Genomic DNA, 52,494 nt, shown 5'->3' on the forward strand with positions numbered 1-52,494 from the left:
TAATACTTACCCTGTATTTCTTTTTCATGTTCACTAAGCATCTGCAGTTTCTGTCCTTTCTCACTGTATACCAGGATCCCATCTCTCTGTTTTGTCTGTTTCTCTTCATACAATGCGTAGTTCAAAGGAACAACATGGGGGAGGTCCAAATATCTCCATTTACTCTCTGTAAATACTTGGTGCTCAAGGCCAAGCAACATATAAACACCATGGCTTTGGCTGAGTTCTAGTGGCTCTGAAACAGAGGATGCAGTCAAGGTCACTAGATGCTTCACAAGCTGTAAAAGGGATACTTCTCAGTTCCTATCATTGCAGACATATTACATTATTTTGAATAAGAGGAAAGCTGTATTTATGATCATAAAGTTAAATTAGTCTAATAAGACCTCCAGAGGTCTCGCCCGAAGCGGAACTGATTTTAAAGTTACATCAAGTTGCCTGAGGTCTTGTCCGGTCTAATTTTGAGTATCTCCAAAGACGGTGATAATACCACAGCCTCTTTGGCAACCACTTCCAGTGCTTGACCATTCTTGCTGTGAAGAATGCGTCTGTTCTTTCCCAGAGATTCAGTCCAGGAAAAAGTGGGGATTACACCAAGCATTAAAGCTGAGGAAGAGGAGCAGCATGTGTGGTGAAGGCAAGGCAGCACCAGGGGCATGGAAGGCACGGCTTCCAGAGCTGTGAGGTCATTTAGGGCACACGCTGAGTGGGAGCACTAGTGCTGTGCAGAGCTGGGAGATGATGTCTGGGTCCATGAGTACTATGGCAATGCAGAGCTGGTAGGTTTTGCTTCTTTTCTTCTGAAGATAAAGAGCTTCCTTCCATTTAAGGCCACTTCATCTTGAGGTCAAGATGATATTCAAACAATTCTGTAGTTCACACTGCAATGAGGGCTGTGTAAGAAGATTGTGTAGCCAGTTGCAACCTTTTTAAAATCCATTGTAGATTTGCCTTGACTGGCAGAAAAAGGCTGTTTACATTATCTTCTCTAGCCTGAGAGAGATTAATGGGTGATCACTGGATGATCCTGCAAAGACACCAAAGGTGTGGTGTGGCTTTCCAAATTGCTCTGGGGAGATGCATTTCTTGCTTATGGTCAGCCTTCAGGCTCCTCAACACAGCACCAGTTGTTGCAGACCTTTATTCCTGACAATGTGTTGCAGCAGCAGTGCCACAGGCCTGAAGCTCTCTACTTGTTGGCTGTTCATTTTTTACCACCAATAATAGCTCAGTTCTACTAACAAACATGCTATATGTACTGCATTGTGGCCTTAGGGCACAACCAGAAGTTGGCACAGTCTTGTGCTACATTTTTCCAGTGTGCACCACAAATATAAATGCTACTCATTTAGAGTATGAGTTTTAGTTCTGCTCCTTTAACTGAGCTGTGCAGGCCAGTATTGAACATAGACTTTTAAATTCAATGATGCACGGAGAATTAGAATCTCATTTTTGTCATATTTATTTGATCCAGTTCCTTACTGAGAAGGCTCGTTGATTTCAGCAGAGTTGTACAAGTGGTTAATCTGCTTTTTGTCTACAGTAAGCCCTATTCTGTAGACATGAAAACTCATTAAATGGAAGTGTTCACCATCTTACCAAGATGCTTCCAGAGGGGGTGGAAAATTATTTGTAAGGAAGTGAAGAAACAAAGTAATATAGCTAAGAAACATTCTTTTTTTCCTCTTAAATGTTTACAGAAAAAAAAGAACAGTCTTTTTTTAGGCATGCCAAGCTGAAAATGTCAATTTTAAGAAACTGCTTTTTTTCCTTTAGAAAAACTGTAGAAAAATATGCTTAAAGCCTCATGGTTTGGCACAATCATCAGCTACTGCCTGTGGCATGTCTTCCAAACTTGTTTCCTTTTCCCCATAATAATCAAGCCCATTTTGTTTGAAGTATTTTACATCCTTGCTAAGGCATTTGTCTCAAGTACACATTTACATACACACAGAGAAATACGCTGGAAGACATTTTTTCTCTGAGGCCAAGTCAGGGAATTGGTTGAGGCTAAAGTCTGAAATCTCTTGCTATCAGTGATGGAGACTCAAAGATTACCAGATAAGCTCCAAGCCTCTGTGTGAACATCATAGATCAGCTAAGAATGTGTCAAGGTCTATAATGTTACCTAGAAACTTTAAAACCTCTGTGGATTAGGAAAACCATTCCCATGTCTTACTTTGCCCCTTGGGCTAATATTTAATCTCAAAATGGGATAATTTGTGGGACATTACAAGTCTGGAGTCTCTAAGCTGTTTCCTTCTGACAGCGCAGTTTGGTCCTTATGGTGTACTAGATGATTAATTTCATTTCATTCTTACTTTCATCTTCATTTTTTGTAAAACAAGAAAATGAGACAGGTCAGGTTTGTTGTACTTATCTGCTGATGCCCCCCAAATTCTAGAAGGTAGAGCTGATTTTGGCAGAAAGCATATTCTTTTCAGCAATTGCATTCCAGTGATGAAACATGAATGTCTGTTAAGCCTGCAAAGAAATAAATAAGGGAGAAAGAAGATGTAATTCTGCTAACAGTTTTGATATATTTTCCCGGGAGTCAGAACATGGGAGAAATAGAAATGGAAATAGAAATAGAAATAGGCAATCCTGATACATTAGTGATTGCGAACGTACTCAGTGTTAAACTTCAGGTAAGATTAGAGAAATGAAGGAAAAACAAGTATGCTGAGAAACACAGAAAATATACCAACTAAAATTATACCTAAGGTGGAAAAAGTCTTTGTGCATAAGCTTGTTTTTAAAGCTGAAGCACCACCCATCTCAGGCAAAGTTCTAGTTATTTTTCTCAATTCCAGATTCTCTGATCACTTACCCTGGGAGAAAACGTTTGCTGGAACTTGCTGTATTTCTACCAGACTTTTAATTATCCTACTGGGATGCTATTTACAGCCAGTATTTTAGGGTGAGTCTTGGAGGTGCAGTTCCCACTAACATTAATGATGTGTGTGTGCTATGATGATAACTATAATCCCTTTGCAGATTAAGCAGATTTTCCTAATGTTGTAAATCTGAAGGCATTCAAACTGGGTGCAGATTGCTTTATTTTTCTCTCCTTCCTCCTCCCCCTCCCTCATATGACTGACTGTAGTTTATTTGATTGCTTTGGATGAACAAAAAGCTCACTCCAGACCAACACTGTCTGCCAGAAAGCATAATGACGAATGGTTGCCCTGGTTAGTGTGGATGTCCAGGATCTTTGAAAGTCACACCAAAGCCTCTACAGTATATTCTTGTTGGAGCTAACATAGTTAAAGTGTATAAAAACTTACAAATTTTAATTTTTCAATTTAATTTAAATCCACTGTATTCTGAACTGATATACATTCAGTGCAGTGCAGGATGATGGCTCAGTGAGTTTCACAATTTGTGGATGAAACCAGAATATGATCCCATGAGAAAAGCAATTGCTCTCCCTTCCGATAGACAAGCTTCTACATGCACCAAGTGCAGTATATTCTAATTTTGCTCTCCATGGATTTATCTCTAGCTGAACACAAAACTGATGTAAAGAGTTTCAACAACAAACTTGTAGACATGCTGTGCGGGTATACAATCAAATTAATGTGCAGATAATTGCACAAGGAATTGATAAACATGTTTCAGACTGAGAGGCTTAACTGCAGATATCCTCTGCCCTGGAGACCTCTGCTTTGTATCTAAGCCAATGCAGAAATTCAGAGAGAGGTAGAAATACAGATGAAGGGCTCACATCTTCAAGCTAGATAGCAAAACAAGGCATTTAAGAGAAAGATATAAACCGAACAAGACACAATGTAGCCCTAAAATCAATTCTCTCTTTAATATTAGGCAGTTGCACATGTCATACATATCTCCAAACCTCTTTAATAACATTTGAAAATACCTTTTGAAAAAGGAGAAGGAGACACACGTATTACACATGAGGAAGAACAAGATGAAAAAAAAAGATTCATTCAGGCTATTTTATAAAGTGCAGAACACTTTAAGAATTTCTGAGTACATGAACTAAGCAAAACACAGAAAGGCAGATCTCTGTGTAATGATGCTCAATTCCATGTAAGTCACATGGAGTGACACCAGCTGAGAATGGGGATTAAACTCTTCTTTAAAGTTTAAATTATTTATCTTTAAAACAATATACAGGTTTTGTAAGTGTAACTGCAAAGCACTCAAAAATATTTCCATTGCATCCAGAGGCTCTTTTGATTCTGTGAACATTGTTCCTGCCTGCACTTCTAATTAGTGTTTCTGTAAATAAGGAAATACTTGTTACCAGCAGCCCGAAAAACGAAGTGCATAAGAGTCCTCACAGCGAAGTAAGTGCTAAGAAAACATCGATGCTGTCCTAAGTCCCTCATGTGCACTCCTCTGTGAGTCTGGGAGAGGCCATTTACCTCCTCAAGGAAGATCTTTGAAGCTGGACATGAGATTATAAGGCAATAAGTAAATCAGAGTCTCTGCAGAACAATTCCCCCAATTCAGCTGGCTGTCTCCATCTACATATCACCTGCCATGTACTGCAAATACAGTGAGTACAAAAGGCAGTTGAGCAGCGCCTGGCCATGTCACAGGCACAGGGAGAAAAGTGGAGAAGGTGATAGGGGAGAGAAGCAAGTTATGTTTGGAAGGTGATGCAATTCTGAGAACACCTGAAAAGAACCACCTGAGACAGGCCTTGAAATTCTTGGTGGCAATGGAGGGATTTTCGTAGACTACATCCTCCACTGATGTAAGTCTTCATGGTTAACTGGTTTCTTAGCTCTATGTGATGAGGCTTATTTTTCATCACATGCATGTATTGTGGTTCTGTGATAGCTTAGTCAAAGGATATTCCTGTAAAGACAGATTTGAATGCAAAAAGAAAGTGGTAACATGTGGACTAACTCCATACTTCTGAGCTACCCACCCCTGCAAAAGTACCTACACATCTCCTGAGGACCTTCAGGTCCTGACTCTGGTACTTGCAAGTAGAAGAATATACTCAAATCCTGTGGTATCCAAGGTTGGCCATGCTGGGCTTAAACCGGACCATCCAGCCAAGCCAAGCACTAGGGCTTATCCCCTCTCGCTCTCTTTTCTTTGTCATCCAGTCCTGTCCCGCTTTGGGCTGAAGATATCCAGGGGATTACAGCAGGTAGTTATGCTGCTGGCAGGATCCAGGGTGGGAAGCTGAAGCCACACCTATTAAAACATGGCTATTTGGATTGCCATAGGACCTGATGACTCCTCCCCTGTTTCTAGTCTCTAAACCAGTGCTTCATTTCTCCCTGGAAGTGATTCTCAGGGAGAATAATGTGATAATGTGATTATCAGCTTGTGACATGTGTAGCTCTTCTATGGGCTGCTTCTAAGATGATTAAGAAAAGCAAATTTTTGTATGTTAGGTATTGTGAGTTTTCTGCAGAGGTCTGTGCACCTGATGGAATATTTTACGGACTCATTACCTGAAAGAGGTTGTAAATGCCTGCTACTTTAAAGTAGAGCTACTATCATTCTAAGTCTTCTGCCTCCACATGGGAATTATCTGGTGAAGTGTTACAAGTCTGCATTGAACAGATAACAGATGACTGGAGATAACATATTTTTTCTTCTTTTTCTGAAATACTTCGGTTTTTTTTTTACCGAAAAGAGTATCAGGACTTATTTTGTATATGCAGCTAGGACCAATCCTAAATTTGACATGTCTTGCTATTCTTGTCACCACAATATTGGATAAAATTCCACAAGTGTGTTTAACAACATCAGTAATATCTGTTGTCTTTTTTTTTATTTTCAACAGGGAAAGTTTACCCACTGGAATGACTTGTTGCAGTGGGCTTTTTAGCCTTTTTTGGCAAATAAATATGCCTCCTTTTATTTATGCAAGACCAAAGAACATGGCAGTACTCAGCATATAGTTCTTGGTTCTTTGGGAGAGTTCTTCACTTCTGGTGGATTCCTCCCATAAGTTCCCATTATGGACGCAACTTTCACATAGATAAGATCTCCCCTGATGAAAGAGACCTCATTGTGTTAGAGGAATTTAATGCTTGACTAGAGGAGAGGCATAATGTGGGATTGGGCTTCAAGCAACCATGAAGAAAAATACCAAGACTTTGAGCTTCATTTGAAATTCTACAGGAAACCAATACAACAGGTCTACACATCTTGTCCCTCTGCTATGACAGTTACATATAGAAAAGCTTTTTCTGTTTCCTTCAGGCTGAATCTGAGCATATAAAATTTCACTGCACCTTAACTTGCACAGTGCAAGAACATATGCGTACACACATGGGTAGAATGCAGGGTAGCGTATGGTCTGCCTACAACACAGGGACTCTGAGGTCTCTAAAGCATCAAATAGATGAGTTACAAAGAGGTGTCCTATGGAAAACCAGATTTGCTTTAATAAGTCTATCATCTGACTGAAAAGCTTTGTTCACTGTTCTGCTCTTAAACAGCAAGATATGCATGGAATTTGGATGAACAAAATAATTCAGAATATTCTAGATGCTGCAAATGTTAGCTGCGTGCAGTTCTCAATACTTCTCTACAGCCAGAGAGCCAAAATTTGCCCTGTATGCTGACACAATTACACTCATTTATGTGAAGTGACATAGCTGTAACTAATTGGGCTAAGCACACAAACTTTCACTGCATGTAGCCAAAGACAAGCTCAGGCTCCAAATGTTTTTCCCTGAATACATTTTCATGGTACCTGGCCTCATTTTAGACCAAACAATGCATTTTTGTCTACGAACACTAAAAACAGTTCATGTACTAACTGGAAAAAAAAAAAAAAAAAAAAGAAAAGAAAAAACCCAAACACAAGCTGTGACACAAAACAAGAAAGGCAAGGAAATGGAAAAGCATTTTTACATAATCAGCAGCTCCTCTGGCATAATTTCTAGCTATGAAGAGGGTTATTAGCAAGCCTAGAATTGTACAAACAGTTTCTTCTGCCTGCCAATGTACAACAGGATCATCATCTACTCTCAAATTATTCAAGTCAGCAAAATCCACATTTTCAACAGACCAGTAGAAAGATTGGCAGAGGTTTTAAGAAGTGGGATTATGATCAGAAAAATTACTTTCCTTCTCAACAGTTCAGTGCCCTAATTTCATAAACTCATTGTTATTCCTGCTTTCTTAATTGACAAAAAAGTGTGTTTATTCCTGCTAGCACAGCACGCTCATCAGCTGCAGGAGGGGGAGCTGCATTCTTCCCTGCAAAATGCACCATTATCAAAATCATCCACTCAATACAAGATGCTGAATCTTTGCTACTGCATGTGATAAGTAGAGAAAGAAATAAACAGATTGAGTTTTGGACTATGTCAATACTGGTTTGAAACAGCAGGGGAAATACAGTCTGAAGTGGATGAGAAATAAGCAATCTTAACCACTTCCTGCATGAATTTAAACAACAAATCTGAGGATAAGATATTAATCTCTTTTTCAGCTTTATATCCTGATGAAAAAAAGAGGTGGTTGGGCCTAAATCAGGACTAACATTTGCTTTAGAACTGGCAGAAGAGTGTGCATGCTCTAAGGCTGTGCAAGGAGATGATGGTGTCTGCGACGCAAAGCTGAGAGTGAAGGAGCTGCATGTCAGGGAGCCCTTGGGCACACCAGGAGAGCCAGGTTCAGTAAATCCTCCAAAACAGCATAACTTGGAACATGTGAACTGTCATACAGTGGGGTTATTATGTACCTCAGGTTATGCAAGTGCTTAATCGTTTTGCTGGATAGGGGCCCTAATCTCTCTGTGTTGTTTTCTCTTATCTTTAAAATAGTAATAATAATTCCTCCGTCAGGGAGGGAAGCAATTGATTTAGTCATGATTACAGAAAAGAGGCGGTCTGTAACTACTAAACAAAAGAGCCCAAAAGCAGGAAAAAGAGAGAATAATATTCTAGGATCTTTATTTTATAAGCGTAGTTCTCTTTTGGAAAGTGCTTATGTTAAACTGCTTCCTTCTCCTACTTTGTCTGATCATGTGCATTTAAAAAGTAAAACTATCTGGTAAACTCTGCAGGAAGAGAGCTAACAAACAGGATTGTGTTCCTCACACATCATGAATAGCTGCCTTCACATCTGAGTAAAGCCTTTGAAAGCAAGAGTGTCCTATTTGGCCTGAAGAATAGGACAGGTTGTCTGAAAAGCAAGCTGACTTTCTAGAACCAGGAGTTAGAAAACCCATCACTTTACGCACCACTGGTTATGCTGCAAATGCTGTCTTCAAACACAGCCAGGTACTCAGCAAGCTGAGTGATCCCTGTGGAATATTGTTCTCAACGTCATTAAGACAAATAAAATTGGAATGACATCATGATGATATTTCTAGATTATAATAGCATTTAGAATTAAGATAAAATAAGAGCTAACATGAGAAAACGTACTTAGAACTGTGATATCATTATTCTGTAAGCCTTCTTATTCAGACAGAGAGCGTAGTTGTATCCTAGTAGCGTAAGGAGGATGTTCTACCATGTGAACTAGCTGAGCCAGTCTTGTTAACTGCTGCTGCTGGTGGGAGAAATCCTGCAGCCCTCTGCCTGCCCTGTCCTGGGCCACCTCCCCTTCCTCATTCTGCCTCAGGTACATAATTTCAGTTCAGCTTCTTGAACGTGAAAAAAAAGTAACATGATGGGGGGATGGGGAGAAGGATGTTTTTCATCCCTGATCTGCTTATGTCAGGTACACAGGTTTACCTGATTTTTTCTGCATGCAAGTGCAACACCAGCTCTGTGTTCCTCTCAGTATTTGGGCATTTCTTCAGTAACTTACAGGGAGGGTGAAGGCCTTTAAAAATCGGATAAAAATAACGTGATCGATAGCTCTGCTATATTTCCAGTGACCTGTAGAATTCAAGCAATTTCATGCATCATTACCGACCCCAACTGAAATCAATGGTTGTAATTGAGATGCAGTAAGCCAATGTGTCTCCCATGGCAGGGTTGCACCCGAGAGGACTGCCAGGGCAAAGTGATTGCAAGGGGAAGGCTGATGGTACAGCAAATGGTTGCTTTCAATTAAAACCAGGTATACTCATGCTCTCTTACAAGGGATTCAACGTAGAACAGCTCAAGCTAATCATTGAAACAGCATTGTGCTTTTTGTGTAACAGAATGGGCTATGAAACTATAGAAACTTTATGTATCATCTACTGTGTTCTCACACAGGCCAGTCAGTAGTGAAGACAAATCACTCCTCATTTTTCTTGCATAGAAAATGTTGCTATTGCTTTAAACTGTCAGCTATGCCAGCAAACACTGTGACTTGTTTGTTCACCTTAGGGATTAATTCTTATCAGGAGGAAGTCTACTTTTTCAGAAAAATGGGAACGGCCTCCTATGGCAAAACCAAGCTGCAGCTGAATGTGGTGCTCCCAGGAAGCAAGATCCTCGCATAGCAGGATGGAGACAGTCTGTAGACTTTGTACTCAGATCAGTCACCACATTGTCTCAATATAAAATGCAAGCCGGTTGCTTTCAGGAGGGCATTTCTGCAAGACAAATAGAGCTATGTGCAAACATGGGTCAAAAAAATCCAGAAATGCTCTGCAAGATCTTTGAAGTATTCTAATTTTGTTGCCATCAGATTAACCTCCTAGCAGCAAAGAAAAATTGGTGTTATTTGTGCAAGTTAGGACCTTCCAGAGAGTTTGCTCATGAGGAGGTGTGGGCATTGTCAGTGCTGCAGGCTAACAGATGCTATATTTGAAAAAGACTTTGAAGTTGAACTGAATAGTCCTTATATCACGTCCTCAAAGTCACTGTGGCTGTAAGTTAAACTTGGAAAATAAAAGAGAGGTATTTTACTATAAACATATACTTTGTTCCCAGAAGCTTTTCCCAGTTGCAGGTGTTTTCAGTGTTTTGCCTAAGATTATGGGTAGGCACGCACCATAGGAATGGATAAAGTAAGAGTTTTACTCTGCTTTATGTGCTTTCTAGAGAGCATAAATAACCATGGAAAACAATAGAGTTGGTAAGCAAAGCAAATAATAGAGACTAGTTCTCCTTCTAATTTACTGTTGGAGTTCGTTTGACTCAATTTTGTCTTTGTGGCATCATAAACCAAAGAGAGCTCCATGTAAGGCAAAGGAGACACTTTGGTTGGAAATAGGAAAACAATGAAATGAGACTCATTGGAACCATGTACATGTTGGAGAAATTAATTGAAAAGCATGTTTCACAGTCTTGGTTTCTTTCTCCCTCTTACTGTATAATCTTGCAGTTATGTTTTAGTTTGGGAATTTGACTTTTGAGTACCCCAAGCTAAAACAGAGCAGCAAAGGCAGAAAAGTACAAAAATGGCTGGCAACTGGAGCTAGACGGTGGATTTCAAAATCTCAGAGCTAGCAGCAACACCTGCTTTTGAGAGGATTACAATACAGTCCTGAGCTTTCTCCTCACCCCTGGGATTAAAAAGTATGTATTTCAGTGCTGAAGTCATGTGTGGAACAGATGATAACAGCTTTTGTTCCATGCATGGATCCTTTGTGGTTTAGAAGGAAGACAGAGCAAGGGCTCTGCCCATTCCCTAAGCTTACCTAAACGTCCCCTTTATACCAGTCCTGCTCAAAACTGTTTTTCCTTATAAAAGATCTAAGAATGACAAAATGACAACAAATAGCACGGCATGAGCAGCACCTGCTTTCTGTGGACTGTCTCATGTGATACTAGAAAGAAATCTCTGCCCATTCTGCTGGCATTGCCTGTAAGGGTTTCAACACTTGTTTCATTGCCTAAGAACACATTACTGTGTTTCTTTGTCCTTCTTATTCACAAGTTACCTAGTGCTGCTCCTAACAGCAAGGAACTAAACAAAAAGAAAAAACCCAAAGTATTTGCTGGAACAAACTGGGTGAGCTTGTACTCTCCTTCAGTTAAGATTCCTTTTTTTTTTCTGGTTGGTCTGAAGAATCTGCTTTTCTGCATCTAGTAGAAATTTTATCATTTTTCATTTGTATTCTGTTTTCTTTTACTAGACTATTGCAGCCATAGTTTCTTGGTTTTCTGTAAACACATCTACTAAAAGAAAGCCACTCTTTAATATGTTCCAAACTCATCCAAGTTTTACTGACTTATCCCTTTAGCATAAGTCTTCCACACACGATTTATCTACTTACAAAGTTTCTGCATCAATTTAGTAATATTTTGCCTTTCATGTGAACCACAGGAATCCAATAAAGGACAGGAAAAAAACAGAGGCATTCCTGCTCTCGCACTGCTTTTTACCAAGGGAGGCTGCAAGTTTTATTCTCCTCTCACCCACTGCAAGAACTTCCCTGATGTTTGCTATTCATGGGTCCGAGTTTTAGGCTGGCAACGTGCCCATGAGTTCATTAGTGGCACACTGGATAACAGCGCAGACCCAGTCTTCTGGGATTTAAACATTTTAACACAACATTGTGATGGCTACAAGAAATTAAACTCTGGCTGGCCTGAGCTGTCTCAGGGGGTCCAAGTACCCACATGTAGCAGATAATATAATAGACTGTTACCTCCCATCTGTAGGCGGCTTTGGGAGACCAGATGTCTCCTGCCTTAGTACCTAACTATCTGCAAACTGAAGTGTGCAAAGCTAACATATTTTTGCAGTCACCTCACTACTTACTTTTGGGATTTCAGTTTTGGCTAAAACTATCAGGTCCGATTAATCCTGAAAACCTCTTAAGACTGGAGGTAACTCAAAATCCGAATCCAAATCTTCATGTTTTAGGGAGTTACTTGGGGATCCATCCGGCTTTCCTTGCGCACCTGCAAGTACAGATTCTTTTGTTTGTTCTAGAAACAGATTTCTTTTTTTTTTTTTTAAAGGAAGCAAATGAAAAACATAACACAAGCAAATGTTCCTGGCTGTGTGGGATGTGCCCTGAAATGAGAAGCGCCTGTACCAATAAATCCTGTCCGGTGGCCCCAGGCCATCCCCATCCACTGGACTGCGTGGAAGTAGATGGAGGTGCTCTGGGACAGCTGTGCAGGTCAGTGCTATGTGAGTTACTGCTGTACAGGGCACGGCTCTGCAGTTCACAGTTGTGTGGGTCACTGTTGTGCAGGGCACTGCTGGATGGAACATTGCCATGCAGATCAGTCCTGTGAGGGCCACCACTGTGTAGGACACGGCAGTGTGATACTGCTGTGCAGGATCCTGTTCTGTGGCTCACTACTGTGTGAAACAATGCTGTGCAGGATATTGCTGTGTGGGACGGACATCAATGTGTGGAACATTGCTGTGGGAGTCACTAGAGTGTGAGACACTACTGTGAATATGGTTATGAGGGTCATCACTGTGTGGGAGGTTGCTGTGGGAGTCACTGGAGTGTGAGACACTATGGCTAGGAGGGTCATCACTATGTGGGACGCTGCTGTGAGGACATCACTGTGGGAGACACTGCTGTGGGATCATCACGGGTCACTATTGTGTGGGTCCCTTCAGAATGAGACACTATTGTGTGGGCTATGGCTGTGTGAGACATGGTTGTATCATAGAATCATAGAATCACCAGGTTGGAAAAGATCACTAGGATCATCGAGTGCAACATTCCATGTCCCTGAGCACCTCGTCTACCCATCTTTTAAATACCTCCAGGGACAGTGATTCAAGCACCTCCCTGGGCAGCCTCTGCCAGTGCCCAATGACTCCTTCTGCGAAATTTTTTTTTCTGATACCTAGTCTGAACCTCCCGTGGCAGAGCTTGAGACCATTCCCCCTTGTCCTGTCCCCTGTCACTTGGGAGAAGCGGCCAGCTCCCTCCTCTCTACAATCTTCTTTCAGGTGGTTGTAGAGTGCAACAAGGGTTTCCCTCACCCTCCTCTTCTCCAGGCTAAACAACCCCAGTTCCCTCAGCCACTCCTCACAAGACTTGTTCTCCAGCCCCCTCACCAACTTCGTTGGTCTTCTCTGGACATGTTCCAGAGCCTCAACATCCTTCTTGTGGTGAGGGGCCCAGAAATTAATTCGAGGTGCGGTCTCACCAGCGCCGAGTACAGGGGCAGAATCACTCCCCTGGACCTGCTGGTCACACCGTTTCTGATACAAGCCAAGAAGCCATTGGCCTTCTTGGCCACCTGGGCACACTGCTGGCTCATGTTCAGTCGGCTGTCAACCAACACCCCCAGGTCCTTCTCCTCCAGGCAGCTTTCTAGCCACTCTTCCCCAGTGTGTAGCTGCATAGGGTTGTTGTGCCCCAAACACAGGACCCGGCATTTGGCCCTGTTGACCCTTATGCCATTAACGTCTATGGTGGGGCAGGACATCCCTGTGGGACATTGCCATGTGGGTTGTTGTGCGTGGGGGTCAGCGCTGTGCGGGACATCCCCGTACAGGACGTGACACGTCTGCGGGAGACGTGTCTGCGTGGGTCACCGCTGAGAGACATCACTGTGGGGACATCCCCGGGGGTCGCCGCCACGCAGACCGCACGCGGCAGCGCAGGGCCCGAGGCGGCCGGGCGGTGCTGCCCTCGGAGCCGGGAGGGCCGGGCAGCGCCGCGCCCACCCCGCCCCGCGCGGCCCGAGCTGGGCGCGCAGCCGGGTCCCGCTGGGGCGGCGCGGGGATGGGCGGCGCGGTGGGAGCGCTGTGGCTGGGGCTGCTGTGGGCCGGCAGCGGGGCGGCGGGCAGCTGCAGGGGAAGGTGCTGCGAGGGCCGGGATGCGGCGTGTGTCGGCGAAGGATGGATGGAGGGAGGAGGCTATGGGACCTGCTATTGCGACGGAGGATGCCGGCGAGCCGGGGACTGCTGCCGCGACCACGGCCAGGCGTGCCCGGGTAGGTGCCCCGAGCGAGCCGGAGCGGGGCCCCTCGGCACCTCCGTCCCGTTCTCCAGGTGCTCCTCGCCTGCTGGTGCTTGGAGGGCTGGAGGTTCCCCTGGGGTTTGGAGGTGGGGTGTGGGGTCTCAGCTGTGAGGGGGCTCTGCAGGGACAAATTCCTCCCCGGCATCACCAGCCTCCCCCGTATCCTACACCTGTGTCGGGGCAGTCCCTGATTTCAGTACACGATGAGGGGTGATGTGCTTGAGAGCAGCCCCGTGGAGAAGGATTTGGGGGTGCTGGTCGATGAGAAGCTCCATATGAGCCGGCAGTGTGCGCTCACAGCCCAGAAAGCCAACCATATCCTGGGCTGCATCAGGAGAAGCGTGGCCAGAAGGGTGAGGGAGGGGATTCTGCCCCTCTATTCCTCTCTTGTGAGACCTCATCGGGAGTAGTATGTCCAGTTCTGGAATCCTCAACATAAGAAGGATATGGAACTGTTGGAATGGGTCCAAAGGAGGGCTACAAAGAGGGCTGGAGCACCTCCCATATGAGGACAGTCTGAGAGAGTTTGGCTTGTTCAGCCTAGAGAAGAGAAGGCTCTGAGGAGATCTTACGGCGACCTTCCAGTACCTGAAGGGGCTACAGGAAAGCTGGAGAGGGGCTGTTTACAAAGGCTTGTAGTGATAGGACTAGAGGGGATGGGTATAAACTGGAGAGGGGCAGATTTAGACATAAGGAGGAAATTCTTCACTATGAGGATGGTGGATCACTGGCAGAGGTTGCCCAGGGAAGTTGTGGCTGCCCCGTCCCTGGAGGTGTTCAAGGCCAGGCTGGATGGGGTGTTGGGCAGCCTGATTTAGTGGAATGTCCCTGCTTATGGCAGGGGGGTGGAACTAGATGATCTTTAAGGTCCTTTCCAACCCTAACTATTCTATGATTCTGTGATTCTGTAATTTTGTGATTCTATGATTCTTATCACCATCCTCCCCAATATCAGCACGATTGGGGCAGAGGCATGAGCAGGGACCAGGCTGGGGTCCCTGCTGTATGGGAGCAGCAGGAGGCACCAATGTGGGACGATATTTTCCCACCCCAGGCATTTGCTAGGTTTCTGGATCAGCTGCATTACAGTGCTTGGAGTTTGCCCGTCTGAAGTTATTTTCCCTCTAAAATGTGATATTACCTACTTTTCACTCATGCTTATCCAAAATACACATTGATTGCAGTCGGGATGTAGGATTACAGAGACAACAGGTAGTTGCGTTTAGCACCGTCTGTGTCTCGGAGCTTATTTCTCATGTCTTGCTAAACAAATATTAGATAATTGGGGAAAGTTGCACAGTTCTACCAAACTGGACTCAAGAGCCTTGTAGGTATTTGCACACCCTCTTTCCGTGGTATTTCTGCCTTTCACAGTCTTCACAATTTGTCCTCCCTCCATCTGCAGAGGGACACTGCTCTTGCTTTACAGGTGCAGCACTAGTACTCAGTGAGCCTAACATCTCTTCCCAGCTGGCTGCCACACCAGCCTACAGCCAAAAAGTCATGAGTCTCCCCTTCACAGTCCTGCTAATTAGGGTGTATTTAGCAATCTCAGTGCTGTGCTGACATAGCCACATAGCTTCAGGACCCAAGTTGGCTTGCGCCTGCCTCGTTTGGGGAGGGAGAGTATGACTGTCAGTGTAGACCCATCCTAGGTGATGTTAAAGCTGCACAAAAATGCTCAGTAGAGCAGAATTCTGACTCCACCTCTCCAGTCCAGAGAACATGGGCTGTTCTCTCACTGCTAAATAATATTTCCAGAATAATAGAGGGGAAAAAAATGCATGACAAGGTCTGGCAGAAGGTAGTAACTTTCTTTAAAATTAGTATATTTTTAACATATTCATATTTCCTTCAGGAAAATCAGTAGGGGGAGAACTGACAAGATGCTTGCTTGTTATATCGTCATAGCATATTACACCTTTTCAGTAAATCAAATGGCATTTAATAGTCAAGTATAACAGGAGAGGGTTAATGACGGTGTGTAGTGCTAGCATTAAAATGGAGATGTAGTCTGATCAAAATTTCTATGTTCAAAAAAAAGCTCAAACTTGTGCTTAAAAAGTGTTAGGTTAGACACTTCTCTCACTATAACTTCGGGTACCTGATGTTATTGTTACTGAGATAGCATCTTTTGTCTCAAGCTCAGTGATTGCCTTGAAAGTCATGATGTTTGTGCTGCGTCTGTCCTGTATCCTACGTGGACAGCGGGTACTTTAGATCCGGGCAGAAAGATGGAGACTGAGTGACGTGTCTCTGTGTCTCCTGCACCAGAGTCAGAATTTGATAATCTTTGGAATTTGACAGTTTTTGGTGGCCCAGTTCTGGGACTTAAACTCTGTTTCTGTTTCCTGTATTTCTTGTTTCTGGATGGTTTGACTCCCTGCACTGTCTTTCTGCATGGCTGTGCAGGCACCAATGCTAGTACAAGCAAAGGGAGCAGAATGCTTTGCATGGGTGTAGCATGGGAGGATAGAACTTTGGCAGCCTGGCAAGATAGTCCTGTAACTCATATATCTGCAGAGTACAAAACTGATCACAGGAAGTCATTCTTTTGAAGGCAAATAATCATATATACTTTCCATTGCAAGTTATGTTTTGTATAAACAGAAATTCCAAATAGTTCCAGTGGGATTTTGTATCAACTTAGAGAATTATGGCCAGAAAATCTAAAGTCATTTTTCTTCCTGTCGGGTGCTGAGGTCTCACCATTGAGCGTTTCTAAATTCTGCCCATGTGTTTAATGACATCAGGGGTGCTTATTGGCATGATTCATTCCAAAATACTGTTTTGAATGTAGAGTTCGAAAATTTAAAATAGAGATGTGAAGAAAGTTGACCAAGGATTCTTGTGCTACAACTTGTTTGTCAGCCAGTTGTGATTTCAGCACGTAACTGAAATGATATCTCATCCTACTTCAAATATTTAAAGGATGAATTATTTGAGAAAAGTGCCTACATCCTCAAGTATATGTAATCAAGAAATGTGTTAGGAATAATACAAAATCAATACTCCAAAATAATAGAAACCACTGAAAGGAGGGGCATCCTAAATCTGCCAGTGCCTTGGTTAATATCTGTCATGCCTAAAAATTGTAGCAGGTCTGGAACTTTATAAATAGGTGGCTCAGCAGAAGTCTGTGAGCTGCTGAACCTGAATTCAAGGGTTTTTAAATAATTTCCTTACAGGTCTTTTAAAATACAATTCTTATAGTTCTAAAGATGAAGAAAGAATATTTTTTTGTACATAGAGAGCATTTAAAATAGAAACTACTGTACAATGGAAAAGCCTGAAAAAGGAATGACCTCAGCATTTGAATGGCAGTGGTTATTCTGAGAAAATCCACAGATCCTTATACATTACAACATATGTTGTGTGGTGATTCAGTGAAGGTACTGTAATCCTCTTTTCTCCAGAGATGGGAAAAAATTAAATAGAATGTGACTCAGAAAAAAATCTGTGATTCACAGTGCTGTAAATAGAGGCGGGGGCATGACCACTCAGGCTGTGTTTCATAGGATAGCAGTGTAATTTTTCTGTGTTGTTTTTTTTTTTTTTGTTAACTTCCAAGTGTCTCATTAACTTCCACGTTGTGGTAGGTACCTGAGCACAATTCTTGTCCTTCAAGTTCTTTTGACCTGGATCCTTCTCTCATTGAAATGAATCATCATTTACCATCATTATGTTTACTCAGCTGGACAGTTGTGACATAGACTGAGACCATAAAGGTGTAGTGATGGGTCCCTGATAATCCTTTTTGTATTTCAAGAGATGGCATAATTCCTTTTATGTTAGCTCTGTGATCTGTTGTCTGTCATACTAGGACATTTGACATCTTTCCAATGAGGCACAAAACTGATGTACTGTCCCTTAATAGTTGCTGGGTAGTGACAGCAAGAGCGACTTTATCCACTGGCTAAATTCCATTCTAGCAACCCAATATTCTTATTATTCTACTTGACTAAGGCAATTCATACTTCTTGTTCTAAATCTTGATGACCATAAAATTGCCATGTATTGATGCAGATGTCCAATATTTCACTGTCAGCCTGGTTTAATTCTAGAAAGATGTGAAGTCATTGCTTTATTTGTTATGCAGCTATTCAGTCCCTTTGGGAGTTTTCTGCATTGAAAATGTGATATTAGACTTAATGTTGTCTGCATATCAAGGTGCTAATCTGGGATAAAAATTCTTACTTCTGCAGGTCATTTATACAACCAGCTTGGAAGAGAGTCAACAGTTAAGGAAACTAGGCTAGATAACAATGTCCTTTTGGTACTGTAGGTAGAATTCAGACGTGCAATCAAGCATCGAAGTCTGTGTTTGTACTGTTAAAGGAGGAGGGGGGAGGCAGGGACTGTTTGCTTGCTCTGTGGCCAGGTGGTAAAGACTTTGATGTCCATACTACCTTTAGCACTTGTCCTGGCTGTCCCATGGCTGGGGGTCTAAGACATTTTTGCTACCGCTGCTTTTCTTTTTTCTAGTTCAAAATTCTTCAAGCAAATGTTTGAGAGTTGTGCTGTGACATGTTAGAGTGTGCCTTCACTGCCACAGAGACTGTCATGTCCCTCAAGGTACTGGGAAGTGTCTGAGGGCAGTGCCTGGTGGTGCAGTGGCAAATATCTCAATATGGCAAAGGGACCCATTTGCTTTTCCTGTGCTATTTTCCAGTGCTGTTCTAGAGATCGTAGCCAGGAACTGTCTGCAAAGTGTTTACCAGTAAGTAGAAGAACATGATGGAGAATGTTGAATGGTTAAGCAGGATGGACAACTGGTGGCCCAATGCCCAGAGTTCTCTGTGGGTCTGTTTCATCTGAGTTCCTTAGGGCATGGGGTGCAGCATCCTCGACCACTCGTACACCTGGCACTGTTGGGCCACTCAAAATTGGGTGTTTGGTCAGAAAGGGGGTACAGAGAGAGAAAAGAGAGAATTGTAATAGTGCAGTAAGGACATCTGCCAGGTAGCCTCTGTCAGGTGGTTTACCTGTTTTATGATATCTCTAGTACTGCAAGAAATTAGAAATGTAGTGACAGAGCTAACCCTGCAATTTCTGTGTCTTATGAAAAGAGTCACAAACACCAAAGAGGTTATCATGTTTTACCTTTTCTTCCCAATGTCTTGTACTGGCAGAATCCCAGAGAGATTCAACACTGCAACACTGATACAAGTACGTAACCGGTGGTTAAGCTGTAAAGCTTCATGCGGATTTAAATTGTAGTCAGGAAATACAGAAAAAAAAGATCGAAAACATGTGATGTGTTCCATTACAAGCTAATGGGAAACAGCACACATGGGGAAGGAAGAAGTTTCATTGAACTAGATAATAAGAAGCATGACCAAAACCAAATCAGAATTTAAAATATCTCAACCTTTGATTATAACATATATTTTGTACCATTTTCTTAAGTATCATATTGAGAAACTGTCTTTATAAAGGAATGGAAAAGCAAGGTAAAATGTGATGCACACTACATGGAAAATAATTTTAAGCCTATTTGCAATGTGCAATGAAAACAAGTCTTTGACGAATTGGGGAATTTCCATATCAATAAGAAACTCTAATATTAACATAGGCATATTTACATTTTTAAAATCCATTATGTCCTAGTATTTTGATTGCAACTTTATTGAACAAGCAAGCCTATCAGACTATAAAAAACAGCTGATGAAAGCAGCACGGACTTGTACAGTCCCGCAGTGTTTTGACTGCTTGTCTCATTTCACAGTTAAGGAAAGCTGCAGCAGCAAACTGTGCACACTGCTGCTGGCGTCCAGGCATTCCCGCTGGATACACACACACTCTGACAAAAGGGGAAGTGGACCAGAGTAATGTGGCTGCCCAGCCTGGAGCACCTACCAGGTGGTATCCAGGAGAAGAAACCACTGGGAATGAACCACTTTTCAGATTATATGTCCTTGTAGGCCACAGGTGGAGGACTACTTGTGTAGGGAAATCAGTGCTTATCCTCAGAGGATTCTTCCTTTCTTCCTTTTGATGGAGGCTCATGTGTGAGACATTTTTCTTAGCTGTTCTTTCACTGCTCTGCCTGCCAAGGCTGTGTAGACTTGAAGTTCCTTGTCAGAGGGGTTGCATTTGTTCTGTCAGTAGGCAACCAGAGATCATCTTCATCCAGCCCCTAAGGGGTCAGCACTCAATATATTTTTGAAGAGCTGTAGTGTTTATTTTGGCTACTAAAAGTGAAGTTGTTAGGCCACACAGTTTTCAAAACCTGGTTCTTGATATTCCTGGAGATGAGGCTAAGAAAAGTTCAGTTTGGAAAGATGTGAAACAGCTGTATTTTTTTTTACTGTTGTATACTATGTTAATAGATAAATAAAACGAAACCTTGCGTGTTATGTAGCTTCTTATTCAGGAATAATGTGTCCATTGCCTGTTTCTGCATTCTGGGAATTGGACTGCAAAACCTTTTCTCTCAGAGTAGATTATTTGTGTGTTAACACAAAGCTACTGCTTTGCCAGGATATAAATGAGAAACACAAGAAAAAGGAGAATTTTACATCAGAAAAATTGTGTCTCATGCTTAATATAGAGAACTACAAGAAGCATGCCATGATTATTAGATGCACTGCAAATAAAATAAGTAAATGGCTAGTGAATAACAGGTAGGACAGATCTGAGCATTTCTGAGTCTCAAGACAATACTGAAACTAAGAGATGCTTAGTCTATCATTTGTCTCTCTTCTGGGAAGGTTACAAAAAGTGACAAACGTGAAATAATAACTCATTCTCTACATAATATGATGATTCAGTTTTTTTCTAAAGTACCTGCATGTTATTTAATCAAAGAGGTGTCAAAGGCCATAAACTGGGTGAGAAAGTTTCCACAGGTGCCAGAAAAATACCAGAGATTACAAAACAAAGCATATTTGGTTTTTTTCTTCATCTGAGTGAAGCTCACATAATATATAAGAATTTAACAGATGAAGAGAGAAGGTTTTTGTAGTCTTGGTAGTCTTCTCTGGCTGTTAGGCTGGGTTAGGAGAGCCCCAAGGTACAAGTCTATGTACTATTGATGGGGGAAATGCAGTTTCTTAGGATTCAAAGTTTGCTTACAAAATAATGGCACTTACTCCGTAATATTTTGGAAGTTTGTGATCCATGAGTACTAAAATGCAAATATCCAGTGGACTATTTCATAGTTGAGAATGAGCAAAATAGGGTCTTAAAATCACAGTTTAACACATTTTATTTAGTACATTTAAATATCTGCATTGTTGTAAAGCTCTAACTATATCAAGTAGATATACAGACACAGCAACACAAATCTACATGCATCCCTGCATTTTTTTCTGAGACTAAACAAAACCAAAATTGTCTTCGAAAATTGTCTTTGCAGCAAGGACCGTGGCACAGGATGCCCTGTGTTAAACAACAGGACAACAAAGCTGTGGCAATGGAACTTATTTCAGCATTGAGCACAAAGGGTTAGAAATCAATCTGAGAGGAATCGAGCACTGGAAGGTTTCCTGAATTCTGCTTCGTGTTCTAGCCTTTAAACAAAATCTGGTGGTGTAGGAACTACGAAGGTAGGTCAGACCACTCACTGGTCTAGGTAATCCGTGAGCTGGACTTCTTCGAGGCTAATGCTGTATCCTACAGCTGTAGTGAAGAGTTTCCATGAGGAGCTTTCTTGCTGGACAAGGGATGGAATGAGGAGACAAGCACTACAGGCAGGTTTGAATGTTAAATTTGAAGATGCAAACTCCTAGAAGAGGATTAAAACCTTATAAACGAAAATACGTAAGAAAGAAAAGAAGTCTTATTACTCAAGCTTCTGAGAGTAATTAGGATAAAACAGAAATCTTGCCTACTAGTAATGTTTTAATACTATATTGCAGCTGTTCCATGTGTTGTGGGGGAGTGGAGTCACTGGAGTGGCTGTGCAGAACAATGTCAACCTGATCTGCGGATACGTAGGCGCTATGTACAACAGGAACCTAAAAACGGTGGGGAACCTTGTCCTGCTCTAGAGGAGAAGGCTGGCTGCCTGGAATACCTTACTTACCAGGGAAAGGATTGCGGCCATGAACACGGTACTCTCTCTTTACTTTATTTGTAGCTCATCAAACTTCCATAAATTCTACTGACGCCAATGAACAGGAAAAAAACCTCCATGTATCTGCAGCTAGCTGGTTAAAAATGCAATTTAAAACCTTACTTTCTACTGTCCTACTGTTCTTTATTCTAATCATGTATTTTTTCCTACCTAGGCTTCTTCTAGTTTCTATTAAGTAAACAACTAAGCTGCATGTATTCTTTCAGTTTCTTGATTTAAGCCCTTCAGTAAGTATCAAATTATCTCTGTGCAGTTATAACACAAATTCAGTAGGAAACTGGCAACAGAGCTCCTTGTAGGGTTCCAGCACATGCTGTTTCCTCACAGACTAGACTGCGTGCGTTTCTGGATTTAAGAGTATTTCGTCTGAGTAAGAAGGGAGTTTAGCTGCAGGGAATGGTGTTGAGGTCTGATGTTGCTCACATTTTACCACTTTTTCAATAAAGTCAGTCAGCATCACCATCACCGTCCACAAGCTCCTGATTAATTCACCCACTGTTAAGAGTAATCACAATATGACTCAATTGTGTATTGCTGCCTTATCGTAACTGTTTTCTTCCTCAGTCCCTGCTTTCATAACTACCTCTGAGTATGGTAAAGAAAGAAAACGACGAGCAGCATCTTTTCTCTGGCCTTCAGACAAAGAAGAAGCTGGGTAATCTACTTAACATATGCATTTGGGTCATCTTGTTCAATAGAAAATAGTTGGCTACAGAGAAAACTGTAATAAAATCTGCAATAATTACACAATAAGCTATAGCTCATATTGTTTTTCTCTCCTTCATTTGCATGTTCTACATGTTGTTCTTTACTTGCTAATTGTCCTGAACTAGACACTGGGGTCATGGCAAATGTGAGGCTACTGCTTTTGAAAGCAAACATTAAATAATGCCAACAAGAAGCTGAATGTATCTGTAAGTGTAAATCTGAGGAATTAGATGTAGGTCTCCAAACAAACAAAGTGGGCTGAATGTGATCAATCTCAAGATACAAGAAATAAAAAATTTTGTTTGGTAGAAATGGTTAAGAAGTTTAAATTAGACAATTACTGGGTCTGTAATGTTCATAATGCCTTACACTACTTTACCCAGAACAATAAATCCTGTCAGTATTCCTAAAGCATCTTCGCCGTTTTCTCTTTTAGGACCATAGAAGAAATAACATGGGTTACCGAGATCTGATTTTCAATGTAATTTAATAATACAGAATGCAACCAGAAAGTGAGACTATACATAAAGTATTAGAGTGGGGCATGAAATGAGAAATAGTTTGTGTAACGCCTTTAATAATCCATTAATTAGGGTCAGAAACAGACTCATTAACAGTGATGATTTCTAACTTGCATTTGACAAATACTATCTGTAAGATATGTAAGTACATTTAAAATGTACATCTAGCTTGTGCTTTACCTTTCATAACTAATATAGTACTTTTTCTTTTGAGCAGGTATTGTGTGGAATTTAAAACAGAAACACTTTCACACCACTGTGCTTTGGAGACTCGGCCATATGCTCGATGGATGCAGTACCTACGAGAAGGACATACTGTGTGTGTAACTTGCCAACCTCCAGCTATGAATACTGACACACACCGCTGTTCTGGAGATGGCCATAATGCAGATGGGTAAAGAAAGCCATTTTTTGTTAAGACTTCTCAAAATCTCATTAAAAGCTGCATTTCTTATAACTAAAAACCAGAACAGCTTGTATCACTTGTAAAGCTCAGATTTACCCTTTCCATTCTCACAGAATTTTTTTCCTTTTTTTTTTTTTAAAAAAAACCCCAACTAGATAAAATTGGGAAATAACTTCAATAAACGAGTTCAGTGCTTTGAATACTTTGACTTTGTGAAGGGATGATGCAACCTCTGTAGTGCAAGAGGTCTTTTTACAGCTACAGGCAACTTTTACTTAAAAAAGGCATTTCCTGCCGTATCCCAAATCTGAGGTTCAGGTTTAACACCATTGTTAAAACCTATACATCTGGTTTCTAGAACAGCAATTTTGAAAGTAGACATTTAATATGCAAAACAGATTTTTAATTAATCTATACATTTATTAATACGCATTCAACTTAATATCTGTACAACCAGCTACTCAGTCCACCATCCTGCATACTATACTAGGGAATATAGTGACTGCTCCAGAACGCGTTTTAAGAACTAGATGAGCTAATTAAAGTCTTCCATTATTACAGAAGTCTAATCTTCTGAGATGTTTATAGCACAGACTAGTAACATGAAATACACAGTTTTCAGTGATCTAATTCCTTGTTTATTGTCACATTTCAGAAGTAGAATCTTACACTGGGAAGCAGTTGGCAACTCTCAGTGCCAAGGAACTTGGAAGAAGATTCGGCAACTGGAACACTGTTCATGTCCCCTGGTGCATAGCTTTATTTTTACGTAAAAGTTTAAAAAAACTCTTTAAAACAGCAACAACAAAAAGATTAAGAAAATTAACACAAATGGCAAGAAACTTATCTTTCTGCTGCATTTTTCTGGAGCCTTAAACTTTAAAGGAGTCAGAACTTTGGAAGAAGGATTTCAGAAAGCTTTCTCTGCCTTAATACAAAATGCTAAGACTGAATTTTGTAGAACACTAGAAGCATGTTTCCATGTTTCTCTCTTATAATTAAAGAGCTTATGTTTCTAACTGTAGTAGCTGATTTTCTTAAAGTTCTTGTTCTTTGCTGACCAGTCTTGTTTACAGGCATTGCTCCTACTCAACAGCAAGCCAGCCAAACATTCTGAAGTCTGAGAATAGTCACGGCATTAGTTAAATAGCTGGGGTGAATTAAAATGAAAATTTGAGAGCTAAAACTGGATTTCAGTTTAGATCCTTTTCCCCCCCTCTCAGTATCATCTAGACAGTTGTTTATACTACAAGTGGATAAGTATTCTTCCTCTACCTGGTAGTTTTTCATCTTCAGCCACCTCCATAAAAATATATGACTAGCCAGTGTTTTTAAGGAAGCAGTCTTGCTCAGAACTTCATGTCACTAATACACAGTGGGAACCTTTATTGCAGACAAACCTAAGCAAGACTTTGACTACTACCTTGGCTAACATTACACAAAGTTACTAATTACTAGTTAAAACTGCTTAGGTACAATGTTGAATGTAGAAACCTGCAAAATTAGAGCACTGGCAAGACTGCTATATGCAGGTAGCTCAAATCCTTGTTTTGTTACCTATAACTTACCTTGAATTATTGTTACAGCTTTAAAGAAGCTGCATACTGCACTCTCATTTGTCAGAAACCTGCTATAACTTTCTTAAACTGTTGGTTTGCAGATGTGCTAGCATTCCTTGATGAAGGACAAAGGCTTATTTTCTCAAGATCCTGAAATTCATGATGTATGCTAAAAAGGAATTATGCCCTAGGGTTGAGAAAATTTACTGTTAATACATTCAGCATCTCTGCAGAACCTAAAGACTACTGCTTGCTGCTGTTTCTAGCAGCTGCAAGAAGAAACCACAGTGTTTGGTGGCAAGAATGAGGAAGGTGATCTGGCTGAGGTCTGATCCACAGCAGGAGTGTGAAACAGACCTTTGTAACTGTACTTCACTATTTTATCTTAATGCAAAAAGGCCTCTAAAACAGGAGGCAGCAAGGTTATCTTAATATATCCTGAACAAGAATATATTTCTTTCTTTGTAGCCAGGAAAAAGGTACCTCTGAGAGGTTTAGGCAGATGCTTTTCCTTGTAAGGTTCTTGTAAAATAAAAACCTTATCCAAGGATAAAGGTATAGAAGATATCTGAATTGAAGAGATTTCACTTTTAAAAGAACACTGTGATATGTTAGTTCAAGTCACTTGATTCACACCATTATGATAGTGGAAAGTATCAGCTTTTTGAGGTTGGGGAACTCTTTTCTGCACAATGTGAATCAAGAGAAACAGTGTATTACCATCATCCATCTGTTAGGGTCTCTCACTAAAAGGACGTTTACAGTGACCAACTAACATTCTGATACCTGCATCTGAGCCAATCTTTGTTTGTTGTCACTGCAGCCAGAGACAGTGGAGAGCATAGATGAAACATGTCTCACGAGCTGTGTTATCAGCGTCAGTATACATTCATCACCGAGTCCCACTTCAGCCATTCATTTTCAAGATCTCCCTTTCCTGCTAGTCTAAGTCACTTCTTTCAATAGAAGGCAGGTGGCATAAGAGAACCAAGAGATATTAAAAGCTAGTACACTTTCCATGTTTTCCACCTCTTCTGCAAGACAGTAAGTGCTATTATGCCAATATACACAAGTTCAAAATAATCTTCTACCTAGAACTTCAGCTTAATTCTTAAAAGAAAATAAAAATACCCAGCATGTTTACTGCTTATAAGAATACACAGAGTACCACATTTTTAACTAAAAAACCAGGAATCAGTTTGTAAAATTAGCAATACCAATACATACATATTTTTTTGTTATAACTTACTGACAGAGATGACAAAATTTCTAAGTGACATACACCAGATTAGAACTGGTTATTATGGCTAGTAAAATTATAAAGAGCTCAATTTGACTGGAGATACCACCTTCCAGAATTACAGAACACTTGACTCTGTATTAGCCTCTACCAAGCTAAACACGTTACTGGACATTTAATACTGCCATGTACACACTTGATCTTTCTTAAATCAATGCGAGCTTTTCCACATGTCAGAAATCAGGTCACCTGTTTCATATAGATAGAACAGGCTTTTTGTTTAAGTCATCACTACCCAAACAAGTGACCTTACATGAACTTTTTATAACTATTCTGTTTCATGGTTTAGGACAGCAACACTGCTGGATGCTCTGAGACTAGAAGAAGTTATTCTGCAAAGCTAGACTAGGCCCTTATGTAGGGAAAGATGAAGAGTTGACTCCTGTAGTCCAAACTAATCTTGTTCAATCCTGCACAATGTTCTCCACCGGTCTTTTAACATGACACTAGTTCGGTTGTTGAAGTCACCATGGACCAAAATTTTAGCCCAGTTACCCACTCCAAACTCCCTTACTCCTGATTTCAGTTCCAAGTCTTCTTTGTAAGTCCATTTCTGGGGGAAGAACAGAGGAAAGCTATCAATGCAAAGTCTAAGCTTATAGCAAATATAAAAGCAACTTATTATACCACACTCTTGTTATTACAGGGTACAGATGTGTGAGGGTCAGTAGGGTCCTTTTAATTTCTTTTGAACACTATAACTTGACACTAAATACAATGTTACAACACAGTAGCATACATCAGGTGGAATGAGAACCACATGTTTTGAAGTTCACAGGTTACAGGAGGGAAAGGAAAAAAAAAGACATCAGGCAAAATTTTGCTTCATTCAAAACATGCTTTCCAAAATTGTACTTGATTAGCTAATTAGCCACGATAAACCTTGATTGATCCTAAGCATGATTACAGAAGAGAAAGCTTTTTCAGACACATTAGGAACTGAGAATCAAGACACCATTTACCAACAAAGAAATTTCAGTGTACTTGGAAAAAACAAAACCTAATGTTTAAAATGCTGGTAGAGGCAAAATGACATATTGCATTTGAAAGTGAGATCAATATCCTCAGGTAACAGCTATGCATTAATTTTTGGCCATTTGTTGAGCCCACTTATGTCTCACTGTCATGACCTACAAGTTTTTTAATCTTTTTAACTACTGCAATTTCAATATAGTATATTACATATATTCATTATTTCACTCTGGAAAATCATTTAGCAACTTTAATATGATATTATTTTAAATTATTTTAAAACAACATATTCTGCTGGAATCTGATCCTCCACAAATGTCTACAAGTCTTTGCTTAATACACAACTAATCATACTGATGTATGATAGACACACCTCCTTAGGCAAACTGATTTGCATATCATCTATGCCAATACAGGACCAGATCATCAGTTGAAACAGTTACATAGGAAAATTGTTCCTAAAAAGCAAGTATCAATTTCTACTCTAAATTGCAGTTCGATAGCATAGTCTTTCAAAATTTATTCCCCAAAATCTGAAATGTAAAGACTTCAAATACAGAAAAAATGTAAACGTAAAAATGTTAATGAGATTGACATGTTCAGGGAAGTATATTGCATAGCTGTTCTATTTAATTTATCTGTGTTCACTTCTGGTTCTTGCAGAAATGTCCTGCTACTCCTGATAGTCTCATGGTACCTGTTAAAATTTAGGCGAGGTTGGTCAGGCAAGTCCAGGTTGATTTCAGCTACTAACATGGTATGAATAAGCTGGGTTCAGGACAGGGCTGATGACACACGTAGCCAACCTGGCAGGGATTGGCATTAACTCAGCTGCAAGGGAGGTTTGGTCCTGGCTGCCAGTTATACCTTCCCCATCTCCAACTCTAGCCCGAGTTGGATGACCTGATGTTAACAGTCCGAAGTAGCACAGTGGGCTCAGGATAGATGTTGTGACCAAGAGGAGCATATATGTGTCTTGTCACTTTTCTTTTGAGTCTCTGGTTAACCTCCAGCAGCCAGGCAGAAGGGTCCTGAGCTAGGGTGGCTGGATGAGTTGGCTGCTTCCATCATCCTTTCACAGTTTTTTGTAGCCAGTAGGGTTTGGTCAAGTTGTGAGTTCTCCCGAGAGCATACGTATATGATAATCCTTACGTGTTGGGGGAACTAATCCTTAGCTAATGTACCTACAATGATAAATTTGAAACCTCACTTCTAGAGCCTTGAGGCCTCCCAAAGGAGACCTACATTAACAAATCCTCAGGTTGTTTGGAACAACTGGATTGAAAAAGAAATGTTTACATAACTTCAGTAGAGGTGTAAAGTGGCTGAAGCTCAAGGCCTAGTATAATTTGGGGGATGAAAAGTTTACCAGAGTACATACAAGACCTCCTCCTGTAAGTAACAGATCACTTCCAACTGTGAAATGGATAAATGGTGTTAGCTATCAAGCAGGAGGAAAATTAAGAGAATCAGGCTATGGCTGACCTTTAAAACTTGTGAAGAACTGGGTAGTTTGTGAAGGAATCTTACAGAAGTTTAAGCTTGATAAATCCAAGTAGTAGAACTGAGTAGTTCAGAGGAAATAAGTGAATTAACAGGGGAAACAAACATCACTTAACTCTACAAATATTGCACACAGTGGAAATGTAAATCTCCTGGCTGCTTGTCATTAGATAAATGCATACAATCCTGCTTGTGCACAAGAGGTGGCTGGGCAGGACAACCCAGGGTCAGCCAGTATGACTGCCAGTGGGCACAAGAGGCCCATGTGTCCAAGGATGCTCAGACAAAATTGTCACCTGACCCATTCCCAGTGCCTGAATTGTTCATGATTTTAAGAGCAGAATCTTTTAAGGATCCCTATAGAAGAGTTCCAGCTCATTAGGAGAGTAGAAAGTAGAAAAAGTAGGTAACATTCAGCCTCATCAAAATTGGTTATTCTGCAACAAGTGAAAATTTGGCATCTATACAGTGTGCAAACTGAGGTACATGAAGATTAAACTTCACATCTGAAAGCTGGAGTTATTTCAGCTTACTGCAACTATCAGCGCCTCTTCAAAAAGCTATGATCACTGAACTTCACTAACCAGTGAAAGAATTATGAGTGGTAGTGGTTCAACTGTCATTGTAAACAGTTTGAAACCTAAAACTTCTCTAGGAATCTATCCTTCATCCCAAATACTTCCTTTTTCCAATACATCCTGTTCTACAGATCTTTTGCAACACTAGCAGTAAATTTTTTTACTATTATTAAAAGGCTACAGATTTCATTGGAACCATCTAGTACACCTCATTTCATGGCATGCCAGAAAACTTTTCTAAACAAAATCTTTATTCAAGTAACACAGTTATGCTTGACCTGAAGCACCGGAGAATTCAAGTGCTTCCAGCAGAGACAATCACAACCTTTGTTACTTGTTGTAATGACTAATTACATTTGCTGTTAAAAGCGTTTGATTTTTTTGTTTGTTTGTTTTGCTTTTAAATTAGTTACATTGAGCTTTTTTAAAAATAAAATTTCTTTGGTTTAACATATAAACAAGGACCCTGCCTCACAGGTAAATCAGAGACTAATTCATTCTCTTCACCGAAAATCTATGTAGAGCAGGAACTTGCCTCCCCCCTCTCCACACACACACAAACAAACAGCCTGTTCCCTCTAGGATAGCATTCTGTAGACTCTAGCATTGCCCTGTTATAGGCTAGCAAGAATGGTTGAGAGGCTGGACATAATGCAGCACTATGCTCGAGTGAACCTAATCACAGTGCCTAGTCCAGTCTAGCTCAGAATACTGGCAGAGTGAGCTTGTGTTTGCCAGACAGACTGCATAGACATACCCTCACATATCTAAGGATTTTGTTATTCCTTAGAGTCCGTTCTGCTCTAGTAACCTGTCTTCCTTTGATTATGCATTCTGGGTCTCTATCTGCTCTGCTTTTTGTCCCCCCTCCAAGTTTAAATATATGGATTTTCTTTATTCCCCACATACAGGTCTAACTAAATTCTGAAAATGCAGATTTTCAGACACATTCTTTAATTGAAGAAAACTGTCATCCAAATTTTAGACAACTCACAGGACTTGCCATACACATACAAGATATAAAGTTGAGTACAAACAGTTCCCTACATTCTGTGACTCTTGCACCACCTAATTTAGGAATAAGAAAAGAAAGCACACTTCCTTTCAATAGCACTGAAGGCTGTTGTATGCAGCTAACTGAAAACACAGCAATGAAAGGCTAAAAACAGGCACTGAACCATTGCAATGCAATGCCATTTACCAAACAGGAGCAAACAATGCCAACATTGAAAGAGGGACAACATGGAAAAGGAAGTCAACAGCTCTAACATTCGCTGCATTCTTTCATGCATGCAGACAATTTACAATCCAGATAATTAAGCAAAAGAGCAGATTTATTGTCTAAAAGGCCAATAGCACTGCTTTCTATATAGTATTTATGAGATGTCTTACTGACAGGGATTATGGTATAAGTTTCAGGCAGATAGCAAATACCTACATTTTAGATGTTTAAAGAAACATAGTTCTGAATTTTAATTTCTGTCAAGTTTTTATAACATTTTCAATGAGTTCTTTGTTACCATCAGATGTAGTTTTCTATAACTTAAGTCTACATTTCAATTAAGGTTGAACTACAGTAACAGTATTAAGCACGTGACATCTATTTTTCTCTAGTGATATCTGTGCACAAGACCTAGACAAAGACACAGTGCTTGTAGCTGACCTCATAACAGACTACCTCAACATAAAAATAGATGAATATAAAACTGTCACTAGTGCAGTGTAAGTTACGGTCCAACAAGTTTAAATCTTGGTGTCGAGAAAAAATGAATAAAGACTGATGGAAGTGAGCATGAAGCTTTCAATAGGACCTCAACCAGTTTGGGGACAGCATATAACTGAAGACTTAACCAGCACTTTAGTAAAAATGCTTAGAGAACTATGAATAAGTAAGTACAACGCTCCTCTAGGCCAGTCTGAAAAAAAGCATAAGCAGGTTTGTCCCTCCCTGTTATATGGAAAAATGAACAGCAGAAAAATGAAACAGCTCACACCAAAATGGACGTACGTTTATAAATTGCATGGTTATCTAAACAGACTCCATATTGCTTCCTAAAAGAGATTCTCAAGAGGAATTCAACAATGGCAATACATTTACGTACTACTAATCTCATTCAGAAGTGTTTATCATTTTTAAAAGATAATTGAAGAAAACTGGCTATGTAAAAAATCAATATGTAACAGTCCACCCTGACATCAAAATCAGCTTCAAATCCCTATTAAGGCAGACGCTTCTGTACTTCCCACCAATAAGGAATTCTATCATAAGTGTACATAGAATCATTTTGAAGTAATTCAGTGAAGTAGGCTTACCCATGAAGCGAATGCAGAGGACTATTTGAAATGTAGCATTATAAAGACATTATTTGGTTTATAAAAACTAGAACAGTTTCCCAAGTAAATATGTATTTTCACCTCATATAAGCAAAGTATTGAATTATAAAATTGCAAAATCTTTAAACTTCTGCGTGAGAAAACAAAAGGTCTTTGATGTTTGCCCAAAACTCTCATGAGCAAATGACATCCTGAACTCTATAATCCAAACAGTGGAAAGAATTTTTTATTTCTTCACCTTTTAAAAAAAAGAAACGCACCTCAGACTAAACTTAGTAACAGTGCATTTCAACAAATTAAAGGCTCATAAGCATTAACAACAATATTTAAGACTGCAGAAAAACGTCCTTTCCTTTTTTTAAGGACAGGAATTAGAACCTCAAACAGTTTCAGGAGCTGTAGCTCAGCTTGAGTAATGTGGAAAAACTTAAACCCAGGCATTTTGGAGACCAAGTCAAACAAAGTTAGGAAAAAAAATAATCTATGCAGTGCAGATTAATTTTACCTCCACTTATAATAGAGAATGGATACAAACCTGTCTTCTTCGGCCACAAGCCAAAGTATCTCCATGTTGTTGCCTATTTTGCAAGCTGTTCAGACCTAGAAGACAGTTAATAGACATCCAGACCAATGAGGAGTCAACATTAAGGCAGCAGTTTTGCATGCTACCATTTAGATGAGACAATGTACACTATTTTATATGCCTTGACAATCTCAGAAAATTTCAGTGTCTGTTTATATATCAATATATTTGTATGCAAATAAATCTTATCTCAGAAAATATAGTGACATTTTTGAACAGAATATGTGACAGGGCTCACGGAAGAATGAAATGTATTTAATGTATTTAAAACAATCATGTAAAAATTGTTACATGATAGTGAAACATTGTTATTTCATGTTGGTGAAAATATTTTATAATACATACTGCTCTCATTTTACATAAAGAGAATGGAAACTAACCAGCCATCAGAACTATAATACTTTTTATTCAGGTTCTGTCATTTCCACAGAATCTGATGCATTCAGGTTCTGTGACATGCATCCAGGGCATCTTAAGAGTCTCTGCTTCCAAATACAATATGGCCACATGTGGAGGCTATAATACTATCTCTTCGTGGTAATAGGGTGCTAATGTTTTTTTCAGAACCTACTTGTAAGTATTATCTAATCCATGTTATAAGTTTTAAAAACATAATACCAGGAAGATGCATGAACATACTAACTCTGAATTTTAAACTATGATTTGTGTTTCCTATCATGCAATTTTTTTAGTTCCTCCTCCCAAAATTATCTAGGTCCAAAGCCAGAAAGAGACAAGATTTGGGACTTCTTTGGCAGCTCTATTCTGCTGAGAATACTGTAAATCTCAGTAAAGCAAACAATCAAGGGAGAAGAGACCAACCAGTGAGGGGAGACCAGCTCCCATCTTGCTACAACCTCCTTCTAGACAGCTGTAGAGTGCAATAAGAACACCCCTCAGTCTCCTTTTCGCCAAGCTAAACAACCCCACCTGCCTCATCTGCTCCTCATGAGGCTTGGGCTTTAAACCCTTTACCAGATTTGTTGCCATTCTTTAGACATACTCCAGAAGCCCAATGTCTTTCTTGTAGTGAGAAGCCCAAAACTGAACACAGTATTTGAGGTGCAGCCTCACCAGCACCAAGTACAGGGGAAGGATCACTTCTGTAGTCCTGCTGGCCACAGCATTCCTGATACAGGCCAGAATGTCATTGGCCTTCTTGGCCACCTGGTCACACTGCTGGCTCATATTAAGCAACACTCCCAGGTCCTTCTCCTCCAGGCAGCTCCTCAGCTACTCCTCTCCAAGCCTATAGTATTGCGTGGGTTGTTGCAACCCAAGTGCAGGATCTGGCACTTGCCCTTGTTGAACCTCATGCAACTGGCCTTGATCCATTGATCCAGCCTGTCCAGGTCCCTCTGTAGGGCCTGTCTACCCTCAGGCAGATAAGCACTTGCACCCAACTTAGTATCATCCGCAAACTTACTGAGGGTGCACTTGATTCCCTTGTCCAAGTCACTCAAAGATATTAAACAGAACAGGCCCCAAGTACTGAGCCTTGGAGAATACTGCTTGCAACTGGCCACCAGCTGGATTTAACTCCATTCATCACAATCCTTTGTGCCTGGCCATCCAGCTAGTGTTTTACCCGGTGAAGCATATGCCCAATAAAGCCATGGATGGCCAGCTTCTCTAGGAGAATGCTGTGGGAGACAAAGGCCTAACTGAAGTCCAAGCAATGCCCACAGCCTTTCCCTCATCCACTAGGCAGGTCACCTGATCAAAGGAGATCAGGTTAGTCCAGCAGGACCTGCCCTCCTGAACCCATGCTGACTGGGACTGATGGCCTGGTTGTTCTATATGTTGTCACCATATCAAACCACCAACACATTTATTTCAGAGGGAAAGGAGAAAGTGTTTGACATGACTGTTTTGGAAGTGTAAAAATATGCTAATACTCACTCTGAAGAACCCTGCTCACTCTCTGTTTCTGTCCTGAATGATGCCTGCGAAGAAAATAGTACTGAAGTAAATATACACAGAACTTCATGAAAAGTCTATGACCAAGAGCAACAACAAAAACATTTTTACCTTACTGTGGGGTTTATGTCTCCAGTTGACTGATTTGTAATACACTGTTGCTCTTTCACTGATCTTTAAAAAAAAAAATGTGATTCAACAATATTTAAAATGAAAGAAAAGCCCAAGTTTTCTTTCAGAAACAATGGCATACAAACACTAAGAGTTACAATCCATTAAACCTCTTCTCTTTACTTCCCTATACCTGGAGGAGAAATACACAAGACATTACACATTTAAGATGAAATCATGAAGCATTTCACACATACCTTCCTCATAACCTAGGAATTGCTTCCAAATGTTTTCTGATCAAGTCTTTCATCATACCTCTCAGATGCAACTGTTTCAGGAGCTGTTCTCAAAAAAAGTCTTATGACTTGTCTTCCTGTATACTCTGCCTCCATCAGTCAATTTCCTTAACTAAATGATACCAAATATTCCAAGGTATAGAACTGCAGAAATACAAGCTCTATCCCAACTAAAAGTTACTATTTATTCTTCATGAAAAACAACTGGTGGTAAACCTATAACTGTAGTATTTTTCAAAATAAAGTCAATGGAGTGGGTGAAGAAACTGGGCTTCAAGTTCCTCCAGCATTCCTCTGAAAATTATCTAACTGTCTTGCCACAGTCATGGACAATTTTCCATAACAGCAGTAAGGGAATCTTGTGTTTAGCTATAAGAAAAAAGTAATAGACTAATACCCCTTCCTTACTCTCTTTCTTCTCCAGAGGACATACAGCCTAAAATTAGGAGGGCAGGACTAGCAGGAGTTCAATCAAGCATGGAGAAAAAGAGCGAATATTTCTATGCTGTTATTGTTATACAACCCTGACAGCTGTTTAAACTGAAAAACGTGCATCTTCAACAAGTATTTATACTTAATGCCAAGCTATTTGATATAAATGCCAAGTGTAACAACCACAGAAAAGCCAAAACTTAAAAATAGAGAATGTGCTTTTTGTTAATTTTCTATTGGATGGCAGTTTGGAATTCAACATCCTTCCTTCTACCTACTCTTAGTTCTAGAAGTTTCAAGTTACTGTCCAAGCACGTCCTTCAGCAGCATAATGCTGAATACAAACCTTTGTTTTGTTTCCAAACTATTTTCATCATTTTCACTGACATTCATGGTTTTGTTTTGCAATGCTGTTGCTCCCAGTCCTTTAGACTCCACCTGTTTGGTGGCTGCCTGTGAGAAATGGAATTGATACTTTAAAATTAAAGTCAGTCAGTACCTAGATATTAATTTACACCAAGATTAATGTGTACTCTCCATTAGGACTAACAGTGCTTGTTTTGCAGACCCATCAGAGGTGCTACTATTAAAATTAGGAATTTCAAAGCAACTGTGTTAAGTGGAAATCCATCAAGATCTTTACCAGCTAATATGTCAGAAGTTTTAGTCAAAGCTGCAATTTACATGGAAACACAGAAATATAATGAATACTTGCACAGTAAGTAAACATATAAACATGTTAAATATACACCAGAGATTAACTAAGACTGCAAATAGTACCAAAGTACTCCAAAACAGAAAGACCTCACAAGTTCATCTAGTCCTGTAGCACATGCCAGGATGAAGAACGCCTACAACACTTTCAAAAGACCTATATCCAATCAGACTTTAGGCTTGTAATGTAACATTTCCCATATTGGCAAAAGAGTTTTGTAACATCCTGGCTAAACTTTTAGCCACAAACTATGATTATTTCTCCTTTAATCTCAAGAGGAGAAAGGAATAGTTCACTACTCTATAGAAATGTCTAGAGAATTGTAAGATTTGTACTTTTCTCTAGATTATTCCCAACTACTTGCTATAATAACACCTTCAAAAAAAAACCCCAAAAACAAAACACTCCACAAAACATTTGTCCATATGAGATCATTTTTACCACTATGCTATCACCTTTCTTCTTTAGCATCCTAAGGTATACCTACAGCCCAAACCATTAAAAAATTCTGGTTGAGTATCATCATCTCTAAGCAGAGCCAACCATCTTCCGTCCAAAACTTGCTATAAATCTCAAAAGGTGATCCGTTTTGCAACACTCAACTATCAAAATGATTCAAAGCTGACAAACTTACTACAGACCCAATATTAATTCTTTTTCTGATTAGCCAGGTGCTCCCACTTCTCATCTATTTATTCTTTCAGAGTTCTTTTCCCTCCTAACCTTCTCTCATCCATCCAATTTTCAGTCTTCTTGAAATCTTAACCCATCCTTCACAGTAGCTTGCAGAATCTTTCAACACTTAAGTGTCAGATAATATAAAAACATTCTCTATTTCAGTCATTCATCTATGAAAATACTGGAAGGTATTCTGGTCATAGAATACTTCCAATCACAGAATCACAGAATCAGAAATTGCATAGCTACCCAACCTACCATATCTTTCATCTGTAAGTTTTCAAAATACCATCTCTTTTACAGGGATTGATGGTAGCTAAATACATATGAAAGGGCACACATTTTTCCATGTGTCTCTCCTGCATGTACCACAGTAACTCAGACCAAACAAAAATATTCAGAAGTAAGATTTGAAACATCGGTACAGAAATTAGGATAGATATGCAGGCAGCTGGGGAGCAACACAGAGGGCCTAGGTATGTTAGTATGGAGTTGCAGGCCTTCTCTGACACCTTCAAGTCTCCATCTCCTCTCAGGCTCAGAGAAATAGCACTGAAAAATAAACTTGAAACTGACAGCTGAGTGAAACCATTAAAAGGTATTCCTTGAATTATACTCTGAATACATTTAATAAGTTCTCTAGTCTTTCTGGTAAGAAAATGAAAACCCTAGAGGACCTTTCAGGTTTGTTTATTTAAAATTTGCTTCTTATTACCTTTAGATGTTCGTGCTTTTGTAATTGAGAAATTCAATACTCTTTTATAAAAAGTAAACATAAGAAATTCTTTACAATCCTCCTGAAGATGAACTGCAGGAGGAATGTTGTTCTTGCCAATTTTAAATCATTCTTGAGCAAGATGCTTAGTAAGAAGCATTTTTATTTACAGGAAAACAGCAACAACAGTCCTCCAGCTGCTAACTCCTTTGACATTCCAAAGCTTCTAGTCAAATTAACAGGTCTTCATCTTTTAATATGAGAAGTCATATAGACTTAAACAACAAACATTAAATATATATTTTCTTTTCAGAAGTCTCCGATCAGAATCACTTCTCTTAAACATGCACTAATGACAGACCTAATTTTAATTATGCTTATTTCCTAACTATTTTTCTAATCAAAACAGCTGTGGGAAAAAAAAGATTCACAAAAGACATTTTAGAGGAGTCTTACTCCTACTAACTTTGTCCTAAACATATATCCAACTTCTCTTTTTAATGAATAATCCAAAGGAAGATAAGACTTCCTTTTCAACTAATACAATAACTGAACATTGTCTACACAACTCCCTTGAAAGTATAGATCTAATCTTACCAGCTACCTCTTTTCAAAGAGGCTTTGAAAATAGTTTTGACATACCTGTATTAAGAAGTTAGTTTCATTTTGTTTCCTGAAAAGTTCAATGTAAGACTTGATTTTACTTGTCAAAAGATCATAACTGAAGCTTTGGAGAAGGGGAACATATGGATCCTTGCTTTTAATTATGGTTGCCAGCTTCATCCTTAAAGACTAAGAAAATCACAGCTTTATACAACATGAACATACACCCTTGCAGTAAACTTGGCATCTATACTAAACAGGACAAAACATCAAACCAAGAGGTAGCTTGACACATTACCTCTTTCAGATAAAGACAAAGTAATACCCACTCTATACTACAGATTCTAATGAGCTTTCCTTCCCTGTGATGCTTCAGTATGTAAAATACTAATCAGAGATGACAAGTGCACTGCAATGGTACAGAAAAAGTTAGCAGACTGATCATCAGGAAGTTACGATGTCTCTTTGAGCCTGTTTACACTGACTTTACTCCGAGAAAACAGCAATATCAAATCCCCAGAATCTGTAGCAACTCACTCCTCGTGAGAAGCAGGAAAGAAGGATGACATTCAGACTGATTCTGCTCACATTGAAGAACTACAGCTAGAAGCATATTTTCTCCCCAAAAATCACCTATTATTTCCATCAGTCCCTTAGCTAAAATTTCCTTTTGTATTTACAAGTGTCACAGGTGTGCAAGTGACTGCATAGGCAGTAATTAGGATGAAGCTATGAAGGTGGCATCTGCTAGCTCTGGAAATGCATTCCCCTCTTCTCTGAGAAGGGCAGTGCTTAATGCAAGTTAAGCAAGTTACTACCTTATCTGATTCCGAGTCTGTAAACAGCCTTTCAAGAACTTCAGCAGCCTCCTTAAAATACCCATTTTCCATATAGACTGCTACAATCTACAATAGAAATAATTACAAGACATGTTGTAATATATTTCAGCTAAGAGTCAGAGAAAACAAGATAAGTCACACTTTTGCAGTTTTTTACCAATTATCTAGTCATAACAGTTAGTTCTGAAGTAATACTAAACCTCAGGTACAAAGGCCTAAAACGTCTCCATCAGGCATTTTAAAGAGGCCTCATTGATGCAAAAAGTTCCATACTTACCTCCTAAGTATTACTTTCATTTTTTCCTGAAAGACTTTCAGTCAGTAGCTGTCAACATGTTGTTACATGTTTCTGCTTGAAATCAAAATTCTTCCAGTTCAAAGAATGATTTTCAAGCAAAAAAGCTATTAATAATATATTTCAAAGCTCAAGATACTAGCATTTTGAAACTGATCTCTCAAATGATATCTCATTTTTTTCAGATTGGCAGCTTTTGAAACAATTAATTGGGATAAACAGGAATAAACTTACATAGGAAAAGGTAACCTGTACAGATCTGTTTACCCTGTACTTGAAAAAACAACAAACTTAAGTTCAATTCAGCCTAGTAGCCCAAGCTTTTTTAAGAAGAGCCTTGCTTCATCACAATGAATAGATAGCATCCTGAAGTACTTTGGCTAAGTCACACACACCTGAATTTGAATCAAGCGACGAATATCTTCATGAAGCTTTTCCAGTTTAAGTTCTTCCCTTTCAAGTAAAGTCCAGAAAGACAGAGCAGATTCCAAAGGTGAAATTCTTTGATCGTCTTCAAAGTAGCAGTCTGAAGGGGGTGGAGGTAGGGAATAAAGAAAAACAACTATTTAAAAAACTTAAGATAAAACTAGATATATTACGTTATTTATACACAATAAAGTAATGTACTATACATAACTTCTATTCCTTCTTCCTCACATAATTTTTAGCTCTCTTGACAGGTGTGTTTAAGAGATCTGAAGTAACTGCCTTCTTTTCAGAGGGTCTAGTTGTTTCTACTCTTGCTAGTAACATTAGTATTGCATTTTTAAGGGAGATATGTCTGCTAATCGTTCACTTAAAATGCCACTTGCAATGCTGCTAAGTTTGGCACCATGTATTTGGGGTGGCATTAGTAATACTTCTACATTGTGCTTGAAGTCAGATTTTTGTTTTTCCTCCTGAGTCTGTACTTCTATGTCTTAACTTTTTGTTATATTTGAAGGGGTTAAACTGAGAAGGAAGTTCGGACAGCTTAACACAGGAGTATCACTGAAGAAAAGCAAAACAGAAACAACCTCCCCCATCACTGTACTGCTGTGCTGACATCAAGGTTTGTGCAAACTCCCAGCAAGCAGGATCAGTGACCAGTTCCAGCAGAAATCTAGCCCGGTCAAATTACCATCCCCTCAACACTCTGGAAATGGTTTCCCAGCCTGGTCATTGCACATCTGCACAAGTAAGTATGTCAGTGCAACAAATGCTGCAGGAGCTGGCAGGTGCTCAAGACTGCTTTTTTCACCCATGGCACTGCCAGCTAAGCTCAAGACATTCTCTAAAGGACAGTCTGACTTATTCCTTCAATTTATAGGGCATCACAGCAGAACCTCTCTCAATATCCTCTCATTCCTTACAGTAAGTATTTTTCAGAAGGAAGGTAAACAATTTAAGGAACACTAAAGAAAAAAAAAACAAAACTGTGATAGCTGCTACAGTAAGACAGGCACCAAAAATGTAAACAGCATTATTAGTACATATACACATTACAAAAAAATAACACTATTTCTCTAATTAGTTTCAAGCAAATATTATGACACATGATATTAAGTTGTTTTGATATTGTAAAAACAAGGTGTTTAACTCTTAAAGAGCTGAGATCTGAAACAGCCTACTCTGTTTTAAGGCTCAATACAGATTAAATATTTTAACAATTGGAAAAGAATTATGAAAGCTATCATACAGTATACTAGTTTTCCTTGTACATTGTGCAACAATATTTGATGCAACACCTAATAAGCACATGTAATCTTCCTCACCATGTAGGTTGTTCTCTACGATGATAGATAAAAACACATTGAGGTCATATTCCCAAGTATTATACAATAATGCAGTTTTAAAGTAGTACCAGAAGAGTTTCTTATTTTGTATATGACTAACTATTTCAGATATTAGAATTTGATTCTCAAGTTAAACTAAATTAAGAGAAGTGGTTTTACCTGACAAGCAACATAAGAAATTTTATTTTCTAAAGACAAGCTTTGTGGCACTGCTAGAATCATAGAATCATAGAATCAACAGGTTGGAAAGGACCCACTAGGGTAGAATACGCTTTTTTCTTCCATGCTCATGCTGGCAAGACAAGTCCTTAAATTCCAATGAGTTTCATCAACAGTGAAAACTTGCAGCAAGAAAGTTAAGTCTTCCAGAAACTTGAGCATGGAAGCAAAATCAGCTTGGCTAAACTAGCAAGTTGTAATTACAGCCAAACAGGAGACATATAACAGTCCCAAGGACCCGCTGCCAGCTGAAAGTCTTACAGCCTTATGTAAGAAACATGGACAGTCCTCCTTTTCATCTATATTCTTACTCCAACTGTGTACCCTACTTTAACCTGTAGAGTTCCATGTCAGAAATAAAGGTACACTCTCTGCTTTAAATTTGCAAATATTGCTCACTAAGAGCTAATCAATCTTTTCCAATATATTTCTTCTGTTGATTCTACTACGACAAGAAAAAAAAAAAACTATAACTTAAGAAGCATATAGTCCTTCAAACTCAAAGCAGCACAAAACAACATTGGTCCTGCATACAATTTAGTCACATGTGGAATACAGCTCAAAATGTGGAATTCAGTCATACAGTAGACGCTATGAGAAACCATACCCAAGACACCTACCTCTGTGTAAGTTCATGCAACTATTTAAACAAGTGAAAAAGAAAGAATCAGAGTATTTACCGAGGTTTCTTCCTTTCACAATTCTTATCAAAAGCTGACAGAGGTGAACCATTTTTTTCTGATGTGTAGGTATTTTGGAGCAGCCTTTAATAAGAGCTGGAAAAGAATAGAAAAATTGTCAGTCTTGCTCCAGCACTGCCACAGTGTGGCTAGAAATATACCAGACACTCTGTTATCTACTAAACTTCTAACCATTATGAAACTGAAGTGCATTTAGTTAATATTCGTCCATGTTAAAAGAACTTAAATGCGATTTACGAATTTGCCCAGAAAAAAATATTCTTCTTGCAGTTCACAACAGTAACCTAAAAGTGGCTAGATGCATCACAAGCTTATACTCATCATATTAGAAGACCACAGCTTCTTACATAAATAAATGTCTTGTATTTCTCAGTAACTTACTAGGAAAGACAACTGTATGCTACAGAGAGCATTTCTGTGGAATGCTCACAAAATATAAGCCACATGCAGACTGGTAACACTTACATGTTGCTATAGCAACCATCAGCCCAAAAGCAGTAAAAGCTACAAGAAAAGCTTAGTCAGAAATGTAGATCTACAAGGGAAATCCTCTTTGCAAGACTGGAAGGTCACAAAGATTATTTATAATTTAGAATGGGAGCTATCATGAGATTATTTCCATCACAATGGCTGCTGTGGACTTCATATTTTAATGTGCTAGATATAATAGTCTTTAACAGCACAAAACAGAAATATTCAAAAAGAAAAGTGAAGAATGCACCAAGTGAGTTCACCAAGCTGCAGACTGAATGCCCTTGGTCAGAAAGTGTTTCTGTCAACATTTCAATGACAGCCTATTGAAAGCCAGGATTCTAGAGCATAGTATCCCCAAGTTTGGCAATGACACAACTAGAGCACATAAGATGTTTTACTCAAAAGTACTCGGCCTACTTATTACTGTATGATCATTTCATAAGAACAATGGATAAGCATGAAATGACAAAGTGATTTAATAGCCCCAAAAGATTACCTAAGATAACATCAAGGAGGATATTGTCATTTGGGCTTGGAAGAAAATATCTACAACTGCTTCAGTCAGAACAGGTGATAAAAGATCTAATTCCTATAGTCAAAATAGGAAGTAAAAAAGAGAATATTGCTTAGAGCAGCAGTAAAATACCACTTGTTATAATCACAAATTCATGCATCTTCCATAGCAAACAATAGAGCTTAATTTCAGAAAGAGTTTGGACGAGTTCAGTGTAGAGATAAGCAGCATCATTGTGCCCTGAAGGTGGAGCCAGAGCTCAGAAGTTTTGGAAGCAGACAGACTACTGTAACTGAAGATTCCACAGAACAACATCGGTCATCTTAGCAAGCTGCTTGAGTCCTTTCAGCTTTTTTCTGTTCTTTTAAAGTGCACCTACATCAGTGCTTTAATTCAGCGCCGAGGTGCATTTATAAAACAAAATTCCTGTGTTTGGTTTGTACAATGAAGCAGTCTTGAGTACACAAATTTTATACCTTTAGAGCTATTCCAAAGAAAAAGAGACCTTGAAATGTTTACTGTGTGGACACCAAGTCCTTAGCAACAATTACATACAACTAATGCGGACAAGCAGAAAAAGATGCAGACTTTCTAAACTTTTCTATACTGTTCATCCTCTCCACTCTCCAAGGTAGTTTCTTTATTAATTCTGTTGTTAATAATGCTCTCAATCATAAACTGATTCTTTCCTATGGCCGTGCAAATATATTTCTTGTCCAAGCCTTTTATTAGAAATTCTAGAAATCCAGTTCCTTGCCACATAGGTAATCTAGACCAGCTAATTCAGGCGTATAGACCATAATATCCTGTCAAGGCAGGATAACATAGGCAAGTCACATAACCTGACCATGCAGCCTAAATCCTTAATCCCAGGTAACCTATTTATTTCTACTTGCCAGTGTACTGAGATGTACAGAAACATTATTAACCTCTTAATAAAAAATCTTGTCTTGTCCCCTTAGCCTTTCTACATTTCTGTACTTCCTTAAGTTTGAATTTACCTTCTTGGTGATAGCAATTCAGCATTTCAGTAGGGGAGTCTCACTTTGACATATGCAAGAGTAACAGTTGTGTACTTCCATAAACAACCACAGCCACTTTTCTAATGCAATCTTATGCCTATGTTTAGCTTCCCTCTTCCCTCCACTAAGACTTACATTTCTGACTTTGTGATCTCATAGCACCAACATGCCCAATTCTTTCCTCTGTTGCTGTACAGAACAGAAACAAATTCCAAATTTGCTATTAGTTCTCAGTTGCATATGAACTTGCATTCTGTACAATTCAATTGTTTCTACTAATACTGTTCTCAAAAGTCCTCCTATTCTTCTCAGGAGATATCCCTATCTGCTTCTGTGTTGATAATGTCTCCACTTCCCACCTTCGTCTTCACGACACTTCATGATTCTCACAGGGAGCCACAGTCCCAAGGCCAAACAACTGAGAAGCATCATCAATAACTTAATTTAGCAGCTCCTCATTCAAAGTACTTAACTATGTTATTTTTCGATTTCTTACCTCTTACAATTTCTCACTAATCATTCTGCATGCCATGGTATTCCAGTCTTTGCAAGTTTAAACAAGTCACACTATCACATCTACTTGATTCAAGAACACACTTCCACACCAAAAAAATTCCCAGGAGCTCCAACTTGGTATCCACAAGATAATTTTTTAACAGAAAAAGCATCATAAACCCATCAAATTTATCTGCAACCTAGACATTTGTCTCCAGCTATTAACTACTCTTAGTCTTAAGTATTTTGCATTTTAAATACAAGTTTATGCATTCAAAACCCAGTCACCAAACTTCATTCCACCTTTGGCTGCTATAGCTCCTGGACACACTTCTAGTCTTCCACCATAACCCTGAATATAAACTCAAAAAATCCAGTGTATTCAAGTAATATTACTCTATTCTTCACCAGGTTTGCATTTCTTCAATAAATCCTCTCCTACTTTTCAGTAGCCTTTAACTCAGCATCCAAGGGCTCCGCTTCAGTAACTGCTGATGGTACACAGACATTCACACAATATATTCAAGCTTCATAGAATCAAGATGATTGATTAGCACCAACGTTTCTATTCACCTAGTCATCTAAAAGTCCTCACTCCCAGCTCCTCAGTAACCACTGCTTTCTTGGAACAGTTCAGTTTGCTTCCCTCCTCCCTGGTCTCACACAACCAAACCATCAAAATTCCACAAAACTGCTATTAGAATTATTAGATTCATAGAGTAGTTTGGTTTGAAAGGGACCTTAAAGATCATGTAGTTCCAACCCTCCTGCCATGGACAGGGACATCCCACTAGATCAGGCTGCCCAAGGCCCCATCCAACCTGGCCTTTAGCAGGTCCGGGAATGGGGCAGTCACAATTTCCCTGGGCAACCTATGCCAGTGTCTCACCACTCTCGTGGTGAAGAAATACGTCCTTATACCTAGTCTAAATCTGCCCCGTCCAGTTTATACCCATTGCCCCTCGTGGTATCACTACAAGCTTTTGTGAATAGTCCCTCTCCAGCTTTCTTGTAGGCTCCTTTCACGTACTGGAAGGTCACTACAAAGTCTCCATTAAAATATAAAGTCCCTTCCAAGCCAAACTATTCTATGATTCTATGACCCGAGCAGAGCGCCAGCGGACAGGCCCGCGCTCCGCATCGCTCACCCTGCGCCACAGCACTCCACCGCCGGAACTCGGCCGCGGGCGCCGCACCGAAGTGCCGGCACAGGCAGCAGCAGGCGAACTCCAACATCCACTCGGCGGCCACGGCCTCCACCTCAGCCGACAGGGGCGAACGGGGCCGGCAACCAGCGCCCGCCTCACGCAGGGACGTCTCGCCCGCTCCCGCCATCTTTAAACCGCGCGCCAACGGCCGCCGACCCCGCCCCCACCGAACGGCCCCGCCCCTTCGCATGCGGCCGCCAATCAGCGCGGCCACCTCCAGGCCACGGCCACCACCACGTCAGCCGCTGGGCGGGGCCGTGCCCGACCGTCCTCGGGGAGAGGCGGGGCCTGGGGCGAGGCGGGGCCTGGAGTGAAAGAGGCGGGGCGTGTTGCCGGTAGGCGGGGCTGTGGGAGAGGCGAGGCTTAGAGTGGGGAGGCGGGGCCTGGGGAGAGGCAGGGCCGGGGAGCAGGGGGGCTTAGGGTGGGGAGGCGGGACCTGTGGTGGGTGGGCGGGACCCGGGAGAGGCGGGGCCTGTGGGAAAGGGGGGCCTAGGGTGAGGAGACGGGGTCCCTATTGGGTGGGGAGCGCACAGCGTGGTCCCAAGTTGAACATGAGCCAACAGTGTGCTCTGGCAGTCAAGAGGGCCAGTGGTGCCCTGGTGTGCATCAAGCACAGCATTGCCAACTGGTCGAGGGAGGAGATCATCCTGCTGTACTTTGCACTGGTGCAGCCCCTCTCGTGTACTGTGTGCAGTTTTGGGCGCTGCAGTACAGAAGGGATATAAATCTATTGGAGAGTGTCCAGAGGAGGCCACAAAGCTGGTGAATGGATTAGAAGGGAAATCGTATGAGGAGGGGCTGAAGTCGCTTGGCCTGTTCAGCCTGAAGAGCAAACTGAGGGGAGACCTCATAGCAGTTACTGCTTCCTCACAGTGGAAGGAGCAGGCACGGATCTCTTCTCTCTGGTGACCAATGATAGGACCCAAGGGAATGGCAGGAAGATGTGCCAGGGGAAATTTAGGTTGGATATCTGGAAAAGGTTCTTCACTCAGAGAGTGGTGGAGCACTGGAACAGGCTCCCCAGGGAAGCAGGTATGGTGCCAAGCCTGACAATATTCAAGAAGCATTTGGACAATGCACTCAGACACATGGTGTAAATTTTGGAGTTGTCCTATGCAGGGATAGAAGTTGATCCTCACGTGATCCTCCTCGGTGATCCTCACGGCTCCCCTCCAACTCAGGCCATTCAGTGTGATTCTGTCCCACAAGAGCCCCTCTGGAGGGCATCTCCTTCTCCTTGAACTGAGTAAATGTGGCCTGTGCAGTGTGAGCTGCTGGCAGCGCACTCTCCCCTGACAGGAATGTTCTGGAAGGTCTGGACTGAGCCCCAGCTGGCCGCTGGTGGTTTGAGAGCTTTCCCCTGCTGTTGGTACATCTTTGGTGTAGCAATGTGAATGCAGGTGTCTTTGGTGTCAGAGGGAGAAAAGTTACAGGAGTGTCCTGCTGAGAGCAGGTGGCTGTGAGAGCTGCCATATCCCTGCAGTTTCTGGGAGATTAAAAGGGAAAACACAGATTTTTTCTGCATGTGTGATATCACCTAAATGTGTCTTCATGTCTGTTCTGGAGAAAGAAGGCTGGTGGAGGAAGGAGCGGGGACAGGTCAGTGTTGCAGAGCCTGGAAACCGAAAGTGGAAGCCTCAGCTTGGCAAGGAAGCCCGGGATGGAATGTGAGGAGAGACTGAATTTGTTGGAACATGGACTGTGTCTATCTGAGAAGGCAATCCTTTGTATTTGTTAAAACATAAAACCTAATGAGAAAGAAGGTAGTCTGCAAAGAGCTGAATTTAAGGCAAATGCAGAACAGTTTTCTTGTTTGAGACTTGATGGAGATAGAATAGTCTTTTGGTAGATCTGGTGAAAGGATTGAATTTGAGCTTTACTCCTGAGATGAGCTGTGTGGTATCACAGATCAGAATGAATGAACTGGTAGGCTTTTGCTGCCTTTGACTCCTATGGCCCTCTTAAATGCACCTGCAGCACTCTTGCTCTAGCATAAATAAACTGAGGTCAAGCAAAGAAGAAAATATAAGTAATTTGGACATCTTATTAATAGAATATATGATTTAAATTTGCACTTCGAAGGAGACTTTGGCAATAGTTGTACGCTTATGCTCTAGTAAGTTTATAGATGCATGTTTGCATGTGTATTAATGGCTTCAAGGACGTGAATTCTTTAGACTGGGCAAATTTACTATTATTTGCTGAGTTGCTTGACAGTACTTCTGGATGTCAGCAGGCCCAAAACTGTGGCAAGCTTTATTGGGCTGCCAATAATCTCAGAAATCAATCTCAAAATGTTAGAGTTAGTATTAAATGATGTAGTGAAACAGACATAAAAAAATTAGATCATTAATCTTTACTTGAACATGCATTTGGGGGGTTTTGTAGTAGAAACTCTGGAAGAAAGGTATATCAAAGCTCATCATTCCTGTGAGCAAACAACAGCAGGAGCAAACATGCAAACTGTTGATTTTTTTTGGCATTAATCCTGTTCAGGTCCTCTGTGTCTCCAGAGGATTTTGGCTGCAGTGGTTCAAATGGAGAGAGATAGCTTCTTGAAAACTTACTTTGTGAAGCCATATGAGTCCTTTGACCTGTTAAGCCTCAGCAAATACCCCAAAGCCAGTGTGGTGCAGTCTACGCTGGATTTTGTGACAGACGCTCGAGTGTTGACTGACTTCCCTCTAGTTACCATCTTTTACGGATGAACATTTTTATGTACATTATCTCCACCACTAAGACCTGGAAAGTCCAAGATACTTATGTAGCTTATAACAGAACACTTCTCTGCCTTTTGAGCAGCACCGGAGGACAATATTTTAAAACACTACATCCCCAATCTGAAAACAATGTGTGAAGATGCTTCTACTGCAATTATCTTTTCGTCTAGGAAAGTTCAAATATCATATACTTTTCAAACTCGTCCTTACAGCCTGCACCCTTCCATTGGTTTCAGATACTCTTTCGTCAGGCTGTGCCTAACAGCTTGTCTGCACGCCCATAAGGGAGCACTGACAGATAGTGATGAGGGATCTCTGCAGCGGATAGTCGGGCCTCTCTTCCCGGTCTCTGTTCTCCATCGCCTCCCGGGTTCGTGCCGACGCCCCGGCCTCTGTTTGGGTGCTGCGCTAACTCTGAGCTCCTCCTTGGAGTGCCCTAACTTTCTCGGCTGCTCTCTCTTGCAGTGCTGTTTCTTACTCCGAGCTCCTCCTCTACGTACTCCTCCTTTGAGCGGTCTCTCCTAACTGCTCTGCCACGCCAGGCTTTATACACCCTTATCACCTCGTTAGCAGCTACTTCTCAGGTTCTCACAGCTGCAGCAATTAAGTTCAACTCAGCTGCCCTACGATTATCTCTTGTCTAGCCTACAGGTCTCCACAAGCCCAGAGGAGAACAGAACACCACGGTATGCCAGAACTCAACCTGCACGCTCATGGGAACGAATTCTGTATCCCTAGGCTCCTCCTAGGGCTGCCCCAGGAAAGCTTCAGCCCCGCTGTGTCCAGGCCTGAAACTCATCACCAGCAGTCACTGGGAGCAGCTTTTCAGGTCACCTTTCTAGTGCTGCTGAGGGATGGAACAGAGGGTGGATGCAGAGGAAGAACGTTTTGGGGCTTCTGGACATGACTTATGGAAGGAACCAAAGGCAGGAAAAGGGAGGGATTTAGGTGATACAGAGGGAGGGACAAGTGTGGGGAAACAAGAGTGGAGGGGCAAGGAGAATAATAAAAGGTTTCATGAAAGTCATTGACTGAATGGTATACTTGTCAATGCAGTCTGTCCAGTCTGCTTATTAAAGTGGTTTCTAATGCCTTCTTGGGTGAGGGATCTCATGTGTGTGTATCTGAGCTCGGTGGGTCTCGGTTTTGCTCAGCCAGAGAGGGTAGCAGGATGGCGCCGTTGATGCCGTCAGTGTTTGTTTGAGTTTTCTGAGTGTCTCTGATATGTGTGGCTGGCCATGTATATAGGTGTATGTTTAGATGTATCATACATGTGTGCTCTGTGTGTGTGTCCCTGCTAGGAATACATATATTCCATGTTTACAAACAGAGGATTAGTTATTAATGTTGCATAAATGCATTTTCTAGAATTATTTTTTAGATTTTATCAGGAAACAAATATGGGGAAAAGAAGAATGTGAATACAGGACATGGGTAGCCTGACCTTGAACTTTATTTTAAATGGGCCGGATGGAATTTCCTGCTGGAATACAGAGGTTCTTGAGCTGGTATGACAGGTTGGTTAAAATTTACAAGCTGCAACAGCGTTAGATTAAGTACTTCTAAAATTATTTCTTGGAAAACATGTTGAGAACCAGTGGCATTTCTTATTACTGTCTGCCTCACTAATCAATATTTTGCGCTGTTGCCCCAAATGCAGTATTTTGGAATAAACTAAAGCAGTTTTAGAATCCTCCCAAAACATTCTTCATTGTTTTTTTCCACAAATAAGACAAAAATTCAGCAGTTGCCTTGTTCTGAAGGCCTGCCTTTTAGATCCCTGTTTGGTCTTATAGATTTTCATCTTAACCTCAGCCAGAAACAAGAGTCCTATTAAAAATATTTATCGGAGAAGCTAGTGAGGTGAAAAAAAGAAGTCGTGCACTGAAAAGCAAGGTCCCCTTCACTTATTGAAGTTTTTATGTTGTTGGTCTAGTTTCTCCCTATAGCTTTGTTTTCTACCTAGAAGACACACTTTCAAAAGTGCTGAGCTTTTTCAGGTGTGTCCTCCTACAGCCTTTTGTTGCAGGACAAAGCTGCTTCTTGTCTCACAAACTCATTTCTCCTGAATGTTATAGCATAGGGGTTTTTTTTATCTTACTAGCAGTGCTAAGCCATGAGACCGGTTGAAGCTGTAGACTTTAGAAAAAGATATATTAAAATCCTCACAGCCATGAAACATAACATTTAGTTATGATAGTGGTTATATAGTATTATATGCAGTTACTTTGGAACAAAAGTGAAGGAGATGGTTTAATAGTCTTGATACAGATTTAATCAGCTGAAATGCTGCTCTACTGTAATATAGCTTATTAAATTAGTTCAATGATAGTAGTTATGCAATATAGAATTATGGGAAAATCAAAGGAACAGAGACTCAAAAGTTCTACTACAAGAATATTACTGAGATTATTCATTGTGTATATAAAGAAAGGATCAGACCAGAATTTTCATAGAATACTGTCAAAAATGGAAAATCACATCTGTCTAGAAATTACTGACAGTAATTTTCTATTTGATGAAGGATTTTATTTGTAAGTACTCCAAGATTATGTAAGCGTAATTTCAGGTTGACATTTCACAGATTTATGGGTGGTGTCCTGAGCCAATCATGCAGTAGGAATTAGATGCATTGTGTTTCTGAGAGGAGAAGAACACAGTGGATGAGGTTGGTCTGCAGCAGAAATTACTTATAGCTCTGCAACAACGTTCTGTCTTCCCTTGATCCTCTGGGCATACATCAGCTGTGGTTTCAAATGGTTTGGGCTCTGCAGGCAAAAGTGGCATGGCTGAGCAAGTGACTCCCTTTTCTAAAGGCATAGTCCACATGAGTGCTGTGGAATTCCAACGATGACATCTAAACCCCATGTTTCTGTATGAGAGCCTGTTTGGAAGGTGTGGAGAAAAACAAATGCAAAACCAAATGGCTGCTTTGTGGATGGATTCTGTTCTTTCCAAGTGGACAGATTCCTTATGGAACTCTGATCAGTGGTAAAAGGAAGATGTTTCTGAGTAGTTAACTAGAGAAAATGTAAGAGAAAATAAGTTGAATTTCCTGGGACCTGATCAGGAACAGGGTATCATTCAACATACTTACTCCTGTTTTGCCTTTCCTGACTTAGATTACTTGATTCAGTATTACAGATTTCTCCTCCTTTCTTTCTAAATAAATGCATTTTATGAGATAGAATGAGAGGAATTTAAAAATAAACAGAAGACTAGAGTTCTGTTGTTGAGAGTGCTGTTGGTATTTGTAAGATATTTGGGTGATTTCTGAAGCTTAAACTGTAGATCTCCTCATTGTATGCTTTAAATACTAGACATTTTAATAGCTCATTGAGCTAATATATGTATGAAAGAAGGGTGCGTTATCTCAGCTAATGTAATGTATTATAGCATTCAAAACAATGAACTCAGCAGGGTCTCCTGGTCTCATCCCCTTTGCTAAGACTAAATGAAACACAAAAAAAGTAATTGATAGGTACTTTATTCTGCCCCAGCTGAAGAGATACATTAGAGACTGAAATAAAGACCATGTAGCTGACTACGTTATCACCTGTGTCTGTTGGCACATTCTTATCACATTCTTATCAAAGCAATATTTTACCACAGTGAGTGAAAGTCCTCTTAGCAAGAATGATAACTTGGCATGATGTATAGCACTGACCACGGAGTACCTTGCTACCAGAAGCAAATACTTGTCATGTTTTGGCTTTAATTGGCGTCTCGTTTTAACCAGGGACATAGTCTTATAGCCCATATACCAAAGTCCAGATTAAGTTATATGGAATTCTCCTTGGCTAAGATAAAGGCATTTAAATCAATTAAACAAATCCATGCTGTTTACGTGCTTTAATGATTTTAAATTATCTTTATGGATTACATTTTATCTAAATGAAGATTGCCTGATAAAGATTTGCAGAATGAGTCCCTAAAGGTCCCTTCCAACCCAAAGCATTCTATGAGTCTATGAATTACTGGCGAGATAGTGGTATCTCTGGTATCTCTGGTATACTGAATAATGACGGACATTTGGCACCATTTTCTGTGGAATTATCCCTGAAATAAACAGTTGTAGCTTAGGTAACTACATTGCCATCAAATGATTGTTAGAGACCTCTCAGAACCTTTGATTGTTTAGAAGTAATAATTTATTTGTTTATTTGTTTTGCTTAAAGCCAGGCACTAGGAACTAACAGCTTTCAAGCCATTCCTGGTGTGAAAATAAGGTCTGGAAATATGATTCTCTGCATTTACTGATCAGCTGAACATTGTATGTATTTAGCAGACTGAGAGAAAGAGAATTGACTTGCAACAACTTTAAAAATTCTGAAAATATTAAAAAGTAACTTTTACCTGTATGTCAGTAAAAGTAACAGAGATGATGAGTTATAATTAATACTAGGAAACCAGAAAATCTGGGATTCAGTTGAGTGGG

General features: G+C 40.3%; 2 protein-coding genes across 3 annotated transcripts; one reads left to right on the forward strand and one right to left on the reverse strand.

The window, feature by feature from the left end:
* Positions 1 to 13,454: 13,454 nt before the first annotated feature.
* On the forward strand, positions 13,455 to 24,666 carry SBSPON (somatomedin B and thrombospondin type 1 domain containing). Its single transcript, XM_054059971.1, has 5 exons — positions 13,455 to 13,754; positions 21,643 to 21,837; positions 22,425 to 22,515; positions 23,307 to 23,483; positions 24,151 to 24,666. The coding sequence occupies exons 1-5, from the start codon at positions 13,544 to 13,546 to the stop codon at positions 24,266 to 24,268; spliced, it is 792 nt and encodes a 263-aa protein (XP_053915946.1). The 5' UTR covers positions 13,455 to 13,543; the 3' UTR covers positions 24,269 to 24,666.
* Positions 24,667 to 24,857: 191 nt separating this feature from the next.
* On the reverse strand, positions 24,858 to 45,477 carry TERF1 (telomeric repeat binding factor 1). Of its 2 annotated transcripts, none has more exons than XM_054059970.1 (10): positions 45,277 to 45,477; positions 41,603 to 41,698; positions 39,324 to 39,454; positions 38,613 to 38,699; positions 37,834 to 37,983; positions 35,430 to 35,536; positions 34,356 to 34,418; positions 34,227 to 34,270; positions 32,277 to 32,341; positions 24,858 to 26,907 (listed from the first exon to the last, which is right to left on the reverse strand). In XM_054059970.1, exons 1-10 carry the CDS (start codon positions 45,461 to 45,463, stop codon positions 26,749 to 26,751), a joined length of 1,089 nt encoding a protein of 362 aa, XP_053915945.1. In that variant the 5' UTR covers positions 45,464 to 45,477; the 3' UTR covers positions 24,858 to 26,748. The 2 variants fall into 2 exon arrangements, with proteins under 2 accessions (XP_053915945.1, XP_053915944.1); XM_054059969.1 differs by having other exon boundaries at positions 41,543 to 41,698.
* Positions 45,478 to 52,494: the final 7,017 nt, after the last annotated feature.

This window comes from Cuculus canorus, chromosome 2 (assembly GCF_017976375.1).
Source record: "Cuculus canorus isolate bCucCan1 chromosome 2, bCucCan1.pri, whole genome shotgun sequence".
NCBI lineage: Eukaryota > Metazoa > Chordata > Aves > Cuculiformes > Cuculidae > Cuculus > Cuculus canorus.

Bases quoted from the DNA above. Each gene is read 5' to 3' on its own strand.
- TERF1 (XM_054059969.1), bottom strand. From the start codon at position 45,463: ATGGCGGGAGCGGGCGAGACGTCCCTGCGTGAGGCGGGCGCTGGTTGC. The intron at 38,700-39,323 runs GTGTGTGTGACT...TTTCTATTGTAG, and splicing joins GTCGCTTGATTCAAATTCAG to ATTGTAGCAGTCTATATGGA. The intron at 34,271-34,355 runs GTAAAAATGTTT...TTTTCTTCGCAG, and splicing joins GACATAAACCCCACAGTAAG to GCATCATTCAGGACAGAAAC.
- SBSPON (XM_054059971.1), top strand. From the start codon at position 13,544: ATGGGCGGCGCGGTGGGAGCGCTGTGGCTGGGGCTGCTGTGGGCCGGC. The intron at 13,755-21,642 runs GTAGGTGCCCCG...ACTATATTGCAG, and splicing joins CCACGGCCAGGCGTGCCCGG to CTGTTCCATGTGTTGTGGGG. The intron at 21,838-22,424 runs GTACTCTCTCTT...TTTCTTCCTCAG, and splicing joins GGATTGCGGCCATGAACACG to TCCCTGCTTTCATAACTACC.